The 60,948-nt window shown below is 29.4% G+C and overlaps 3 protein-coding genes across 3 annotated transcripts in view; all 3 read right to left on the bottom strand.

Moving 5' to 3' along the window:
* Positions 1-876: 876 nt before the first annotated feature.
* On the bottom strand, positions 877-17,620 carry LOTGIDRAFT_235745 (hypothetical protein; the record flags this gene model as incomplete). The annotated part of the gene is made up of 22 exons (XM_009065267.1): positions 877-2,345; positions 2,497-2,597; positions 2,875-3,060; positions 3,295-3,419; positions 3,610-3,776; positions 3,969-4,187; positions 4,334-4,447; positions 4,605-4,740; positions 4,989-5,088; positions 5,236-5,349; positions 5,538-5,726; positions 5,968-6,081; positions 6,316-6,394; positions 6,557-6,690; positions 6,888-6,991; positions 7,551-7,629; positions 8,051-8,146; positions 8,301-8,446; positions 8,920-9,018; positions 12,567-12,598; positions 15,106-15,230; positions 17,482-17,620. The coding sequence occupies 22 exons, from the start codon at positions 17,618-17,620 to the stop codon at positions 1,611-1,613; spliced, it is 3,333 nt and encodes a 1,110-aa protein (XP_009063515.1). The 3' UTR covers positions 877-1,610.
* A 9,319-nt stretch (positions 17,621-26,939) lies between these two features.
* Positions 26,940-30,066, bottom strand: LOTGIDRAFT_167756 (hypothetical protein; the record flags this gene model as incomplete). Its single annotated transcript, XM_009065266.1, has 4 exons — positions 26,940-26,995; positions 27,480-27,560; positions 28,680-28,840; positions 30,053-30,066. 4 exons carry the CDS (start codon positions 30,064-30,066, stop codon positions 26,940-26,942), a joined length of 312 nt encoding a protein of 103 aa, XP_009063514.1.
* A 27,851-nt stretch (positions 30,067-57,917) lies between these two features.
* LOTGIDRAFT_130408 (hypothetical protein) overlaps positions 57,918-60,948 on the bottom strand; it is a gene marked incomplete at both ends in the record, with an annotated part of 3,438 nt that continues 407 nt past the window's right edge. Inside the window, 9 exons of the mRNA XM_009065265.1 lie at positions 57,918-58,013; positions 58,309-58,519; positions 58,739-58,788; positions 59,103-59,238; positions 59,451-59,595; positions 59,788-59,891; positions 60,152-60,234; positions 60,328-60,440; positions 60,789-60,948. Of these exons, the coding sequence (XP_009063513.1) occupies positions 57,918-58,013; positions 58,309-58,519; positions 58,739-58,788; positions 59,103-59,238; positions 59,451-59,595; positions 59,788-59,891; positions 60,152-60,234; positions 60,328-60,440; positions 60,789-60,948 (1,098 nt within the window). The remainder of the gene's footprint in view (positions 58,014-58,308; positions 58,520-58,738; positions 58,789-59,102; positions 59,239-59,450; positions 59,596-59,787; positions 59,892-60,151; positions 60,235-60,327; positions 60,441-60,788) is intronic.

Below are 60,948 nucleotides of genomic sequence, written 5' to 3'. Positions count from 1 at the left end.
AAGGCTGTGAACACTATTACTGATTGGCTTAGCTAAAAAATTTGGGTTTCTGAGACCAAGATATGATTGTCCCTTTAATAGTAAATGAATTAAAATATAATATAATGTATATAATTATACTTGATACTCAGTACCGTTTAAATGTAATTTAAACGTTATATAGTAGAACTTGTTTGATGCTTTTTATAAAAAGTTTCCAAGATATTGGCACTTTTTTTTCTAGAGATTATCGTCTTTTATTTACATTTCATTCTATAGTGTTCAGGTGTTATTTAAATTTTTGTTAATTTAATTAATATTGATGAGGTTATTAAAGAGAAAAGGTTATAATATTGTTTTTTTATCTATATGAATGTGGAGGTGAGATATTGAAACTAATATGTTGGTTTTCATGGATAATTTTCATTTTGTACATGTTTAAATTTGCATCAACATGTTAATAGTTCAGCTTGTAAACTTTTCTAGCCAGCATTGTATCCTATATTCAAGTAATTCTTAATTTACAGGTTTTTAAGATCTGGTTAAAAATGAAGCCTTTAGTTTTAAAATATTTTGAATATTTGACATGGCGAGATGTTCACGACTAACCAATCCATTGTCATCTTTCCAAAATGATCTCAATTCCTATTTCCTCCATCAGTATATAATATTTGGATGTGGCCACCCTTGTTTCAATTCTGTGCATGGGAGATGAGTTCAAAATGTTTCACGAAAAAACAAGGGTCAAAAGTAATTATGATACATTTTGATCTTCTATTTTGTGAAAAAGGGTTCCATGGTTCACATCTTTAATCAAGTGAGTGTAACATCAGCTTTTATCTATATCTAAAAATTCTTGATAAATGGAATTAAGTTGTAGAAAAGAATGAAACAAGATTTATGGTCGAGTAATCATTTTATTTGATAACAAACTAATAACAATATTGGACATACATACTATCACAATTATATCTATCATGTTATTGAAAGACTTGGATTCTACCAATTATATATATATATAATCTGACAATAGGTGAGATTTCCGTGTGAGAAGAAGATGTAAAATAGGTAATTGTACAGAGAGAAACAGATCTAAATGATAGATATCAAACATAATGAGATGATTATTGATACTTGATGAATAAATACAATAGAAAATACAAATTGAAACTGATGGACTAGAATTGATGGACTGCAACTTAATAAGGGCATGGTTTTGTTATCTTATTTTGTATAAGATGAAGGGGTGGGGAGAGAGAGAAGAGAGAAATTCATTTTAGTATTTTGCAAATTGCATTTGAAGAAAAGTTTAATTGATATAAAATTTGAAAATGAAAAAAAAATAGAAAAAATGTACAATGAATGCTGATTTGTAAATAAATTTTGATTCGTGTATCAATTATGTACAATTACAAAATATTGGCAGTAGATCTAAGTTCTTTTTTTCAATAATATCAATAAATAAATTAACTCATTCAAAATCACATAGCACTTTATCACTAACAAACAAAAACACAACAATATATCATATAACAATATTTTTAACATTTCTAGTTTATCACAGATTGTTTCATTCTTTTTCATTCATTCATTTATTCATTCATTCACACAATTTCATTCATTCATAATGCTTAGACTGCAGTCGCTTGTCCTTGTTCTATTGCTGCTAAAACATTACTTCTCATTCTAACATACAAGCGTCCTTTTGTCCAGGGATTCTGGAGTTGTAGGGGTTGATAATCATCTCTTAAGACTCGTTCTCGTACTCCAATAACAGCAACCAAACAGAAATCATCAAACTGATCTTCTTCATAGATAGGTCCAGTTTTACCACGAGATACTAGAGCTTTATTTAACTGTGATACAACCATATTGATTACCTCCCTTGCTGTAGTTTGAGTCATAACATGTAACTTAACACTGACAGTCTTAGAAAACCCAGTTTCATACGCTGCATACACTCTTAAAACACCTGACTGTGACATGGTTGACGATGAGTCGTCACTGAAGACACTGTCACTCGTTGCACTGCTCTCTTCATTGGGATCATAAAACTTGGCAATTTTTCTATTGTCTTTACCCACACTGATCTCATTGGAATTACACGATACAGAAATGGAAGTGGAAGAGTTGTTATTGTCTAATATTTTAGTTTGTCTGTGTTGAGTATCTGGTGAACAGTTGCCATTATCGGAATCAAAAAACAGCGAGACTGGAATACCACTTTTAGCGTGTCTATCACGGGAATAGGAAATAATGTCTTTAACCCAACGTACGTCTTTCCACATGCTTTCTAGTTCAACTTGATGACTGGATGATTTTTCTACTTGATCTTTAGCCACTGTTAATTCTTCATTGGAAAATGCCTGAAAAGATCAAAACAACATATTAAATACATATAATTTTACATTTTAATTCACATCCAATTTTACATGTAATTTTACATTCAAATTTATATATACACCAAGAGTAACATGACCTTACACCAAATTAAGTGTGGATAATGTGAAAATATACCTCTCGTTGTGCTTGTTGTGCTAAATTAACATCCATTTCTAATATTGATGATAATCTAGAGTAATGTGCGATAAATTCTTTCTGGTATGTCATCATATGAACTGAAACAAAAATAAAAACAATAAGTAACACTGGAATATATACAATTCGTAGCATTTTCCATACAAATAAACTTGTATTAGTAATTAGTTACAACACTTCAATGCCTTCAAGCTTGATTCAAATAATCCTAATTCTGATTATGTTGAAATCCTATATAATAGTGGTGTACTCTCATGCACAAATTCAACTAAACAGTCTCGAGTAATTTTCAAAAAACTGCATATCTAGATATCAATAGGATAAATTAGAGTGATTATTTATTATCAATATACTTACTAAGTTCAAAGACTTGTACAGGTAGAAAGGTAAAATGGTTATTCTGTGTAAATGTATCTGTTTGACCAGGAATAATACAAACATCTTCAACTGAGGGTAATATTAATATAAATGATACGTTGGGACTAAACTCTATGACTTCATATTTATATAATCTATGACTAGCTGCTAAATCTTCATCAATACCTGTAATAAAATATATTTATAAATTTACATATTAACTTTATATATTTTAGACATCAACCAGGTCATCTGAATATATTAAAATATCTGAATATTTTACATTGAAATACATGGTTTTAGTTTAGAATATTAAATTATAAAAACTGTATACATAAGCTTATTCAGTGACATTTATGTGTATTATCTTACAAATACATGTATCAAGTGACGTTTCAAATTTGAAAAATAATACCTTACCTAGTGATGAAAATAAGCGTTTACATGATTTGGTGATAGCTTGTTGAAATTGATAATGTTGTGTAGTTGTTTCATTGGTCATATCATCAACAGAGTTTAACTGATGTAACCATTCCCATTCTTCTCTGAAAAGATAAAACAATATTCATAAAAATTCAGATAAAACCTTATAAATATTCATTGAAAAGAAAAACTATTACTATTTTTGTTAGGAGTATATCAACCACTTTTTCTTTTTGTCATTTTGCTTTGCATAGTCAATCTACAATTGTGAAAATTAACTCAAAAGGTTGAACTAGAGGAAACAATAATTACCTTGACACATTAGGACAATCACGTATTTTACTATGAGGTAATGAACTTGGTGATGTTTGTGGTACTAAAACTCGGATATTTTCCACTGAACTATGTAATTTTAAATAACCAAGATATAGTCCTTTAGGTAATGATATAGTTGATACCTGATGATACAATCTCATTTCCTACAAAAAATAAAAATGTAAAAATATTAATTCTGTTAAAAACACCACAAATTTAGGTACTGGAAGAAAAATACGGAAATATTACAGTAAAAATGTAATTGCTAATTCATATTTGATGATTTGATGAAACATGAATAACAAGGATTCAACTTGCTTTGAAAGTTTTATAGCACAAGAATAAACAGTACATACCGGTATGCTACTAACAAGTTGGCACAAAGCATCAGTATTATCTAAACCAGCTAAGGATTGTCTTCTGGAGATTTTATCAGTAGATACCCATTTACTAGATCCTAAACCAACTAATTTAGTATCTTTGACGTGGTTAACTATAGTTAGTACAATACTACCATTGGAATCTTTTAATGGTAAATAGAAAAACTGACCAACATCTTGGATACCAAGGGAATTCTGTAAAGAAAAAACAACATATTTGAAATTTAGATATTTTCATTTTAGACATGATATAAGACAGATCTAATACTACATAATTACTCAAATGATTACTCAAGTTGATAAATCAAGTTGCCAGAGGAGATAATTCAAAAGAAACCCACCTGTAAATATGATGCAGCTTGTAATAATTTACTACGGAAATGTACAGTACCAGCACTACTACTTTTCACCATATCTTGTCTTAATGATTTCACATCATCCCATGTACAGGCAATCTGAAATACAATCACAATTTATAAAAAATACATAGAAACACACTTTTTCTGTATAGAACTCTACTTTGGCAACATCTTAAGAATCAGAATCGAAGTTTATCAATTTAAGCCACTAATGTTGTAGAATTGTATTTTGAAATAAAAGTTTTTGCCATACCTTCATCATCCAGTATAAATCGGATTGTATGGAGGTACCAGAGAAATTCTCATCAACTTCTACAATAGGTATTTGATCTTCTGATGTCAGTAATATCTTATCTTCATTGTATAATACACAGGCCATATATACACCTCTACAATATAACATATACCAGTTTATTAACACAACACAATTCTGACAATCATTTGGGTACAGAATGACTGGTGACCTTTAATAAGTCATCTGTAAATGGGTACAAATATACAAATATTCTAATAAAGATCAATGCCAATGACCAGCTAATATAAAGGATCCCCTTGAACCTGACATGTTATCCTGAATGATTTTAAGTACCTCTCATATGTTAATTCTGAAATACATCAAATACCAAAAAGTATTTACCTCTTTAATGATTTTTGGAACTTTGGAGCAGACACAAATAAACTTTTAATGCTGATTCTTTTCTTTAATAAAGGTGATTCCATTTCTCTACATACAGAATCTAGAGGAAATAAAATAAAGAGTTATTTCCCTTGACACATCTTTAGTTAATGAGTCAAATTTACTATGAATCTGCTGCAGTGTAATCATTCAAAATTTGAAATTGCTAATTGTGACACAGCTGAAATAGAATTCTAAGGTTATTTACCTCTAATGGTGGAAGCATGTTCTGGTCTAGATTGTCTAACTTCATCAAATAATTTCTGTAATGATCGAACTTTACCGCTTAATCTTGCTGAACATCTATCAACATCTCTCCAACCTTTGAATGAAAAAAAATAAATAAGTGATGATTACACATTCTTTAATTCTTTTTTCAAATTCACATTCATTGAAAGTATTTCTACAAATTTGTAGGCTACAAGTCTCTCAAAGGAGGAATTCCCAATGTTGCAAAGCCGATATAAGTTTTTGAAGTCTTAAAAAGTAAAATATTAGTCATATACTTACAGGAAGGAACAGAATACAAGGGATTACTGGTTGTAGAAGGACCATAACCTTTCATATTCCATGCTGAAACTTTGACATAATATCTGACACCTTTCTCTAGACCGGTAATCTCATATTCCAGAGCTTGGATATTGTCAGCTATTCCTTCATTAACTAATGGTTTAAAATTCTCATAACAACTCCATTCAACTATAAGATACAAAGTTATGGCATCAAATATGAGATAATCAACTGAAAACTATCTTCTTCTCATGAAATTGGCCTACCAGATATTTATTCAACATCAGTTCATTTTAAAACTGCAATCCAACAGAATTAGTGAAACAATGGGGTTATATTCTACTTGACACCAAACAAAAAAACAAAAAGGACCCTATTTTGGTCAAAATGATCCCCATAAAAAAATAAAAATGGTCGGAAACGAACTTACCTTTATATTTAGTAACGACGGCTCCATTATGGTTCAAAGGTTCAGAAATACGAACTAATAATGATGAACTGCTGTTGACAGATAATGTAACATTGGTCGGACAATCTGGTGGCTCTGGAAAAATAAACAACATTTGTTAATGTTATTCTTAACCACAAACTGACAATAACATCTCATATTAATGTCTTATAATCATTATATGTAAAATAGCATTCAACAAAATTCCAGATCTATATTGATATATCTCTTACATAATATAGACATTCTACATAAATATTGATGTCATATGATATTTTCGGGGTATTCCTATCTATATTTAAATATCTCATGATAAGGTGAAGTACTTACTTGCGTGATCATATCCTGCCTTCATCCTCTTTAATAATCTATGACGAAATTCCCAGTGATTTAATTCTTTTTCTTTTTCCTGAATTGACAAGTAAGATAAATATTATATTAATAATACTTCTGAATCAGAATAAAAATAATACATGAATTTTAATTGAAAGAATTGACTGGAATGGATGACAGAAGAAATAAATAACAAGGTAAGAAATTGATAAAATATAAAATTAAATGTTTAGTCTACCTTTTGTTGTGTTGGTGAAATGCCTGAGTTTCCTGATGTACCATTTAAAACAATTGCTGTTAAATCAATGACTTTTCTTTCTGCTTTACGAACTAAACTTTCTAATCTTTTGAGTCGTGATCCACTTTTTTCAACTATAAAAAATATTGAAATGTAACTTGAAATTTTAAGTTCACAACAGTAAATACTATGTGTTTGATATATCAACTTCTAAAAAGTCAGATAGGCAGGTGTAAATGGCATTTCTTTTGTAAACTGAGAGTTGACATACTCACTTTAAACTTCGGAGCAAAATTAATGAAGGGACTGAACCTCAAGTATATATACTTACATTGTGTGTTTTCCTTGGCTCCTTTATACAGTAACATTTTAGCCATGGGAATATTATTAGTCATAACTGCTATATCTAATGGTGAAAGGTTTTCACAATTTACACTGAAATACACAATAATAAACACTATATAGTCACTGAACACTAGTTACAAATATCAGTATTTTATATAAGTCACTTGTCACTATTAGTTCTACTTACTGAGTATTACCCATTTTCTATCTTTTATATCCCACTATTTTGAATAATACTAAAACATTTCCCTAGATCTAACCTCTTACAAGTACACTATCAGTAATGCTAAGATTTTGAAAATGTAGTTTATATAACTCTGTGACAATACCATTTTATGATGGAGACTAGACACTAAATTAAAGCACTACTCTACACCATTAGTAGTACTAATTTTAACATCTTGCTGTTAATCTCTCATAACAATGGATTATTTGCACTGATGACTCTTAATCTAGATAATCTATTGTGTACTAATATATACTTAAACCAACAACATGTACATTCCATTCATACACCTATCAATATACATCAAGTAATAAGTGTTAAAAGCATTGAAAACTTTTACTCAACATTACATTGACTAAGGCAATAGTGCATGATATTGTTACTTTAGACAGTGTAACAGTAGGATTTATGAAAAATTCTTACCTATTAATATCCACTGTATTAGCATCTAATATTTCTTTCACTAAATCCAAATCTTGGTTTTCAACAGCACAAAATAAAGCTGAAATATAACATTCTATAATATTATCTAATTATTACATATATTTTACCCAGAGTTATAAAAAAATTCCTAATCAATTGTTAGAAATTAGCATATTAATCTGCAGTTAATCCATAATTACTAATAATTATCAGAAAATAACAAGCAAACTACCCAGTGTCCAAGCCTTAAGTGTCATAAACTTGCTCTAACTGCCAATTGCTAACCAAGTAATTGGTCCTTGTATAAGGTTGTATATAATAAAAGTGTGGAAACATCTCCATTAGTAAAGGTGCAAACACAAGAGATAAACATTTCATTGTATTTTCATGGTTTAATGGACTTGTTAGATATATTGAAATACTTATTGCTGTTAAAACATGGATAACAGATCAATTTAGCTGTCCAGTTACTAAAACAGAATTTGATTTGTTGTCCTTACCATTGTTATCATATGATGGTCTTTTGTCGAATCTTCGTTTATCAATTTTATGTGGTGATATTTCAGGGTCACTTGAACGGTTTTTACGTGGTGTAACTGAAATGACAAAAAAGGTAGAAATTGAGTTGGTGTCTACTAAAACAAATAGAGTTAAGATAAAATGTGAAGTGTATTTGATTTGGAGAAAGGGAAAGTAGGTTGTGTTCATATAAAATAAAGAAGATCAATATGCCTTTATAATGATAAATACCTGCAAAGGTTCTGTTTTTACCAGGTGTAGGACTGATTCCACTTTTACTCAGATGAGCAGGAGCACTAGGAGAAGCTGTTAATGATGGCATCTCTTCCATAGTATCTTCATTGCTGTTATATAGTTTAACAGTTCTTGCATCTCCCCTACAATAAAAAAACAACCATGTTAAATCTATCGTTATGTTATTTTTATATTTCAGTAAATTTTAAGTTGCAGTTCCTTTTTAAGCCAGAAAACATATGATATCATTTATCCTAATACAGATTACAAAAAGTTTTGTTCATCAAAAATGGATTTAAAAATAATCAATATCTAAGACCATTACAGAGAAATCACACGTCATAAACAACACAACATGCCATGCAGTTGCCCACAGAAATAAAACATGCTTAATTCAGAATATTAGAATTCAAAATAATAATATTTAAAATTGTTTACATTTAAAACAAAAACAAAGCTAATACACCAATCAAACACAAACAAAAAACAATTTAAAAAGTCCACCAAACAAAACAAAACAACAACCTCAAAATGTAACTAACTGATTGAAACTAAAAGTTTTAAAAAAATATCACAAGAGATACAATATGTAACACTGAAGATCTAAGTATCCTACCAGTCCAAACTAACAGAACGTTGACGAGATGTGTTTGTTCTGTGTTTTTCTCGTGACAAATGACGACTTATTCTGTATAAACTACGTCCACCCTCCACTCTGTTAAATAAATGTACACATTTCAAATGGATGGTTAAATATATTTTTTTCAAACAAAACATTCTTTAACTTTGAACATACATATTCATTAAATGTATTCTTGGCAGTATTGAATTTATATTGATGTCAATTTTTCAGTGTAATAAGGTCCTAAAACCAGAATGGCCACATTGTAATAACATATCATATGTTCAAATCAGCAAACTTTTATTTGAAATTCCAAAGGAGTTTTATTAAAATTACACGGGTATGAACTAGAACGGACCAGAATGTCACACCTGGCATGATGGTATCAAATCTAGTTTAATTCCAATATTGGTTAATGAATTCTAGATGATCATATCTACATATTTCCATACACATAGACCCATCATCAATTGAAAAATGTTCTTTATTGTGCTATGTACTATTCTATTTTAGGGAAATATGTTAGATTTAGAGTTCCAATATGATGTGCCAATTTAGACTTGGTTGTCAAACTTGATTATAACATAAAAGAGATATATGAGCTCCCGTAGTTTCAGAAAGTATTAAAAATATGTCATCAATGTTCTTTGCTATAAATATAGAACATTACTTCAGACATCAAAGAAATATATTTTCTTACTTAATTCTACCTTATGTCTTATGTTTCACTTAATATTAATTTTCAATATCAGTTATTTTACCATTTGATCATCAAACACCGTTTGTAATACTTGGGTTCATCTCTTGTTTTTAAACCCATATTTATCAGACATCAAGTACTAATTAAGAATTGTCTGTTAATGATTCTATTGAAGTTTTTTTCATGTCATAAATCAATTATAATAAAAAAAATATAACATGTGCATGACTCAAAATGTGGCCAATTTTTCTTGTATATCAAAACAGTATGTGGTGGTAAAAACACTTACTGGTAATTACACACATGGTGCTGTATACCCTAGTAAATTAACACATAATTTTACATCAATTCAACTTTTATAAACTATCTTATATATCAATTTTATTATTAAATAACATTCTTTTATCTTATAAACATCTATAAATTTCACTAAACTTCATTAATTTTAGTCCAGACACAGAAGAACGTACCGATTCACTTGCAGACCTTGTATTTGATATTTTTTCCATAAATATTTAAGTACAGTGACATTTCAATACAATGTTTTTAAATACAATGCATGAACTATAATTGACAATATAAAGAATAATAAGCTAAAACTAATATAAAATATGTAGGTATTGAAGCACCCTGTAATGTAAATAAAGGTTCAAGATAGAATTACGACTTATTTAAATGATCCACAATAGCAGTGATTAAACAAAACCAGCTATACTAGACCTCAGCCTACTAAATAAATAGTTAATCTTACTTCAAACAATTACTAACTTTACCCTTAAAATACTCTACTATTAAACCCTACCATACTATCAAATATATTACACTGAATAACTTTTAAACTTTTTTAAACAGCATTCATAATTTGATAAGTTAATGTCACAGAGGAAGCATGACATGACTAGTAAATTAGGCCTACAATTTGCTTTCGAATGTATAAATTTTAACATAAGTAATACATACTGACCTACTCATTATAAAACATCCAAATTTTCACGTATTTTTCTAGTCCAAAAATGGTAAAGGATCTTCATTTTGAAGGGATTTAGACACAATAAATATATGAAAAGTAAGGATATACTTTATTGATTGTATATTGTTGATTTTATCACACGGATCGCAAGATTAGCCAGAATATTATATTTATAATCTATATACATAGATAATCTTCTTCATATATATAATACATGTCTAGACCAGCACTTTCTTTACTTTTAATTTCCTATCATTCTAATTCAAATATCAACAATTCAAATAAGATATCAACAATACAAATTTTGATGATTTAAATATCAACAATTCAAATATGGTAGCCTATGGATAATTCAAATGTTGACAATTATAATATCAACAATTCAATGACTTTTGATATATGGTTCAAAAATTTCAAACATTAACACTGAAAAATCAACAATTTCGATGTTAACAATTTTAATCAGCTGATCAACAAATCAAATATCAAAAATGTTCAAGAAGACAAGAAAATTAGTTTTTTGAACAAATAATAAATTTTGAAACTTACATCAAAATCACAATAAAAACTATTGACCCCTAAATTTCATAAAGACATTTACAAACTTACTTAGCGATTATTTTTCAAATTAACTGGGAGTTTCTCAATAATTATCTTGAAAAAAGGTTAGCTAGTTTTAAAGATATGTATTTTGATATATAAATAGAGACGACTGTCAATAGATATATGTAGATATAGAGTGGGGCTATTGAATTCAGATTAGCTTGACTGACTTTATACCAGATATAACAATACCTATCTTATATACTTCATGCTTTTTACTTAAAAACATAGAAATATTGGTCAAACTATCACCCAAATCATTGTCATTTAATTTCTCAATTTTTTTTTTCATTTTGTCCAAAATTGAGTAACATCTGATACCCTAATGCTAGTGACTATGATCACTTTCAAACTGAAAATCTGACATTAGATTTGTCTGTAATTGCATAAATATAAATTTCACACTCCTACTGAGCTAATAATAGATAAATTTCGTCTAATTTTTCTAACCTTTCAATTCAGAGCTGAAGTAAATGCTAAGTTCTAAATTTGAAAATTTGACAAGTAACTGACATTAACATTGTAATCATAACGTTAACCCTGTGCTATTGCCTTCTAGTGAATTGTAACTTGTTACTTTCAATCAATCTAAATCTCAACTGTGTTTGTCAATTATTAGAAAACTTTGTTATATGACAAAATTCAAAATGAACAAAATTCTTAAAAAATGAAAATTTACCTGGAAATAGCTTTCCATTCAAGATAAACTTGTGAGCTCAATAATGAGATCAAATTACTTAACAAACTATATATTGTTAAATAGCAAAATTTATTCTATTGACTTATATACATGTAGATTAACCTGATTAATATTTTAATTTCAATAATATTTATAGAGCTGACTGGACTAATTCATCTATCTGACATCACTTATAATCAATACTGACATTAATAATAGAACCTATTCCTACTAACCTTAATATCAGACATTCATAATTAGAACATTCCCCAGTTACATTCTGGACCATTTCAAAAACTGTCTATAACAAACTAGTATGGTATATAGGATATCATATCTTAACAACCAACCCTACCAATATCAACTATACCTAGTTTTATATATAAAACCTGATCACCTTTAATTAATTAATCCCTTCATTTAATATGTTAATCCTATAGTTCAGTATTAAAACAATGAAGATGATGTTATAAAGTATTAAAGTTAGAGATCTAATGAAAAGATATATCAGTTAGTAGTTAGTATAAGTATTATGAAGGTATTGTAAATTAGTAAAGTCCCAGGATAGTCAGTCATTAAGTCAGGTATTAGATTTAATAACTAAGTCCATACGACTGTAGTTTAATATAAACAGTATTTAAATACCATAGTTTCTGTTTATATAGATTTGTATATTAAGTTGTCCTTACCTTTTATCACTTTCAGGCCCCTTTACCATATTCTGGAAAAAAAGAAGAAAAGGAATGAAAACTTTCAAACAAGTACAAACCACAATCATTCATTAGTGTCAACTGGTGCAATAACTGTCATATTTAGGAACTTCTTCACTCTTAATACTACAATATTGGGTACATAAAACATACATGTATAGTTTTTTAATCATAGAATTAATGAACCCTTTGTCACTGCCTTTTGTTGAGAAAAAGTTTTTTTTTGTGTTGACTCAAGATCAACTAGATTTCATAAATTGAACATAGACTTACTAGTTAGAGGTATGTATTAAAGTCCAAATCATAAAGTAAGTTTTAGATGATGTTAACACTTGGACGTTTATTGTTTAACTGACAAGTGAATATCCACATCATATCTTTATGTAATGGGGATGCAGAGTGAAAAGATTGCCAATGGCATTTTGACCTCTCATGTAAATTAGCTAGGGGTTAGTGCTGGTAGACATAGACAGTACAGATAGCTGGCAGATAATATCAACTCTACCTTGCAGTATTTTGTCAAGGCACTCACACTACCTCCAGCTAACAGAGATAGGCATTTTGAACATTGAACATGCAACTAGTAGATCGTAATATAATTACTGGTATCAGGGCAAGTTTTAAATGATGCCAATAGCAAGGTTGCGAAATAAAAGACATTCCGCGATCTGATAATTGCTCATGAGTATTTATCATGGCAGCCATCTTTCCCAGAGGATAAGGAAGAATATTTATTGGATTGCTTGTCTAATTAGTGAGACTAATATAGAAACAATTGAGGTTCACCGTCCCCAATGACATTTGCAAATTCCCTTTTCTAGCATGAATAATACTAAAGGATATTGACCAAGCTAATATATAGAAATAAAGTGCCATATTAATAACTAATAACAAATTATGAACTTTTAGCATTGTTGCGTTATTCAATCTGATACCAGACTTCATCATACTTGATATTTAAAACCATGATTCCCAAGACCACCTATGTATTACATGGGTCAGTTCTTGTTATTAAATCAATCATTTTTAAAAATAAATATTTAGCAATTCTCACTTGGAATAATAATTTGCTTACAATTTTTATCATAAATAGTAATTCCTTTACTTTTTCAAAATTTAGCATCAAATTACATACTTTTAATATCAACTCAAATGCACTAAAATTTCAAAACTTCTAAATTGAACTACCTTTTTTTGCCAAAATACGCCAGAATTTGAAGGTTATTTTCCATGTTTTAAAATAGACATATGTTTATGTTATAATTTATATACAATGGCTAAATAAACTGATTGAAACCATCTGGGATTCTTTAAAATAAAATTAACAAAATAATCTCGTGAATCATCACCAGTTCATATAGCAGACAGATTATTGAACTTATACTTTCTATTAGCTTAATGCATTAAATTTTTCTTCTAATTCTCAAGATATTAAGAATATTAAGTAACTGAATATCTAGAATTTGTTTTTATGCACTCGAGATCATTCACCAAGATAACTTAATTATGACTTCCGGAAGATAGAACACCGAATTCAACTAATTGAATTATATCATTTAAAAATACTCATTTCTATCTTTATGAAATAAACATTAAAAGTGCAGTTATCATCCTCAAATAAAAATATTGCAGACTTGCATGATTTTTAAAGAAAATCAGTATTTTAAGGATAAATTAGAAAATGTAGAGCACTGTCTTAACATTTCTTAATATTTTGTTATTGTAAAGAGTAAATTAAAAAAAATATCGTTCTACAATTGATGCATTGAGCACTTTTTTAACAGTGAGAATTTAGTCAAAAAAAAAGGAAATTTTATTATTAATAAATGAAAAATCCTACCCATTAGACAGTATCCAATTGTCTGTGTCTAGTTTTAATAATGACCTCCAATTGCTATGTAATTGCCATGTAATAGCTATAGGTGTAACTGTCATGTTTATAGTAAAAGTTAGAAATCAAAGTGTAAGACAAACTAGGTGAATGACTAGAAGCTATAAGATAATGTCTTCAGATAAAAGGTAAGAATGACATGTTCAAGTTAAATAGAGGATACAGGTGATATGTTAGTATGTCTTGTATGATCTAGACTCATTTCTATCTTACAGCATCTGAATTAATCTAGACTTCAAACCTGTTTTAATCAACCTTTTCTGATTCTCCTCATCAATTTCTATTATTCTTATGTTACATTTATAATTAGAAAAGTTAATCAATTCTGTTATATACATGATTAAAAACGCTATAACTTTAAGACCAGTGTGCATAGGCATATCAAATAATTTTTGTTAATTACAATTTACAAAAATGTTAATTTCTAATCATTATCAGATTAAAAACAACATTAACTCTAAAATATTTCTATAACATTTGTTGCTATTGAAACAATTACCTATTTGTTCCTTAACCTTTTTTTTTTTTACCTTAAACCTACTAGGCGTACAGAAATATTTACCAGAATAAATTTGTTTTTCAAAAATTTAGCAAAATTTGAAGAAGAAAAACTAATAAAAAACTTACAGCAGTGGGAGGGGTTGTGTAATAAAACTGGGGATTACATTTAATATCAATATCTTCTGGTTTAATACATGGTCCATTATCCTCAGTTAATACTGTACTACTTTCATCCACATTCCATGCTGATCCTGCAAATAGACAAAAAATACAACTCAAAAACTGTTAAAACTATTCAAATTACATCCATTTGTTAGAAATCAGAGTCCCAAATGATCATTTTTTCTTTTCGACTTAACTGATGACTCTTCCATAATCCATCATAATGAGTTAATAAAACAGTAAAATATCAACTGATATCAAATCGATATTTAACTATGCTTTATCTTTGTTCTAACTAAGAAACATTGTTGACGGAAATGATCTGATAAAAAATAAAGTCAAGTAAAGATTAAACAGTATGTAAGGACAGATGAAGTCTGCTCCAGAAATATCAGATGTAATGGAAAGACAATGTATTACATGTCTACTGATAAAAATTATATCACAATTCCATGCTGCAATCACAAATGACATGGGCAGTAACTCAGTCAGTGTGACGTCATCTACCCTGAACTTCAAGTAATATGACTTGAAGCCTGATGTCACTTGAGAGTGGCTGGTGGCCACTTCACCAGCCACTCAGATATATATCATGAAATTATGTTGCCAGTAGAATAAATGCCAGTGTTGAAAGAGTTCACAAGTGATAACCTTGATTAAATCACATTATTCCAAAATTTGTTCAATTTAGAGACGGGTGGGTTACCTCAAGATCTGTTCATTAACTAATTGTAATAAAGAGTCATCTGAAAGTTATAATATCTATAAGAGATGGATGTCTTATCACCAAACTCTCATCCTCAAAAGAGAATAATGAATAGCCTATACATCATAAATAATTTTCAATTTTTGTTCATTAATCCTAAAAGATTATAAAAACCCAATGCTTGTGGCTTTATCTTTTATGTCAAAGACAATTTTGTTAGAAATCAAATTTGATCACTTGATGATTAATGCTTTCCAGCAACTCAATTTCAGTGCACTATGCCTGCTACATAATAATGTTATTTTGGACCAAATGTTAACAAAAACTGATTAAGAATCTATATTTGGAAATGCTATATTTATAGAAATAAAGTTTTGATAATGATGGTCATGAAATAAAACATTTAGATATAAACTGTCACAAGGTCTGTCATGTTTTCATCACAAATAAACATCAAATATCAACACGAATGCCACATAAAATAGAATTCTTCCACATTTAATACAGAATTGCGCAATATGCTAACCATAGGCCATATTTCTTAATACCATTACGCCTTTAACATTTGACTAGTGCCTCTAGTTAATTCAGACTCACATTTTCTCCCATTTATTTTCCCCATGTGAAAGCAAATGTTTGAACATGTGAAATGACAAAAAGATGATTTCTGATGTAAAAATGCAAATAAAATACAGACGACAAACGTTAGTCAAAGACAACGGACAATGAATAATATTAATTGTAGGCGTGGATGGAAGTATTGTTAATGATGTCAACAATATGAATAGACATCATACAGTCATATGATCAATAGTTTTTCAGGAAACTCAAACAGTCAATGAGTACATTTCAATTATCATATTGGGTACTCTAGTATCAAAATATGATTCAGAATTTACTATGACCATCAAATAACTATCTATTCATTGAAATGTAAAGGTTCAAATGAAAACAACAAATGCAAAAATCTGTAGTTTAGAATTCCAGAAATTGAAAACCTCTTTATTTTTAGAATCATCAAGATGCCTTGTGATATTTATGGGAGTATCAATGGTTAAATTAAGATTGTAAATGGCTCCAGTGAGAGTTAAAAATGGAAATGTTAATTGATTGCAAAGGAGACAATATGTAATAAAACAAGTCCCTGAAGACTAAAGGGAGATAATTTTACATTAATATTCTCTTTTATCAAGACGTCTGCTAACTTCATACATATCAATTCAGTATGTATTCTTTATAAAAGAAATTATTGTATATTAGATTTCATAACAATATTCAGACAATTCACACTGATGTATATCTGTGAAGGGAATAAGAGACAGGACCAGAAACAAATAAATGAACCAGTTGTCTGCTATCATGCAAACCACAGACATCAATTATATATCTATATCTAAATACTCTTTGAAGTTCCATGAAAAATGTCATTATTCAGAGGGTATTGAGTCTAAATACACCTACAGATGTACTAAATGACTTCTCTTTCCAGTTTTCAAAACTCAGTGCAAACTGAGCCTGCAATATGATATTAGCAATAGCTCCTTATTTTCAAATTTCTAAATTTTTCATACTTAAGCTTATGCTTGTTATACTTATAATAAGTATATTATTATATGAGAATTAGTACAGCTTACCATTTTTCTTTTTGGGTGGTGTTGGACAAATAACATAGCGTTTAGATTTTCCAAAAGGTGCCGTTTTCTTACATATATTTACAAGTTTGGTACTCAGGGACATTTTCTTAGTTATTTCTGGGACTTTAAACGAGGACATGTTGAAGGTAAAATAAATTATAGCACTATGATCTTTGGCAGCTTTGACTTTAGTTTTATACAAGACTCAAATATCCTAAAACAACACAGTATTACTGTAATGAAGTTAACCTCCTATGTACATGATGTTATTGTAGGGGATTTGTTTGTTGTTTGGTAGGGAGTTTGAATATTAATCAGGTATAATAACAAGCCTACAAGATATGTTAGAGCTTACACAATCTCCTACTGATTACTTCTAACCCTTACTATCTTTGATCAACCGTAGAGTTTAAATAACCAATCCACAGGTCTCTACCTCCCATCTACTACCAATTAATCCCTATCCTTTAATCCCTTTGATGTTGGCTTATCCCTCTATTGTCTTGATTGAGTTTGGGCAAACCTAGTTTGATGAAGTTAGCTGATTAATCAAGTAAAATCTATATGCAAACAATTTTAGACTTAACTTTGATATATATTTTAAAATCTTACAACATATATCATTTGGTCTGGGTATCTAATAGTGAGACTTTTGAAATATTTTTTATTTATTTAAGACTTAAAATATTATCATTAAGAGCAAGGTCTGTAAAACAAAAATTGTGTCTGTGCTGAAACAGTGGCTGATAAACTAGAGCCAATGTCTTTCTTTCAAATGTGTGGAATTCAAATCATTTATGAAATGATTATCTCAATCTTTTGAAAGTCCAAATCTAAAATGGGTTGTAATAAAAACTCTAAAATTTCAAAGAACCAAAATGATTTTATTATATTGATATTCTTCATTTTAACCATCACATTTAATTCCCTGCAAAGACCATTCTTATTAGCATCTAATCAGTCTTGAGTACTCCAATAATTTACCTTTACTTTGAGTTATTGCCCTTGATAAATACTCTGCTTTTGAACTCCTTAAGAAGAATATCAACACTGATATTATGAATCACTCAATTTACTTATTCAAATTAATCAATTTTGAACTAGATATCACTACTGCAAATATGGCTTTAAATATTTGTTTTCTGCAGGTGACAGCTCTTCACATTAAAGACATAGTTAGTATAGTATAAGTGAACTGATTTAAATACAGTGAGTTTAACATGTAAAAACTCAACAACAGACAAAAAAAAAAAATACTGTGTATTATTTAGGTTAAGAAGATGCTACGAATACTCATCTTTTGAAATGCTATTTGCATTACTGTAGTACTATAGTACTAACAAATTATTTTTCTGTAATTTGAGGCCAATAAGGATTTTCTCCATTTAAATATCAAACATAGGATTTGTAATAACTTAATTAATTTATCTATATTAAGGACATTGGTCATGGCATCAAATGATCCAAAGTCTACAATTACTTAAGCATGTCTTTATATTTAGATTTCACATGCCATTTCAAAATTAATATCATATTGGATACCACATATAGGTTTTTTTTTCTTATTTAATTCAAGTTGATTTAAACAATAATCAATATTTTTCTATATCGCTGAGCAGTAAAAATGTATTTTGTGGAAATGAGGAAGACACTCAGCACCTTTGTGGTTTTCAAAGCAGAAGAGTTCCATTGTAAAAGCGCCCAGAAAATATTCAGTCTCATGCTCATTTCTATCACCAAATAAATTTTCACAATAAAGTAATAACTATTTTAGTGTTTTTCTTAGGTAATAAAGATGAAGAATTACAGGCAATCAGAACCGAGAGAGATTCTATAAGACAGTAAATCAGAAAGCATCATCAAAACGTTTTCTGAGTCTCAATTCGGCAGAATATTGAATATAAATATTGACTATAATAATAAACCTGATAATTGACTTGGACTTTAACTTACTTGGTTTGGGTCTCGATGTTTCCTTTGATTTGACTTTACAACTTTCACTTCGTTTCCATGGAAATATTTGTAAAAAATCTTTTTTCACCTTAAGAGATGAGGATCTCTTAATTTCTTTCATCTTATTTTCCATATTCAGGAATGTTCGATATGATAAATGCATTATTTTGTAACACTTATCGATAATATCACAGTGAAATATTCCTTCTCATTAACATGTTCACAAGATTTCCTACTAAATATGATAGATGTAACAAGTTAAAAAAGTGAAAATGATGTGACACTAGTCATACACTGCAGGTGGTTAAAACATAATACTCTTATACCTTCTTTATGTATTGTTTATCTTTGTTCAAAGAAACTTTTCTACAGTGTAGGCCTCTCCTTTATTGTCTCTAGAATGTTAATCTATTTTAATCCATTCAGATATAAAAATAACATCAAGTATCACATTGAAAAAATTTAATAACCACTACTACGTCAATATCTTATACACGACCTTCATTATCTCAATAACTCTAATTTCATTAACAAAGGCAACTTTTTTACTTCTCAAGATTACTTGTCAAAAAACAATGACTTTTAATCCTTTATAAAAATAATAATTCAACCTCAACTGAAAAACAATTGCTATGAAAAAACACTTAAAATTTTTACATTATCTTGTCACAAAGTTTTGTATGTTCATTAACCAATTGATAAAATTGACACAATACTCCATAAGTTAAATGGACTCAATGGGAGCAGAAAGTGTATTTAAAATTTAAAAATGAATACTTATGTATAGTAGATAGTTTGATAACATTTGTCATTTCCTTTCAATTTTCAAGTGTTTGAATTAATCATATTGTTCATGGTCTTTGATATTGAAGAAAATCATGACACTTATAATATTCCAGTGTAACAGACATAAAAAATTCTGAAGTTTTCCGTAAACAAGATATCAGATGTCAGTAATTGTTCCCAACTTTATAACCACAACATTATTCTGATTTTTTTACTGTCAAAATCTATATCATTACACATTGTGTTTCAATTACTATATCTTATTAACACTTAATAGAGACAGAAATATTCAAGCCTTTCTATTTGATACATATACTTGAAGGCGCTAGAAATTTCCTTTCCTAAAACTCTTAGCTGATAACAATGATAGCATTAAATCATAAATTTTATAAGTAATATCCTCATACATATTCATAATCATAAAAAATATAGTTAACCTAATCTAGGGCTTAATCTTTTAAAAAATTAATATTCTGTTAAAGTTGACATTATGTTAAATGATGTCACATTCTTCAACTGCATGAAATCACAGAGGCATTAACTTATATAATATCTTATTCTTTAAATACAAAAAAAACATTGAGGCATTATCTTAAACAATTTTGAAATTCAGGAAGTCACAAACCATTATCTTACACAAAACTTGTTCTTCAAAAGGTTGCAAGAGGCATAATCTTATATAATACCACATTCTTCAAATACACAAAACCATTGAGGTATTATCTCAAACAATATATTATTCTTCAAATACAAGAAGTCAAGTCAGTCTTGTAAACAAAACTTATTCTTCCAACTCTCGAAAGAGGCATTATCCTATTATACACCACATTCTTAAAATACAGAAAAAAACTACAGAGGTTTATCCTCAACACTATTATATCTTATTCTTCAAATACACAAAACCACAGAGGCATTATCTTAAAACACTACATTATTTTTAAATACACAAAACCACAGAGGCATTTACTTACACAAAGCTTATTTTGCAACACTTGAAATCAAAGAGGCATCATTTAAAAAAAAATAACACATTCTACAAATACACAAAACCATTGAGGCATTATCTTAAATTTTAACTTAACTTATATTCTTCAAATGCAGGAAGTCACAGAGGCATTATTTATATATAAAATATCTATTTCTCTAAATGTAAAAAAACAAAAAAACTTGTTATCTTATAACAATATCTTATTCTCAAATGAAGGAAGTCACAGAGGCATTATTTAATATAAGCTCTCCAATTGTCAAAAAAAACAAAGATACATCAACTTTAACAATAACACATACTTCAAATGCATGAAATCACAGACATGTTATTTAAATATCTCATTCTTCAAAAGCATGGAATCCCCAAGGTTACTTTTGTAGTATCAATATCAACTTCCTTATGAAATAAAATACATCTAACTTTTTCAGATACATGAAAGCCAACATGTACAAAGTCTACGTTGCTCTTCAGAGTGACAATCTGATCACGATAAGATTTTAATATTGAAAGGAGAGTAAAACTGTCTATAGATTATTGATATAGATAGGTAAAATAATATTGACCCTTCTACTTAAACATCCTAGTATATAGGTAATAAAAATATTAATCTTTATTAGCTTGTCCTTTATATCAGACCTTATATAAATCATTATAGGACTATTTATATTTTAATGAGAGCCATACATAGGGACAGTATTTGTGTGGGACTCTGATAAAAGTTACTAGCATTAAAGGAACAGTACCTAAATTTTTGGTTTCTAGTTGTTGTATCATTTCATGTGTAAAGTGGTAATGAAATATTGGTTAACTAGCTTATCATTTAAAGGAATACTACTTGCGGACATAAAATTTAATTTCTCAAACTTGTTTAACAAGAGTAATATTCATTAGTTGGACTTACTAGGTAGTGCCATCACTAAAGAATAGAATCTTTATCAATCTCCTTCTGCTAAGCATGTTTCAAATTACTTAGTTTAATGGAAAATTACTCAGTTTAATGAGTCATTACATAGTTATATGGATTTATTGGATTATAGAGGGATTCTGTTGTATAGTTTTGACACCAGGTAAAGCCACTGATGATGAAAGACTCATTTTGGCCAAGTTAAAACATTTTTGTCATCCAAAGAGGTACTATACCTTTAAGAGGCACAAAATTTCTTTAAAAAATAAATTGAAATAAAAATTTTCTATTTTTGAATTACATTCTCAAGGGAAGTTAATTTATTTTATTTTAATTCGTCACAATACAGAAAAACTTAAAATTTTAATTTCATTCCACATTCATTTCTTTAACAACCCATAATGATCACCAATGACCTCCAGCTAAACTTAATTATAACTCAATAATGACAAATTAAAAATGAATGTCACTGCCATCTCTTATTATTACTCTTACTTATAAACAATTAATGAACCTTTCACACAATTATCATCAGATAATGAAGTAAGGATATAAGTATTAGTAATATATTCTATTAAACTAATGCACATCCTAACTAAGGAAATAATGAGACTTTCTGCAGCGTGACAAATTTCCTTCCTTTCACTGGAGCTATTTTAGTGTGCTATTTCAATATAACAATTCTTAATGAATGCAAGAAAGCTTCACTGAAACTGGAGCATTCCAACAACAAAAATTAGAAAGTACACCTAAAATCTCCAGAAGGGGTAAATATTCTCAAATAAAACAACAAAATAAATCACCTTCTTTTATATTAATGATTTTAAGCAAAAGACTCAGAAGAAATAATAATCAAAATATTCTAGGCTCTTATTGTTATACTGCATTTTGTGACGTCATAAAATTTTTGAGTATGATTTTTTAAGAGGAATACAAAAAACATAAATTTAGAGTTGTAGACCAGTTAATCCTTTTAAGGAAATTTATAGTAAAGGCTCCAGTTCTTCTGCTGTGATTCAATCAATGAACTTATTATATTATATGATCTGTTCAATGTCGGGTAGACTTTATGGCTTAATAAGATAAAATGTATTGCACTATAAGATAGAAGTATATTGTCATGATTCTCATGTACTATACAGTTAGACAAAATCTCTTATCATTGGCCTCTATGTACTTTCTACTGTGTATCTTTTTCCTGTTTAAAGCACAGGATACACATTGAGTCAACAGCTAAGCCATGCAATCTTCATTGTCTGCATGTTACTTTTGTTCCTATTATGATTTTTTTTTTGCACGAATGAAGATTGCAGCATTTCGCAACAGCCTATACAATGTGTATACCCCGTCATGTGATAGCTTACCACTGTGACGAAATGACTGACTGCTCATATGAAATGCAGTGAATCGTTGAGCCAATTTTTATCGTGTCATTTAGTAGTGGTGTTGCTCAATAGACTTTTCTACCTACAAGGTTAAATTTCTAAAGCTATCCCCGCACCATACATTTGTTTCTGAATAATTTATCAGATTCAAGTAATCTCTATTACTGGACCAAAGGGAGACAATTAAAGTATTCCCAAGTGCCAAATGCGCTAATCAACAATTTGAAATTAATTGGAAGTTAATTTGAGGTCTATCTATTCATTTGTCAGTTCCTGTCATTTCATTTCCAACTTATTGTTTTACAAGTTGGCTTGTACATAGAATCCCTCTCAAGTTTTAGATAACCTTCCCATGTAACCTTTGTTTATAATGATCGGTTGTATTAGATAAGTGTATTGAGAAAAGTTAATTTTCTTATGAAGAGAATGATCTGATATATTATATTCATAAACTACAATTCAAGGCTGTTTCAATTATGAATTACTATTGTCTGTTAACTGAAAAATACTTTCATAACCAAATGATGTATTCCTCTACCATCGTCAAAGCTGATTGGGAAAACGCAAATTCTAGTTTCAATCTTTTGACAGAAAGATCAGTTTTCATTTTTATATGAGAAATTGGTAATAGGTGTATCATTTTACTGAATGTCCTGAACAGCATAATGTATACATGCAATGGTAAAATCATATAATAGTAAAATACTAAAGCATAATCAACATCATTTTGCAGTCAATGAGACACCAAATATTTTTCATGAAAAAAAGCAAAAGATCAAGAGACTTGTTGCAAAGTTTCACAATGAAAAGTTGACATCATTTAAGACCCTATTATAACTTCAAATTTGTTGAAGCCTAACCTCCATATTTATGATGATAACATTTTTAGGGCCTGTTCTGTAAAACCCAAAGTTTATCACACTTTTGTTTGATTGAAGGTGGTTGATTTTTCATTTTTAAAACACTAAGAAATACCACAGAATTTAAGGAGAATGCATTGTTATTCTTCGATATTCTATTAAAATCTATAAAAAGTATGATGATTTACATACCAAAACAGATACTCCATCTTGGATACATCCTTATTCTACATTTTGAGATCCTTTCAGGTCAGGTATATTGGTGAATAAACACTTGTTGAAGAAGTGAACAGTTCAAAGATATGTAAATAAATAATGAAAACTAATATCTTCTTGGCTACAGCCTAATCTTTAATATGTTAATCCATTAATCCAATGTTGGACAGCTCAATAATAACTACTACATAATGTTATTATCTAATATCTTCATGGTTTAAATCTTGGTTATAATTGTTATTAATTTATTATATTTATTAGATATTAATCAGATTTAATAGGATTCACATGGATTCTTTGGTGGTTGTCCTCTAAAACAGAGGTTTAGTCATAAAATGCGACAAGTCAGTGCTACATTTGAAAAATCCATAAAATTCGTAGTTCTGATGATGATGATTACCAAAAACGTTTTTTGCCATTGATTTCTCTCTTGTTTGCCTGCACTTGGAAAGCCTTCAGCATTAACATAGCAAAATGAGCTCAAAAAGTAGCTTATATCAGTTGATAATGTTAGTTGGTAATGTTTGTTGGTAATGTCTGTGTGGTCAAATTAATGAAAAAATATGATCAGAGTACTTCTGACCTAAGCTGCTTAAACATTTTTCTCATCAAAATCAAGGTAGGATGACCTCTTTTAATCAGGAATAAGATCAGACAGCATTTCATATTGCAAGCCAACTGCGGAATAAAAAACTGGTACAAGGCTAGGGGTGATATCCTCTAGCAAATTTGAATCAACAAAGACCTTGATCAGAACATTGTATAGCAAAAGATCACCAGTATCCTAAAGGTTTTTCTTAATGTCAACAGATTTCACAAGTTCAGAAAATGCAAGTTAATTTATGTGTCTGGCCTAATTCTGAAGCTGAGAAGTGCATGTAGGCGGAGAATTATTCTCAAATTTTCATGACCTAGTGCCTAGCTTATCGAACATAGAAATTCAAGTTGTAAAACTCGATCCATTTAAGAACTTCCTCAATGTTCTAACACATAAAATATAAGTTAATAGGCACTTTTAGTTTTCTCTGTGGACAGTTTAACGCAATAATAATATATCTTGATATTGAATCAATTGAATAATGATGATCTTCTTATGGAATAAATTTGATTATTAATGACATCCGAGCTATCTAGGACTTTCAACTCCCAGAAACTTGATACTTGAGGCTCATAAATTATGTATCATAAGGGAGGAATTCCAAATTGAGAATTAACTCTCAAGGATTTATCTGTTGTAAATGAAAATTGACTTGTTTATAAGTCAGTACACCATACTGAGGTCATGGATGGTCAAGAATGATTATATATCAATCATAGCCTTTGGAGCTTTTGACCTTGAAATATGGAAAATACATATGAAGAGAATGAAGAGAAACTTCCACTTGGCCAGTGCTTTACATAGAAGTTTTTAGGAACTTCTTCACTCTTAACACCAATTTATCTAGTCTGTTCTGAAAACAGTTCTGTGACTACCTCCCTGAGGTGGACCAGATATGGAACGGTCGACCGTTTCATCCGTTTCGTTCCTAGAACTATTCCGAGAATGAATAAATTTTGTTATGTATAAGGGGTTAGTTACACATCTCAAGTCCGATTTAAAAGGGTTGAAATGTCCAATTCAAAAGGGTTGAAATGTCCAATTCAAAAGGGTTGAAATGTCCAATTCAAAAGGGTTGAAATGTCCAATTCAAAAGGGTTGAAATATCCGATTTAAAAGGGTTAAAATGTCCGATTCAAAAGGGTTGAAATGTCCAATTCAAAAGGGTTGAAATGTCCAATTCGAAAGGGTTGAAATGTCCGATTTAAAAGGGTTGAAATGTCCGATTTAAAAGGGTTGAAATGTTTGATTTAAATGTAGATTTAGTCTGTTAGACCATTTTTTTTACTGAAATAAAGCTGGATAAAGTATGATTGGAGGTAGAGATAATATCCACTCTTAAATATGTCTTAATCTGCGTTGAGTCAAACAAAACATTCACAGTTAGTAAAGCTCTCTTTTACATTGTCTTAAATAATAAACAATTTTGCAAAAAAAAAATGTGTAATATAAAGAATTGATTATGCACTTGGTACTTTCCCTTTAAGATGAGCATTGACCTCTAAAGCTAATAAGAAAATCTTGATTGAAGCCATTAGTTAATAGAATTACCTCCCTCTATTTAGCTTAATGCTAAAGAAGCATATGAACAGAGTGCTAGTCTTATGGTATATGATATTGAGCAATTCGTCTTAAAAACCCATCTTTAAATTCTTACAAGAAGTCTTTTTTTAATTAATCTTTATAAATTAATTATGACTGAATCATAGAGTTTCAAATTATTCCTTTCAATTTGTAAATAGAAAAAGGTTTAACAGAATTCACATTGTCAATTGTCAAATTGAGTCTCCAAGACACGATCTAGGAAGTTGATAGTAATAGCATCTGAATTAAGAGGGAAAAGTGTCAAGTTTCATTAATGACCACAACTGATGGAATAATGCAACCATGTGAGATAAGTAGAGCAAAAACTGCTCTGGTAGAAGTATTTTCATCATCGTATCTCGAGAGTATCTATGAAGAATTTTTAAGCAAGAGACATACAGATACAGATACAGATATGCACACATACGATTTTTCTTGCAGATGAAAGTCTTGTCAAGAGTTTTTAAGATGGCCGTGGGCACAGTCGGCCGTTGCACCTATCCTTTGCCATTTTGTGATGTGTTATGTGACTTCTGATTTAACACGTGATGGAATAGATATAGAATAATTTTGATTGGATGATGACACTCTGTGGAGGTGTGGGCACATGGAGAAAACGACAAATATCAAACTAGTTGGATGTTCAAGTGACCCAACAATCTTGTCGTTGGAGCATGGGCACACAGGAGCTTCAAATGATACATTATAAAAGACTAATACTTACGTCTTCTGAAGAATGGATAGGAGTATTTTCTTTCTGTATTTCCTGTGGTTTGATTGGAGGCACATTGTGGTGGAAAAGAGGCTGAAATACAGTACCAATCACTTATGTTTTTTGTTAGAAATGAAATGGATTTCAGATTAGGTGAATTAAGTTCTACCAAAAGTTATAAAAGAACAAAATGACATATGTGATTAATTTTGTTTTTTTAGTCTCTTGCTAAATATAGCAAATGATTGTTTATTTGTTATGATATATAATTCTATATACTTTATTGTCTACCTCAACTGAAAACTCATTATTCAGAGTGTTATAGGATGGATAGACAAACAAATTGTAGAGAAACCTTTATTTGATGAGTCTGACTTCTGTCAACATCTTCAAGTAATGACTCGGGTTCCATTTCATTAAATATGGATGACAAGACGTCAATTTCAGAGATTTTCGGCTTCCATCGTATGCAAGTTGATCTATTGATTGGGTAGTACAAAGTGACAGATATGCATGAAGATAGAATGATATTTTTAAATATGACCATATTATTTTTATTTTGTCTAATCTATACATGGAATTGTTCTGACAACTTGAAGCCAAATAAATCAATTCAGAACTTTCCAGACAAAACACGGAAAAGATATCTATCTTCTATAGACATTATAAGACTTCTAATCCAAGCCGTGACATACATTCTGTTGCTACAGTTCTTTCTGTGAGTGATAAAAATCAGATTGACAGTACATTTCCAGTCAAATGTTCAACAATAAATGCAAACTCTTGTTTATTTATGTTCAAAATTACTGAAAGAGTTTACAGTAATATCTGAATTAAATATAGATTGATAGATAGAGATCTTTAAAAACCATATATTTGAAGAAAAGTTGAGATATCATACTGATGTCACTCTGCAACTGGTATTCTCAACACTGAATCCCAGACAGTCCACAAAAGTTATATTGTATAATTGATACATTCATTACAGTTATGTTAATGTTAATGTTATAAGTTATCGATTTAGTGTGGATTTTTTGACATTGATCATATTACCTAAAACATAACATTTTTTACCTTGGTAATTTACATATTAAACAACATCTCATCATTGAATGTACTGGATTATATCATTTGACATTGAACCAATCCTAGTATGATGAATGTTTATCAACAAATCTTCATCAAAACATTGTAATATAAGTGACTCATTACCTGAAGTTAATTCGGAGGCTGTTTTTTCGATGATATGAGAGGGAACAGAGTATTTACGACCTTGGGTTTTGTTTTTCTTGCCATTTGGAGGATCAACTGGTATAACCTTGCTTACATCAATAATTGGTAAAGTCTTGGAACGACGTAATTCCTTTTTGCCTCTGAAAAAAAAATCAAAGAGAAAATAATGACCCAGGAAAACAGATTTCCATACTGAGACCATAGAATATAATAATGATAATAGTTTGTATCGACCTCAAAGATTTCTTCAGAAGACCTACAATTACATATGTGTCATTATTGACATGCAGAGTTAAATCATACGATTTTTTTTATTTGCATGACCAAGATTAGAAAATATAGTTAAGTGTGTCACAGTTTTTAGAATTCTGTGACAAAATTTTTCTTGTTATGTCGGAAATGATAGCTCTGAGTTCTAATATTAAAGTGCAAGTCTGGTGACCTTGAGCAAGTTGTTTTTCCTCATTATTCCAGTCTGCCAAGCTGTAAATGACTACACATAAAATGGTTACCCAATAGCCAAGGAAAAAAAGTTAATAGAATCCTTAGCACAGTATTGTTGTTGCAAAATATGGACATGTCTTTCATTCTTATCATCTTAAAAGAAGTAATAAATAGTTTGTATGTCTCCTTATTGAATTACAGACAAGCTGATACATGTAGAAATATACAAATTACCATGTAGTAGGTATAATTTAATACACTAACATTTCTATTCAGAATACACTAACATTTCTATACAGAATACACTAACATTTCTATACAGACATTTCCATACAGAATACACTAACATTTCCATATACATGATACATGTAGAAATATACAAATTACCATGTAGTAGATTAATTTAATACACTAACATTTCTATTCAGAATACACTAACATTTCTATACAGAATACACTAACATTTCCATACAGAATACACTAACATTTCCATATACATGATACATGTAGAAATATACAAATTACCATGTAGTAGATTAATTTAATACACTAACATTTCTATACAGAATACACTAACATTTCTATTCAGAATACACTAACATTTCTATTCAGAATACACTAACATTTCTATACAGAATACACTAACATTTCCATACAGAATACACTAACATTTCTATTCAGAATGGAAAATGAAATGGAGGTTTGTGTCCTACTTTGCAGCACCTAATCGGCTCATGAAGGCGGATAATGCTATGCAGCGTGCAATGGTAAATTAAGGTATTAAGATATTAACCCTGCTCTTCTTTGATGTCCAACTATCAAGGGATCTTTAACGTGCACACACTGTAACAAAAGGGCCTCTGTTTATTGTCCCATCCGAACGACCAGACGCTTTTTCCATATCATACCTTCCACCCTGCATCATTCACAACGCAAAACACGAAACGGTATAAAGTCTGGGATTGAACTCTGGACCTTCAGGTTAATCCAATCATCTAACTCACTGAGCCACCACGGCTCCCTCCCTAATGATACATAAAGGCTTTAACAATTTTTTTAAGTATTATAGACATTTTCTGAATTTTCTTGGATTTCTAAGATTTATGCATTGAACAGCAAAATTCAAATGTATCATTTTTGAAGTCAATTTCCTGTTAAAACGGAGATCTCCATAAATTTCGTGGATCAAGAACAGAATTCAAAAACTTGATAAATTTCATGTGATAACCAAAAAGCCAGAAGAGAAAATATTTAGATTACTCATATTATTTGCATTGATTTTCTCCAGATATTCTACTTCAAACATCCTTTCAACTAATTACAATTTCTGAGCTCATTTCAACAAATAAAATTTGGCATAATAGCTATAATGAGTTTGTTTGGTTCAATTCTTTTTTTTAGATATTTATATGAATGGAATCAAAGCCCAATTGATAACATCAAATATTTTCAAAACAAAACATGTTAAATTTTTTATGCATGTATGTAGATAATCTAAAATTCCGAAAATGAAATGAATGGTGTTTTACATCCTACTTTTCTGCACCTAATAGAGCTAATGAAGTTGGGTGACGCCATGCCGGGTGCAATGAGAAAAATTTTGCCATGACAGTGCCATTAGCCGTTTTTTATTCCTAGATTTTCCATCTGTCAGGGATCTTTAATGTGCAAAGTTAGTAGAATATAGGCCTATGTTTATTGTCCCACATCCACACTTTTTCCTTCGACTGAATCATTGCATCACAGACAAGGTGAAACCTGATTGAAAAATCCAAAGGTATTATCTCGACCTATTCAGGGATTGAACCCTGGACCATGAGGTTAGCTAACAAGCATGATGCTTACTGCCACCACAGCTCTCAAAAGATTTAGTGAATAATTATTCAACATGCCTGTATTTTATCAGAACAGGACAAACATTTAAAAAAAAATATATGCAAAGACATTTACCAATTATTCAAACTAAAAAAAATAATTTTACATGTAAAGGTTAGTAAGCTAAGACTTTAGTAAAAGAAAAGATTCTTACCGATGTATATTGAGACAAAAACCATATAACATTTTGATTAGATTTAAAAGAATAACAGCGATTCAACAGATTTCAGAGATTTTATACGTGTTCAACTCATTCATCAATTTGAATGAAGTTTACCTACTCTAATAACATTAGGAATGACGAATGTTTTTTCAGATAGTGGGTAGATAGTTTGTCAGAGAAAAAGAAACATTAAATAATTATTGATACTAAAAATGGATAAAACTATTGAATATCATCAACAAACAAAACTTGGAAGCTATTGTACAGATTATGAGTCAAGCCCATTCTAATTGACAATGGAACAAACGAAGGTGGCTCTGACGTAAAAATAAACAGAACAGAACGCAAAAACAATCAAGTACCAATAAAACTCTAAAACCAATTCCAACGATAAACCAGTTGATATTGCCTTCATTGATTGAAATATTATTATGATAAAAATAACATATTGGGTAATATTGGAAAATACATAATGTTTAATTAAAGATTAATAATGAGAGACAATAATAAAGCTAGTAAAACATTAATAAATACTAGCAGATAGGAAGGAAATATTTATCAGACAAATTTGTTTATGTCTGTCAGATGAATTCATTGGTATGATATGGGAACAATTGATTTATTGATAGACTTAGTGATAATAAAGGAATCAGACCACCACTTATTATACCCACATGTATTTAAACATTGTCAAATCTTATATCTTTTATACCTCCATAAAATAAGAGTTCCTCTTACAAAGCTAAGTGCTTTCTTCACTGTTCATTTTAGATGGATTGGTCTACATTGTTAATATTTTGATAGGTTCAGACAGCCAATAACACTGCTTATACCAGTATACAAATTGAGACATATCAAGCAATACATTAGTGGTAAATAACATTCAGACAACAGAAGATGGAAATAAAAACCCAAGGATTAAGATGTCTGATAGACATGGCTCTCAAAGATCAAATCGATTCAAACCAGATAACTAGAATCTTTTAATGATTACAAATATTCTCTTGAAATGTTGGTGAGAGGAAAAGAGTATGTAAAGAATATATCATATTGATTTATAAAGATATAAACTCTTATCTAGGTCTTCTCAATATCCTCTCCCATTATTCTTTATATCTGTATATTGATTAATATATAAGACTTATATCATATGACAGATACATTAATACTTCTTCATCTTTATAATGAACCAAATTTTTTATCATTTATTTCTAGAAAACTTGTCACAAAAAAAAAAACATTCAAAGGTTTGATCTTTGTAATCTTAAACCTGTTTAACATGAAAGATCTTTTGCTTTGGTTTTGAAGTCATAACTTCGTTAAACTGAAGGTACCAGTGATACATGGATTTACATTATTTGATGAAATTGTGGAGCACTTGATATTTTTAGATCTATTTAAAGCCACATCATTCACAAGTGGTCCATAATTCAAGTTTTTGATAGAAAAGCATTTTTGCAGATTTTCTTTACTTTATGCTCATTTCATGCGTCAAAGCTTCTACCTTCACACATAAGTTGACCAAACTTTCAATGAGTCCAATCCATCAAAATTTGTAAACTTCAAATGGAAAGATTCGGTTCTTGTTGAATAATCATGAAATTGCATGAGAACAAGATGAGTTTGTCTTGAATTAGAACATTTATTTTTTGTATTTATTTTAGCTCTGAAATTTATATCTAAATTCTTTTTATTGAAACATATCAATGCCAATGTTATTCACTTGTGCTTGAATTTGTTATTTGGAGGAATAAAATAAAAATATGAAATTTCTGGACTGCCTACCTATAAATAATAGGTATAACTGCATATATTTTTGGAACAAGTTAAATTTATTTTGATGCAATGAGGGAACACCTGGCTTTTAAGATTTATTCTAAATTGCAATCATTTAAATGTCATCTATGATCTGGCTTATGGTAATAACATTTCTACATTTTCTTAAACTACAGAAAATCTGGTTTACGAGATTCATTAAAAGTTAATTTGATAGAAGGAAGAATTAAGAATTACACATTAATCCACATTGATGTCATGGTATTTATCTTCTTGTAATACCTTACTACCAGAAAGGTCATGGAAGCACATGGTAATCAGATTAAAAACACAACAGAAATACTAGAAGAGTTTGAAGTGTTTCCAAATGGAACCATTTTAGTGAAAGCAATCAATTCTTAGACACCATTGATTACAATATTCACTTCAACTGGTAAATGGTTCTATTTTGGTCTTATTTTATTTTTCTACCTAGAGGCTTAGTGTTAAATTGTCTACAATCTTCTAATTAAACAATCATTATCTATTTACTTTGAAAGTGTCTTGATAATTTTCACCAATATTCTAGCAACTGGTTCAATATAAACAGTCAATAATTAATTAAGTATAAAACAGCAGGTATCAGGATTCTGTGAAACATGCCAGTTTTAAGAATGAAATCTCCAGTGGCTATACCATTCATTCAAATCTTAGTCTTTCTTTTCCAGACTGATGTTGATCAAATCTCATCAAAGACAGAAGAATTGGTAAGAAAGATCCTTTGGCAAAAACTTCCAGACAGACAAATATAATTCTTTCAAATATCAAAGACCAATTTGGAAATTAGAATGATTAAAAAAAAAATTCTTCAGTTTATACAAAATAATTTGTTTCTTAGCCCATTAAAATTATCACTCTTTCTTATTCAAAATCGAAAATATAAAATTTCATGACAAAATCTGAATTTCCTTGAGTTTATTGTACACGACCTTATCAGGGTTAAACATAGATTTAAAGTGCAATTGTTTGCTTTAATTTCAAATTTTGGATAATTCATTCAAATTTTGATTCACAATTCATAACAATTCAGTAGCAAATGAAATGACTGAAATCAATGTAAAGCTTTATAAATAGAGTAATCACAGTAATCCTTGAAACCATAGAAAAAGTCACAATTATAAACAAATATACAATTTGATTTGATTCACAGAATGTAATGATTCATTTTTCATTTTGGCTGAGCATAGAAAAAATTCCATTACAAAAAGATACATTTTGACTCGCAAGTGATGTAATACTTGATGTTTCAAACCAACATTTTCCAAATTTGACTTGCTTTGAGATTTAAAAATAAGTGTTTGCCTAGCAAGACACGACCACTTACATGATAAATTTTCAGTATATCAAGGGTGGTCATCAATCTGTGTTAAATCATAGCAAAAATCTCATTTGTACAAGATATTGTTGATTTAATCAAACACACAAAATTTTATAAAATTTTGACGTAAACTTCCAACAAATTTTTATGCATTTTTACTAAGTCAAGGGCAATAACTGAAATTCCATTCATTGAAAAATTGTCAAATTCAAATTTGACCAAGATCTCATGTCTCAGTTGACATAGGTAGTATGACATGTTTATTCGTTATACCAATTGGACCTTAGTCTCAGAAATGGAAATTTTTCTCAACTTGAGCCTTCAAATCCATATGTATACAGAATTATCAACGTTTGAAAGTTAAAATGACGACTCATCTTGATACCTCACATATAGAAAAGAGAAAGTGAAATTTCTAATTTAAAGTAAATTTTTATACAGTTCCAGTACTTCTGAAGACTATTTACATATTGTTTATTCAAGACCCAAATAGACCCCTGAAAAATGTGAAAATATGGCCATTAAATTTGTCTGTTGGTCAGGTCAAGATAAAAAAAATGATGCCATAAAATTCTATTTCAATCCAGTTTCTTTTTCTTGTTTCTTGTTTCTACAAATTATATTATATGGATAGAGAGTTTGTAATTATATTAGAATATCGCTTACATGTATCAAATTCTAAAATATGTTTTCTTTCCTCATGATATTTTAGAAATTGATACATGCAAGCGCTTTTCTAATAAAATTACAAACTTTCTATCTGTATAAACTGAAACTGTCAAAAAAAGAAAAAGAGAAAAAGAAAGGGAATAAAAAAGATAAATGAGATGAAATATTGTGACAAGGTGATAGTGAGCAAGCACCGATCACCATTCACCAATGACATTGATTTTTGTGTTTTTTCTAGAAAAACTATTCATGGTGCAAATTACTTTATAAAGATCTTTAAAAAACATTTCACCTACAATCGCATGACTCCAACCATGCTTGAAATTTTCAATAAAATAATTTTAGACTTCTAGACAAAATGTAGTTGGTAGACATTACAGAATGTCTTTGATTCCATAAACAGCTAACAAGACAATATATGAGGAAAAATAATTGTTTACCCTTACTTATTATTCTATTTCCTGAAAATAGCTGGCCACACTCCCAAAACCTACATGGATGCTCAGAGCTACAGAAAAGTGTGTTTGGCTCAATGGCAGTTTTCTGTGGTCAATATAGGCTAAGTAAGTAATGAAGCCTGATGAACACCATATAGGTTAATTAACACTGAGATGGTGTAGAGTGACAGTAAGCTAATGCAATAAGTAATGGTAATGAAACTTAAACAAAAAGATGGATTCCCACCCACAATCACTTCATTCTTCCATAAATCTTTTTGAAAAAGTCAAAAAAGATACATAAGAATGTGTCAAAAAAGCAACATGAAACATTCATTAATCAATGAAAATGTGAAAAAACATTAGGCCAAACATGTTCTGAGTGAGTTTCTTGATATGAAAAAGTGGCAAAGGTTCCATGCAGACACTTTTCCTTAGTGAATATAGATACTCAGTATCATGTTCTTGTATAGAAATAGATAATAGGAAGTTTGATAATTGCAGTTTACATCATTTTTCATAAATTACTTACTAATCACAATAGACATAATTAGACTTATAAGTCATTAGATTTTTATATAAGTGACATTGTTTCCATCAAAAGTGAACTCGATAGATAGAAAAACAATGCAAGCATTTTAGAACATCTATTTTTTGAATAAATCTACATTCTTCATAGGAGAAAATTTCTATTCAGCTTTGGCAGATCAAATATGGTGATGAATATATTCTACATTTATCATAATGGAAAGATTGAAGACTGGCATACAAAATAAATTTAGTAGATACAGGCTGTCTAGCAATCATGTTAAATAAGGGATAATTTTAGGGCTAAAATTAAGAATTTAAAAACTTAATTCAAAGAGTTTCAGACCTTTAAATGGATTACTTTCCCACATTTGACACTTAAAAAGCTTACAAAAATATTTGGGTTCCAGGGTTGAGAGTGAGGAATCTTCAGCCCCCTAAGAAAATTTTAAAAATGAGGTTTTCTTAGGTCATTCCAATCAGCATTCCTGTTGACGAGGGACAACGATCACCCCAGGAGTAGAAATAAAAAAATAAAATAAAAATTGACATAAAAAAACCAGGGCATTTTTTAGCATTTCCCCACTTGATTTTAACATGTTTAAAGGAATGTAATGAAAACTGAAAAAAATTAGGATTTTTTAGTAGTTTTAAGGCCTCTAAGGAGCCTGTAGATACAACTAATTGATATAATACGAAATTGGATTGAGGCATTTAAAGGTTAAGTCTGTTTTAAACTGAAATGCCATATATAATTATAACAGTCATGAAATCATGTTATTTATGGCAGACTTGTATAACATGACATTATTTAAGGCAGAACATGTTTAATACTTTTCAAAATAATGTCATTTTATGGCAGATTTGTATAACATCATGATATTTTTGGCAGAACTTGTGTTACATCAAATTATTTATAATAGCATGTCATTTATAGCAGAACTTGTGTTACATCATATCATTTATAATAGCATGTTATTTATGGCAGAACTTGTATAACAACATGTCATTTATAGCAGAACTTGTGTTACATCATATCATTTATAATAGCATGTTATTTATGGCAGAACTTGTATAACAACATGTCATTTATAACCAAACTTGTATTAAATCATATTATTTATAATAGCATATTATTTATGGCAGAACTTGTATAACAACATGTCATTTATAGCAGAACTTGTGTTACATCATATCATTTATAATAGCATGTTATTTATGGCAGAACTTGTGTTACATCATATTATTTATAATAGCATATTATTTATGACAAAACTTGTATAACAACATGCCATTTACAGCAGAACTTGTATTACATCATATCATTTATAATAGCATGTTATTTATAGCAGAACTTGTGTTACATCATATTATTTATAACAGCATGTTATTTATGGCAGAACTTGTATAACATCTTGTCACTAATAACAAAACTTGTATGACATCATGTTATTTTATGGAAAAACTTGTAAGACATAAGGCAGAACTTGTATAACATCAACTCATGTGGCATCACAACATGTTATTTGTAGCAACACAAGTTAGTCGTGATATTTGTGACGTATATACAGACAAGGTAATAATGCACTTAAACATTACAATGTGGGTGTATAAAAACATCAATCAATCACAAGAATGAAGAACTGACTTGATTAGTGCTATGGAAAAATAACATGTCAGGAGAGATGAGAAGTCAGATGTGAGTGGAATAGCGAGTAGATGTGTTTGAATGAATGAGTTATAAAATTGTGTGACTGACAGGTATGAGAAAGAAAGCAGTGAGAATATCTAATTTCATTCAGAAATGGAAGAATCATTCAGACTTTATTTTCTCCACACAATATTGAACCCCTTTTCTTAGACAACAAAAGAGGATTGGCATGTGCTTGCTAAATTGTAGGTTAAGGATCATCCCAGTTTTGATTGAGAAAATGCGTTGGAGGTTGCAGCTTGGTGATATGGGTCTGACTAAAGACGTGGAAAACAATTAATTGTTCCAACAAGACAATATATTTCTTCAGTCAATGGACATAAAAGATCTATACACAGCTGGAAATCAACTATGAGTAGGCAAGCAATACAAAAGTTATTGCCTTGGTCCATACAAAATTTCCCTAATTACACACTGCATGGAGTTTTTATAGAGATTATATCATAAACACCACATTTCAGCCGAGAGATGAAATCACAATATACAATATTTCAACATAACTACTTTCAACTTAGAGAGAATATACCACTACACAGCATGTCAACTTAGAGATAATACCACAATATATCTGTTAACCTAAGGATTATACCACAACATATCATGTCAACTTAGAGATAATACCACAATATATCTGTTAACCTAAGGATTATACCACAACATAGCATGTCAACTTAGAGATAATACCACAATATATCTGTTAACCTAAGGATTATATCACAGCACACTATTCAATCTAGAGATTATTTCATAACATATTGTGTCAACCTAGGGATTATATAACAGTACTGCATTTCAACCTAGAGGTTATATCACATCACATTATTTCAACCTAGAGGTTATATCACATCACATTATTTCAACCTAGAAGTTATATCAACCAGAACGTATATATCTCAGCACATTATTCAATCTGGAAATTATAACACAAGAAATTGTTTCAATGTAAAGTGTATATCACAATACAATATTTTAAATTTGAGACTTAAAGTCACATAATTGTCAAGGGAGATCATAGGCAATTCTTTCCCTATGTAAAATGATAATTGGGGGAAGGCAAGAAAGTCAGATCAGCATCATTTCTTGGGACCATGGTCTCCCTGTAGAAGTACCACTGATAACACATTATTCAAACCAAAGATTATATAACAATGCATTATTTAACCTAAAAATTATACAGTAACACACTTTTTCTGGCAAAAATGGATAACTTATCTTTAAACAATGAGATAATGAATAGTTTCTGTTTGATATACAGATAATTAGTTTCATTCATTAACACAATCAATATCCATGTTGAAATTAAGTTAATCATTCATATATTCAATGAGCCTTCAACTAGCCTATATTGGGTCATTGACTCTCTTTAACATGATAACTGACTAATGGGCCATATTTTTGCGTTTGATAAATCATCTTCTTTTTTTGTTACAAGTATGGTGGTAAAATCGGTTTTTTCCTTCAAAACTGTTTTGTACTACACTAGAACTATATTCTGAAGAATTTGAAAAATTGAACAAGTGACCATTTTTGCGTGGGTTAAATGACTCATATCTACACGTATGATAATATCTTGAATAAACAATTTATATTGATTTGGTCAATGGTTGATTTAGTCCTGTGCAATTTATAAAATTAGTAATATGTTCACAACAAGCAACAAATAATGTATAGTTTATGTTATCATCAAGAGATCTACTATTTGTAAAGGTAATGGGTTCTCTGAGTGCTTTTATAATAAACAAGTTTCTCTGCTTGTCACATTTATGCTTTTGGTGTTCTGTGGCCTTATTCTCAAAAACTTAAGTGTTCTATCTGATTTAGTCAATCACTAAAATCGATTCTAAATTTCGTTTTATCATTCAATCAGAAGCCTTATTCTCGAAAACTTAACTTAGATAAAAATCCAGATTTTAAGAAATACAGTAATCTGATTGGATAATAAAACAGAATTTAAAAAAATTATTGATTAACCAAATTAATGACTTGAACACTTAAATCATTTTTAATTCAAGTTTGCCAGAATAAGTCTCCAGGTAACTGTTTTCTTTACAATCTTTCTTTCTTCTCTTAAAGTTTTCGAGAACAAGCCTCTAAAAATTTCTGATGATATTCAATAGATAATTAAATTTTAATAGTGTATATATATCATTGCTTTAGTTGATTATTAGAAGACCTATTGAAAGCACTTCGTGACCTCACTTTAACAGTTAATCAGTTCTTTATTTCACTTTGAAAAGACTGAAGTCATCCTTAAAGATAATCTTAACTTTCATCCCCAATTATCATTCCAGAAATAAAACAGATATCTAAATTTATAGAGAATTAAAAATATCTCTCCTCAATCATGTTCTTATTTAACCTAAACTTATTATACCGCAAGGAATAGAACAATATCTCATTGTAAACTTCAGGTAAATAAGATACCATTAACAAAACATTAGTATTTCCGTCATTTTCATTATTACCATGGTTACCTTAGGTAAATAACAATAGTCCAAAATACAAACCCTTTACTATCATTTTATAAATGGTAATTTTAATTAGTAATAAGAAATGTCTTATTATTAGACAGTTGAACATATTTATATGTCTGACTGCCAAACTATCCTATTCATCAGGAGGAACAAATTAATTTGGATTCCTAGTTAGTAAAAAAGATAATCATTAGCTTTCACATATTTTAAATCTAACCTTTCTATCTATCCATTTGAATTAAGTACATTTTATTCTTAATCATGGGTTTTTATTTTCGGTTTTTCTATTTCTACCAATGAATTTAGGGACTTTGTACTTTTATTTGAGTTATTTAAAAACCACTTTGACATTCGGTTTTCACCAATGAATTTAACTTAACCATTCTTTACTGTGCATGCCTCACAAGCGACCTTCACCTTATTATTCACTGCAATTTTTCATAATATCAGGGTGACTACAAGGATAAATTATAACTTCTTCAAGAAGAGTTCAACATACAACCGTACCGAGAATGGTTTTCAATTTACTTTACAACTGAAGAACCATTCTCAGACCACTAGAGTTTGTTGTAATGAAACAGGCACATTTTATCTGGACTGAGAACAGAAAGCTTTTTAGCGGGCTAAAGACAAGGTGGGAAATAGTTTTAAAATAATGAAATAACTGTTGCTTCCATTGAACACAGTTTTAATTGCAAAATCATTTTGGCTTTTCTATTTACCCCCACAGTAAGTTTAATCCATAATTGATGACCATAAGATTATAATGTGCTTACTGTGTCTAAAAGAATTTGCTTTCTATCATACAGATACAACTTGTAGATACCCAGCACATGCTTTATTGAACATACATCTGGCACATGCTACTCATATCTAGGAATAATCAAAGCTCTATTCCATGATTGTTAATTCTGTGTCCCTCAACTTATCACAAAAGTTCACTACACTTTGAATTTGCAACAATGTAGGAAAGAAATTCTCAAATTAGAAATTGAAAAAAAAAAAAGCTGATCTAGACAATATGTGACCTTTAAAGACATTTCTTTTCATTCCTTGTCCAAATGATCAGGCAATGAGACAGAAGTTGATTGTCTGTTGATCCCCATGTTTCCAAAATGTCCAAATGGTCTTACATGGAATTGAAACTGTGAAATTCTGTCTAATACTTTCCCTGGCATTATTTTTTTTTCAAATACTGACATGCCAACCACAGCTTGTAACTAAATGTTAACACTGTCTATTAATCAATCTGAATACCACAAACAAAATTTAGTTTGTTTTTTCTGCAAATTTTTCTGCATAACTCAGAATGTCTTAGCCTTTTCATAAAAATTCTCATGTAAGCTGCTTTCATAAATGTACTAAAACAAGCAGATTTCGAAATACACTAGACAAATTCACATTAACACTATAAGGAAATGGTTTTCATTAAAATGTTATATTTCATATTATATAAGGTAAACAAGTTTGTAATATATAGGACAATATTAAAGGGACTGTTAGGAGGTTTTCTAAATTTGTTTATATATATTTCCAATTTTCAATCAGACGTCTGTGATTCCTGGAACACTTAATTTTTTGTGGAACCACAGATATTTGAATGAAAATTGAAATGGCGCAAATTGATGCTATCAGTGTTCCCAATACACATGAAAAATTAAGAAACTACTTTACAATTCCTTTAAGTTCTTCAAAAAGACGTGTTAAATTTATTGTCATTATCAAGACTGCTAAATATTTTTGAAAAATTTTTTTTCTTCAAAATTCAACTTTTTGGTTTGGTTACACTTTGAGAACATCGCATTAGTGTTTAGTAGAGCAAGGTTAATTTTTATACAATCAAAACAAAATGGATTGTTATGGTTAGGTTTTAACTGGCTAAAGTTAAATATTTTTGCTCAACTACAGTATGAGAGTTAAGAAATCTAAATCAAGCAGGTGTCATGACATTTTCTGTAGGTGTATGCCTTTCAGTCAGCTGGTTATTTCTGTCTCTGTTTGTCCCTCTAGGGATGACATTTCTCAATTTTAAATATCATACCACCATTTTATTTTTAGAATTTCAATCTTCCTTTTTTCTGTTTTTTGTTATCAATGGTCATAAAGCGAACAAAATTCTTTTAATCTTTTCTCAAAGGATTTTCTTTTAGACTTATTTATGTATTTATAGACAATAACAAATATCTAGAATTAATATTCAAATAGTTCTCAATACATCAATTGTAAAACGATATATAGTTATATTAAAATAAAACCTGATACATGTTGTTACTCAGATTTACATGTACATAATTGTATATTTTAAAAAAAACTAGGTTGATATCAGCTTTCTAACAGATTCATATATCCTATTATTAACTGTCAAGCTAGTCTGGTTTTTACTGCTAATGCTAACAACCTTTTACACAGTAAGTGATTTCTGCTGAAACGTTTGGCTTGAAGTAAAATATTCAATAAAACCTAGAGACTAGTAATATTCTAATTTCTGTGTTGCCTAATCCTTTCAGACAGGCGCATGTTAATCTTATTGTACTAGTTGAATTAAATTCCAAAGACTACATCAAACATAAGTAGAAAATAACAATTACATGCGTAGAACTCTTAACCCAATTAAAAATCAAAATACTTACAACTTTTTGGACTTTGTGGACTTTGTGGTCAGTTTCATGAGAAAACTTGTAGCGGCTATTTCAGCCTTTTTCCTCGTCTCTTCACATCTTGACGCTTTCCATTTTTTATAAAGGCGTTGCCAAAGTAAACTCATTCTACTGAATTACGTTTCCAGTATTTTCATTTTGTCTGATTTACAATAGAGTATATTAGTAAGATAAGTATGATAAATCCACGATGGTAAGATGAAATCTAGTTGACTATCTCTACAATGTACCAAATCATTCACATTTACTCTCTATTGATTTTATACTCCTACCATTTTCTACTGGTCCAGCTAGAGCCAACTCTCTTCTCTTTTCCAATATTCACTTTGAACACATGACATGGAAAAATTTCTTCCTTTCTAATTATCGGAATCAGGATTTACTGATCAGATAGCAGTAACGACTAGACCTAATTCCATTTTTCTTATTATATTTCTTTATCTTCAACTATAATTATATCTTAACTTACATACAGTGGGTGCAATATAGGAGCAAAATGTCAGACAAAATGATATACACCCACTATTCTTGCTCATATTCTGCAAGATAACAAAATGACTTTTTCTTATACCAAAATGATGGATAGAATAAAATCATAGTATTCAGGAATATTCCAGAAACAAATTCTAAACTTGAAAATGATCAAATATCATCCAAAAGTTTATATTCAATTAAGTTGTATATATCCAATAGCCAATGAAGCGGCTGTTACATCACATCATGTTATTGTTGGAATCAAGGGTATAAGATACTTTATTTTATTCACATTCTAGGGTTATTAAACTGACAAGAAAACAAATAAAACGTTGAAACATTTGGATTTTTCATTCGATTGATATCAGTCTGAATTATGCTGCAGGCAATTTGCACAATGGCTTGATAACACTTCATCCTATCATACCTGAATATTTTATTGTCTGTATATTGATATATATATATATAATCTGATGACAATAAAACACCATGTTTTGTTAGTGTTTATCAAGTTATATTTCAAACAAATCAACTAATATGTTTTTTAATGTTTCAAATTTTTGTTAGGTAATACAATTTTATGAGAAATCATGCAATAAAACAAGATGGGTACTTTGATTGGCTATTGGAGATGGTCGAATTAGTGCTGCCCTGAAATATGTTCTGTTAACAATGATGTAAATTTGTCAGTAACAGATGCCAATTCGACTACTAGTTTTCAGTTTCTAACTGTCTCAACTTCTTTAACCTGCACAACTTAAGACCTACCATTTTTTCCAACTGAAGAACTTTACAAATTTATTAGGCCAGTGTCCCAGTGTTTCAGGATTGTAAATTTGTCAGAACTTTATTGGCAAATTTCAGGATAACACAGTTACATGTTACTGAGCAAGAACCATTTACCACTTGAGCTAGAAAGTTAATACATAATGAACTATTGGTGAAAACTTTCCGCTAGTATAATAATCAAATATCACAAACTCCAATGTTATCAAGTTCTGGTAAAAATCTCCCATTCTACATTGAACTACATGTCTTCAAATCAATATGATTCATTCTGTTAATTTGAAAACTGGCCAATTTTATTACAATCATTGAAGTTAGAATCAGTTGGAATCAGAATAAATGCATACAACTGTTGATGAATAAGCTTAATATAGAAACCAGGTACTCCATATTTAGTTTATCACTAGTATGATATCTAGAACCATGCAGATACTTAATTAAAAAACTTTAAATGTATACATTCATCAAAATATATGCTCTACTGGCCTAAACAATAAAATAAAAAGGACTAACTATGTGCAATGCAAAACAAAACAAGAATTTTAAAAAAAAATAGTTTGGCTATACATTGTTAGCAACATCAAAATATACCAATATCAGCTATCCCAATGACTTCTGGATCCTTTAAAATTCAACAAAAACATTGGAGTTTAGACTGTCATCTCTTCTCTGTCATTATTAACAATCTTGTGTTCAGTTATTAGAAATAACATAACATCAGTTATTTGCATGCAAGACATAATGGCATGATTGTTTATAAAGGTTTGGAATTGAACTTCTAATGTATGACATTATTAAAAGAAGCAATAGGAACCTCAGTGTTAATGCACTTTAGAAATTCAGATGAAATGTGACGCGGTGTTTCAATCAATTGAAGTGGAAATTAGACTGTTATCATGTGATAGATTTATCATTTAGATGATTATATCACTTTAATAACAACAACATCTACAAGTATCAAAATATTTTTTAACTATTTACATTGCTTGAAATCTAACACAATTAGTCTGAACATTTGAATATCATGAATTTTCAATTCAAATTTACATGTGCAAGAGAACTCAACAGTGAAATAATATTCAATGATAAATTGTACACTAGGATTATGGAAACAAAAAATATTGAATGATAGCTCGCAATATCTAATTATCTGCCTTGTAAATCAGATAAATACTTAGATATTTGTGAATGATACTATTTTATCCATAGAAATTCACCATTCAGATGAAAATAGATCACAATCAATGATGAGTTCAGTTAAATTAAAAATATAATTTAGTTATCATTATAATGGAAAGGTCATTAACTCACATTTGTATTATTTAACATTTTCTATTTCGTTCTAAATGAAATCTAATAAAAAAAATCATAAAATGAAATGAAATAGAGTTTTACATCTTGATAAGAATGAAGAAGACTAGCAAAACCACCAAGTTTTCTACAAGGATTGGGAAGGTTAGCATACCCCATTTTGATTATTAGTTCTTGAATTGATTTATGTGGATCTCTAACATGCACAGATTGAACAATTTTTGTTGCATCATTTAGTCTAAATGCTTTCTGTTACTAGGTTGAAAAATACACACTGGTACAGATACTTAAAGATTGATCAGGTTGAAAATATCTAGGTTATTCTGACACATTTGTAACAAGTGTAAACATTGTTCAGTGAAATATGTCCCACAAATTTCATTCATTTCTCTCTCTATATATACAGTTCCATCAAAATCAATGCTTTGTCAATATTGAGGGAAACCTTAGACGTTATCTCATTCTGAAGCAATCTTTGACCACATTGACAAACTGAGGTGAATGGGGCGAAAAATCTGACTGAAATTGATTGTGTCTCGTCTACTACATATGACCATTGACTTGCAATCTAATTAAAATCAGATTACAATTTTGTTTCTTTTTTTTCTTTTATTTTTCATCTCTATTGTAATCTAACAAGTTCTCTACCACAACCATGTTCTTATGATGTATTTATAATCAATCAAAGTGTGTCATGAAGAACCTCTTTCCTGAAAATGATGACAGTTGTGGGATATCTAAACCCAAAGGAGCTTTTACATTGCTCTAAGTTAGACTTTGATTCAAATAATCGCCATTATTATCAGGAAGTAAGTTTTCTACAACAAGCTTTGATTGGTTGAAAATAACATCATTATAATAGAAAACTCGTTAGATAACAATGGAGATAAAAAATGAGGAAAAAAAATGAATAGTAATCTGATTTTAATTATTTATATTGACTCATGGATATTCAATTCTTGTATGAATGTTAACTAATTCTTCAATTAAAAAAACACTTCTGATAAACACATCAAGAATATGCGGTGTTTCAACTTTCAGTAACAGTAACAACCATACAAATCTACAATGAACTCGTTTGTTGGAGATGTCTTAAAGATAATTTCATAGAATTCATAAAATTTCAGACTAAAGAAACACATAATCTCAAATATGTCCAATCAATCCATCAAAATGCACCAAGAAAATTAGACAGAAAATTTTCATACAAAAACTTTGAAATTGTTATTGATTTCACAACTCCTAGAAGTTTTTAAGAAAATTAGGTTTCAGAGAATCAACTGCTTGAGAAAGGCATTTGATTCAACTTATCAGCCAGCTTAAATTATATTGATTTGCAGTCAAATCAGACTTTAGACTGATAAATGTAACAAATAATACAGTAGAAGAACAACTCAAATCAGAAACATAATTTCCTAGCAGCTTGACTTTAATTCATGTGACAAAACTTTTTGTTGATTTCAAAATGATCGGATGAAACTTTTTATATTTGATCATGATCATCTTGAACATGACTTAAAATGTTTTCTCCGTCTTTTCCAAAATTTATCAAGTACTTGTATCACAATTTATTTTACTGAATCCCCTTTAAACTGTAATATGAATTCGATTATAAGTATACCAATAAAGCTTTACTTTATATCAACAAATTACAAATATGCAACTTTAGATGCTTTGGAACAAAATTCTGTTATATTTGCTTTTAATTTCCAGAAGCTTTTAGTATCATTTAACTACAATGTGATTTGAAAACAATTTGTTTCAATTTAAGATCCATTATCATGCCTTTCCAATAGTATGTTTATGTCAAGATTGCTATAGCACCTATAATTTTTAAGATTTTTTGAATATTTCAAACCAGTAACATAATATCTTGACAATTAAATCTAACCATTTATAATGTTTGGAAATGAAATGAATGGAATTTTACATCCTACTTTTTTGCACCTTATGGGCTAATGAAGATTGGTAATGCCATGCAGTGTGCAGTTAAGGAATTTTGCCAAGACAGCAGCATTAGCCTTCTTAACTGTTTTTCTATTTCCAACACAACATCCAAACAACTAGAGGCTTTTCCAAGTTTTATTTATCACAAATATAATATAAGATACCAAAGGGATAAATCTACTTGAGACCATGGGTCTTGGGGCAGTCGGAACCCCCCAGAAGCCATCAGATTTCAGACAGCCAAAAATGTTCATTTCAAAATAAGAACTATCACAGGCTTGACTGTGATCAACCATTCTAAATGTCATGAGCATTTTGAGCTAAAGTGGTATTCTTGATCTTCAATCTTACAAACTTGTAATTTACAAAAATATATATCAATGACTAAATTTGGAATATAATCTTCAATTATTACCAAAGCAATAGCTATAAGTAGATAAGGCTACTATATCGGTATATACTAATTGTTTTATATAAGGACTATATGACAATGATATTAAACAGTTATCAAGTTATAGTCTCATGAGTTTTGTAGAATTATCATATTATCAGTTTCATGTACAATTTTGACTTCTTGTATAATAGAATTCAATGACCTTATCATTTTACCAGGAATTGATAAATTAATCTTTGACCTAACAGATAATAAGATTAATATGAAGAACCTAAGCTAGTATTAAAGCTCTAGGTTTATTAACCTCTAATTAACCATCAGTGTGCGTAAGAGCCTTCTCATTTTTGAAAAATAACCTGAATAGACAAAAATGTCTGTATGCAACAATCTTGGTCTATTTTGAATTTAAATATAGTAGTTAACACTACAGGTTAGTGTGCAAAATGTAAAAATAAGACAGTTACTTTTAACCAAATGAAATCCAAAAAAATAGAAATTACTCCCTTCGTGGAAACATAATAATGTTCACAATGTTAATAAAATAGGGCTGCTAGATTTGTGAGTTATGCACATTTGGGATTTATGGAATCAGCAAAACGTTCAATAAAACAAGAGTTCAGAACATGTTCCAAGGGTGCCGAAAAAATAGTAAGATTTGAATGTGACATATCCGCTTTAATTCCATTCAATTGGAGGCGGAATTGGAACAGACACAACCTGTTTAGAATTCTCCAATCTAGTGCCACCTTTTATTGGCCATAAGGATACTTGACTTAGTCATTGTTCTTTACGAAGTTGGGACACTTTTACTCAGCTGTTCACAAGAATGGACAGATTAAAATATAAAAAAAATTTCACTTACTCAAGACACAGGTTGATGGTCAAATTGTGTTTATCTGTACTCAATTTAGATTTCCTCCAAGCTGGTTCTGGAACATAATCTTCAAAACAGTATAATTCATCTTCATTACCTTCACACCTAGAAATACAACACAGATAGCTTGTTAGGCAAGGTAACAAATGCTCACATCCATCTATCTAAAACTGGGGTTTTCAATCTCTTACTTTCTATTACCCATTTCAGGAGCCTTAGTCATTTCCCTTTCACCTATAAATCCTTACTATTTCGTAATTATTTCGTTTTCATGCATTCTTTTCATGTCAGAGGATATAGCTGGAACTGAACGGAATGATTTAGATTATAATCGTCAATCTTATGCTAGACTACAAAGCACCTCATTTACCCCCCAAAAAAATTTGAATATTACCCCCAGGTTGAAAATACCTTATAAAGCTATTTCAAACTTGAGTGAAAGTTCTACAAAGCTTACAAGCAGATTCAATTGTATATTTAAGTCAAAGGTATTAACTATTCAATTGTGTCCAATTTTTTTTATGAAAATTTATAACAAAACGAATTTTTATCTTTATCTATTGGCAGGACATAAATCTCAATTTTATTTCATTAATCTATTGAACCAACTATCATTAGATTGGTTTTAACTAAGACAAGGGAAATAACTGAACTCAATTAAATAAGTAATGTACTATATTAACTTCTCTATTCCAATTCATACAAAAACTTCAAACAAGTTAACTAGAAAAGTTATACAGATATATCATAAAATCTACATTGTCAGCTCTCTGCTAGCTAGGGGTGTTGAGATGACAAACTCAGTCTTACAGTGATATTAGCTTTAAAGAGACAGTTTGCAAAAGTTTTACATAAAAAACATTGGAAATTATATATGAAAAGATTTATAAAATATGATATGTACTTCTATGTATACACTTGATCAACCTGTATTTGTTTTAAAAGGGGTGATTAAAAACAAGAAGCACTCATTAAGCAGTTGATTTTATTTTGGTGTTTGGTCTTAAAAAGTCTGGATATTTCTAGTAGAATCCTTCTTAATAATATATTTGGCATTCATTTGGTAAAATTATTTCACAAATAGCAAAGGAAAATCATAGCAACGTTAAAATGTAAAATTAACTGCAGGATACTTTAAGTTAAAAAAAAAAAATCAGAATTCCTCTTTAAGTGAGTATGCACTGCTCACTAAACCCATTAATGTACCTCTAGATTAGATTATTATTTGGTTATATAATTCTTATGTTTCTAAAATTTATAACTAAGAGCATTATCAAGGGAAATTGTTTCACTTTCATTTTATGGTTTTATATAAAGTTTCATCCAATCTGTGAATTTAAGCGAGTGTATAAGCATGTATTGATATACAAGTAGACTGAAATGGTTTCTGTCAATGTAAGTTCAATGTGGTCAATTTATATATGGAGTTTAATTGAAACCACATCAATATTCTGGTTTATATTGTGCTTATATTTATGTTTTCATGTGGGAATGTAAAACTCACATTATTTCATCAGAATATTTTTTGATATTCTTCACACACATACATGTATAAAATACATTATTCTTACAAAAAGGAAGTTGACATTTTCTGCACCTGAATTTTCTATTATTTGATGTAATTTTTTCTAAATTTCTTTGAAATATAAATGTTTGCAAGAATGTATACATCATTTCATCTTAAAAAAAACTTTGTCAACTACATTTTTGAGAAATAAGCAAATGAACACACTTTCAAGAACAGAAAGGGCTTAATATTTTTTTTTTGATTTTTGATTTTGAATGTTAAAAATGTAAGACGATATGAAAATCTTTCATAGTGTTCAAAAGCAAGTGTGAACTGACAAACAACATAAATATGGATTTGTCAACCCACAATGTCTAATAATGGCAAGACTTCTTGAAAGCATTTAGCTTTGAGAATCTTATGCTATGAGCATTCTTAATGACTGGGACACAAGCATTTCAAATTTGGAAATGAGAATCTTATGCTATGAGCATTCTTAATGACTGGGACTTGTGCATTTCAAATTTGGAAATGAGAATCTTATGCTTGACGAACATTCTTATTGACTGGGACCCAAGCATTTCAAATTTGGAAATGAGAATTTATACTACGAGAATTTTTATTGACTGGGACCTGTGCATTTCAAATTTGGAAATGTGAATCTTATGCTATGAGCATTCATATTGACTGAGATCCAAGCATTTTGATATGAGAATCTTTTGCTATGAGCATTCATATTGACTGAGATCCAAGCATTTTGATATGAGAATCTTTTGCTATGAACATTCTTATTGGCAGGGACCCAAGCATTTTGATGGCTGATTGTACTTCTGTCAGTTTATGTATGAGCACTTTAGTGAGAGATTTTTTACAATATATCTCTCACCAGTCTTTACAACAGAGGATAAGATTTGAAATTTCATCATGGACAGCAGAAATTTCCTTTATACTGTTGAATAAAAACAACACAACTCACATCTTTTTTATTATCGAAATATGAACATTTAATAATTAACAGCAATAAAACATTTTGTTTTATGAGATATCTTGACATCCATTTTAAAATAATACAGAAGCTAATCATTAATCAACTACATGCCTTGAATACAAAATGTTGTGCATCAACAGCAAGTTGTTCATCTCTGTTTATGGCTCTCGGCCCAACTTCTGGTTTTCAATATTTCTTCACTATTCTTATCTATAAATACAATAATGAAAAATTAAGTTTTAATTAATTTACTATGAAATTTGTAATATAAGTGTGGTTTCACAAAAGTTTCCCTGTAAAGAGTGGTTTCACTACAAAAGTAATTCACTATTTTGAATTGAGCATTAAGATAATGTTCCTTTTAACATAAACACTAGTTCTAGTGGATATCTGTGACCAAAGTTTGTTGATCTAATTTAACCAGCAGGCCTGACCTGGAAATGATGATGATTGTTGTAGATCAATTACCACCTCATTTTCATATTTTCATCTCACCAGAATTTTTGACATATTATCCTTAACATTCATAAACATTGCTTAAACCCTGTGCCAGTGCCTTCTGTTGGATAGTAACTTGTTACCTTTCAACCACCCTAATCTCTAAAATAAGACTAAATCATTACATGTTGTATAACTGTAATATAACAGAAGGGAAACCAATATATGATTTTCAAATTGTCCTGAAATACCTAGAAATTTGCTTGAGAAAATTATACTGATTTGTCAAAAAAGCATTAGTTTCCTTGTATAAAGGGCAAAATTTAAAAGTTTGAAAATGAATAAGAAAGTAAATGAAAATATTTTGAAATATTATCAATCATCAAATGACTTCATATTAAGAATTTACATCAGAGAATAAATTGTAAAATTAATTCAAAAATTAGAAACTTACCTGATAAGGTTTGAACTTTTCAGATTCTGCACCAAAGAAAATATTTCCTTTGAATTGTTGACATGACAAGAAGAAGTGAACCGTCAGATGTCTTCAGTCACAATGAACAAACAATAAAGATGTAGAGAGGCCTCTACCCTATACTGATTTCAGCTCAACCCCATGCTGTCCAAATTTCTTGAAAATCTTTTATATATCTGAACAAAATTCATCAATCAAAGTATCTCTATACTAAACTCTCCCTTGAACATTATTCATCATCAACCTTGTATCCTTATACAATTCTTAACATATTTAAATATAATTCCCTTAAACATTGTATCCCTGAACAATATTCATCTTTAATCCAGGATAAGAATCCAATACATTGCTTATTGGTTAGTGAAACTCAAGCTGATTTTTGTTTCTTTAAAACTTTGGTGATATATATTTTTAATCTGAACCTTATAATACAAGTTATATCATTGATAGGGTAGTATTTTATTTCATCCACAACAAATTATAACTGACAGACAGAAGGGTTATTCTTATTGATGAAAAAAATCAATTATGCACTCACCTTGATGTTTCCTTCAAATCAGTGGATTGGGATGTCTCAAATATATCCAATGAATTCCAAATATTATAAGATGTTTCATTAAACATTATACTGCACTATTACAAGCATTATATATTGCTGTTGTTACATAGACAGGTGTATACTGTAAAAAAAATCAAAAGAACAAGTATACTTAGAGGTTAGTTCTGATTAAATTTTCACACCTCAACATATGGTTCCATCAACAAATCTATAACAAGTTTCTACAGAATTTTGTTTCAGAATCAATGAGATTGTAAAAAGTTCATCAAACTTTTAACTAAATTGTAGATGCTGAGTTAAAATTTGGATTTTGGTACATACTTATATTCTGGAAATTAAGTTTTTTTGAAAATAAAAGTTATAGTAAAGTAAGTCTTGATTCCAATGTTCTAAAATATACTATTTACCAACAGTAAATTTACTAAATCTTTAATTGCAATTATACTTGTTGAAGTACCATTGCCTTTCTTACATTAATATTTTGAGATATTTAAAAACATTGACCAAAAATTGATATTATACTCTTGGTTGTTGCTATCAATGTTTACAAAAAGACTACAATTTGACAATAACACTAATATTTACTTCATACTTTGTTTACATTATGGAATTGTGTATATTTAAATACAGAATAACTTGAGAGTATGTCTACCAAATAGTTTACATATGATCAACTTCAAATAATGGACACCAATACACTTTCTGGTAACAAAAACAGTTTGATAAGCAATTTGATATCATGAGTTTGATAAAAACTTCCAAATTTGAACAACAAACATGTCATAATATGCACTTTAGAACTTTCAAATACTGTAATATACTACTATGTTCTATAAACCTCAGCAAAGCAAAATTGTTGCTTTAAAATAAAATATTTTTGGTCTGATTTGATTCCAATTCAGATTTATTAGAAATAAATTTAAAAGTTTTTAAGAAGTTTATCAATAAATTATCAGATATCAATACTGTGTTTCTAAGATCTGTATCTACATACTTATTTTACAAGTTACAAGGTCACATTTTTAATTTGAAAGAAACACATAACAGAATAATTGACCAACAACACTAAAGCCAAATAATACATTGCTTGAAAAAGCAATATCAAAATCAGCTCGGAAATGGCAAGAAAATATCTGAATGATATTTGATCTGGAACCAAAGTATAAAGAAATCAACTTACCATAAATCTGTATTTTGTTCACTTGAACACCATTGTGGATATGAACCATCAATATCTTCAACAGCTGACTTTTTTCAAATATATTCAGCCTCTGACTATGATAGAAAGTATATGTATATAATCATACCCCTTTCATCATCTAACTTCCTCTATGAATTACCATAAAATGTATTCTAATGAAGGCTTGTATCTGAAGTTAGGCAAGACAAGTACAGGTATGATTAAGACCTGAAAAATAAGTGAAATACAAGAGAATTTGACCTCCCCTTCCTAATATTGACCAATACAACACACTGTGAAAATAATCACCTCTAATCAATGAAAACAACTTGCTGAAAACTGGCCAAATTTCAGCTGATTCATACATAAATATACTAACATTACAGATAAATCAGATTTTCTTTTTAAAATGTAAATCAAATTCATATCCTTAAGCTATAAACAGACATTGAATATAAACAGTGTCTATAAAATATAATATAAATTGGATTTTATGACTTTCGTTGTATTATACTAAGTAATTTTATTTTATGGTTATATTGTTTGTCTAAAACAAAAGACAAAAGTTTTTATTCATCCCTAGATTTCATCATATCAAAAATATGTAAAATTTAATATTTTCAATTTAGAAACAAACGAAATTACCAATTATATATTTGAAAAATAAAGCAGATTAATATTCTGTGCAAATCAGAAATATTGATCCATACCCATTAACAGATTTAATTCAATGAAAAGATGACTTATTCAAGGTCAACAGATTTTTAATGTCAACCGAAATTAGAACCCACTACCACCATTTGTTTGATATTATCAAGCAAATGACTTCATTCCAATGCTCTTACAGACTGAGCTACAAGTCTGTCCTCAAAAATATATTAGATCATGCAAAGAAGAATTCAAAAAATTAGTACTCAAAATGCACTTAGAGATATTAAAATTTAAAAAAATAAAAAGTTAAACTAACCTTTAATAAATATACCAGCACTCTACTGTATCATAGAAATAGTAATACCTTTGTAATAAATACCCTATATGATAATAAGAGTAAACAATAAAATAGTAAAAGTTGACACCCTATATATAATATCATGTCTGGTAAAATAAGCAAAGTATTTAACTAACCATAGCACATAAGCCTTGCTTTCTTAGTCTTCGTTAATATATGGACCTTTTTTCATGTGGCCTGAATTGATAACAAGAAGATGCTGAGTTGAAAATTTTTCAAAAAGCAGGGCACCAAGACACATGAAATCTACATAAATTTTTTAGCAAAATGCAAATCTAAAATATCTTGACATAATGTAGTTTTAAAAATTTTAATTATCATAGCGTCTCATTAACTTTACGATTATGCCTTAAAGATTGTAAATGATGCACAACAATGCTCAAATCCAATTTAATATCTATTATCATAATCAATATGTTGAAAACATTTGTATATCAAATATATATTGGAAAATAAAGAATAATAATAAAAGTTTTATTACCTGTGATATAACACTTATATACAGGTGACAGTAAAATATATGGTTCAGTTTATCACACTAACTTTGATATAACACATATAAATATTCTATATTCAATCTTTCTATTTTTTATACATAGAACTTCTGTTTTCTGTGTACTGTCTACACTAAATTAACAATTCTATCACCTGAACGCAGATATTTGTCAAATAATATTGAAAGAAAGCAAGTAGTTGACCCAATATAAATAGGATGGCATGTGTCACAATACCTCTATTATCAATCTTCTCTATTAAAGCCTAACTCAATACATGAACATTAGAAGCTTATTGATATGCTGATATGATATGAGGTTCAGAAAGGAATTTCACTTATAATCAACCACTATAATTGCTATAAACAACTCCTTTATGAAGAAGGTATTATTAGATTTCTAATTATGAATAGTATAAAGAAATGAATAGGTGCGTTAAATCTGTTCGATTTTTCTACAGTATTGTAGAAAGATCAATAGGTGCTGATTTCAGATATCATAACAATAGATATAATAACTCTTCAATCTGTTAATATATCTAAACTATTGATAATAGAGAGAATAGATATTGCAAACACTGACAAATAACTCTGTTTACTTGCAAATATCAATAAACAAATAAATTATCATTAGTGTTATTTTCAAATTCATGCGTGATACATACATTTGTACAAAATACAGTGCATGCATGTGATAATTCAATCAAAAAGACAGGGTCATCAGTAGGGTTTTTCCAATCGGGCCAAAATTAGGTTTTTCATCAGAACACTTTTGGTAGACTTCAAACGGTAACCTTTACTGAAGACATCAAATAAACAATATACATGTATTTAGCTGATCTTTCATTTCTATATTCAATTTTTGAAACAAAATTCTTTTTTGTCGAATTTGGCATAAGGCAATTTTATTGGTTTCACGTAGTTTCGGCCTTGAAAGCATGAAATTAAGAGTTTTTATCCTACATTTCTGCAAGAGATTCAGCAAATGAGGATTTGTCTCTTTTCTTTACTTCCAACTTCTTTTTTTTGTGGCACATATTTAATATAAATCTAATTTTGTGACAAGGTTTACTAATAAATAATAAATCTTTGTTTAAAACCAAATGACATTTTGATTTGTCAATGAACAGCAATCTACATATTCAGCAGAGAATAGGGACATCATGTAAAAGAGACCAGTTGTCTGAAGATCGTATGGCGTGAAACTTTCTTTTGATTGTATATCAATGAAACTGTAGTAGGTAGGGGTTGTGTCTGTTAGCTTCTCGAAAACAAGAAAATTATGACTAAGTGCTGTCTCCATGTTGTCATTAATGTATTTCAAAATATAGTAAAACAGTGTATAATAATCAATATCATTTTTGTATAGTACTATCTATAAATATTCAAGATCCAAATCAAATTCAAAATGCATTAATTCCCTAGAGTCGTCATAGTCACAAGACTCTCTAATGGAGGGAGTTCTCCCAAGCAAAATTTAATTGATTTGGTGCATCCAAAATTTGTTAAAAATACAGCGGTGGTATAAATAGGGGTACACACCATTTCTAGAGAGGCAAAATATTCTTAATACAAATTTCAAAAAAATTTGACAAGGAAAAGCTTCCACTGACCAACAAAGGAAGGAATATAACTGAGGAAAGGGGAAGAACTACAAAGAGAGCTTATACTATTAGCAGTCTTTCAAAATAAAATAATTCTAAAACTACACTTTTTTTATTTTTGTGATTAAGTGCAGAATCTTGTGAATATTAAAAATATTAAAAAAACATATTTTTCATCAAAAGAAATATTTTGCATGTAAATTGTCATTTTATTGTCATAGACAAAAAGATAAATATCCATACAACTAGTTGTGTTTGTACCAAGGGTTGGAGAGGAACAGCAAATGCAAACTGTGTAATAATACAGGTATATTTAAATAAAATAGTATACATTTATTTTTAAAAGACATCAAATTAAAAATTTGTACATATTTCATTAAAACAATATAGACTTTTTCAGAAGTCAATCGAAATAAAATAAAAGGCACAAATAGAATGCCTTAAAATTCATAATTTTTGACTGCTTTCAGTAATTGCTGTGGCTCGATCTTCTTGAGTCTTGCTTTTGCTTCCATCTGTCACATGGTCACTTTCAGCAATACTGTTATCATTTGCAAATGTGCTGTTATCACTTTCAAAAGTACTGTTATCACTACCACATATTTTGATATCACTTTCTGTTAGGCTGTTGCCATTTCCCTGAGTTTTGGTTTCACTAACAGCAGTGAGTTTATCACTTAAATGTTTTTTATTGAGCTCTTTATTCCTTTCTCTCCTTGTCTTCACCATAAAATTATGTCCTTTAGAAAAAAAAATAACAAATAACAAATAACAAAAAATGGATATCAGCTAACATTCTTGCATGTGTCTTTGAAGCAGAAATAAATTTATTTTACTTCACATCAATAACCTGGTGAACAAACACAAAGTAGGTGATACTCTCGATAGCACTGGCATCAAAATTTTTCTTTCCTAGAGGATATGAATGCACAGAACCTAATCGCTTAGAAGATGACAACCATACTCTTTACTGACTGAGCTACTCCACTTCCATTTGGTCTTAGATCTCAGAGACAAGTATATGTATCTTCTTATTCTACATACATTCATTCAAATAATACATAGAAATCGCCAACTTTAACCTCAACTAAAAATAGAAATCTTTACCTGCACAATCTAATGTTTCTTCTCTGGTCTTCTTCATACAACATGGTTTACAAAATTCATATGCACATCTTATATTCTAGAAAATATAAACATTAGAGAGGGGTTATCTTTAAAGGCCAGACTGGGAATGAAAGTTCTTAAAACCAAACTAATTAAAATCCATTTTGTTTTTGCTTTTGTTGTAGTTTTTTTTAGTGTCTGGATAATCCTGACTACAAAAAACATGAACTATTGCGATTATTAAATTCAATTCTCCAAAGTTGCAAATAGTATTTATAATTACTTTTACATCAAAATAGAGATGTGAACGGAGAAACAATGGCCATAAATGCTAAAGAAAGGAGAAAAAAAAATATAGAAAATATGCCTACCCTGGGGTTTAAGCAATTGATTTCTGAATTAGTACACATAACATAAACTTGTCTTGTGGGTGTTAGAAAGTTTTTATTAGGGTTCTTTAACATTCTTTTTAATTTCTTTCTAGAAATATTCTCTAAACCCACAATATTCCTTTCAGCAGCCCTTTTCTTTGTTAATTTATCTCGTTCTATTTTCTTTTCTGGATCTAAATCTGCATTTGGACTGAAAGAGAAAATTTTCAATCCATTTTCCAATTTAAAGCTGTTTCATTTATGTGATTATCGTAGTCCAAACATAAAAGTATATAGAAAATGTTCAATACTCAAAACATAAAAATGTCCTTGTCAGAAATATTAAGCCATAACAAATCCTATCTTAACTAGGTAAAAAAGACAGCTACTGGGTGAAATAATTAAAGTAGTTAAGTTAAATTACACTTACTCTGGTCTGACATAAGGCTGACATCTCCAGTAAGGTAAAGGTAGATTACTCTTCCAATCTTCAGGGTTACTGGTATATTTTTCTACATCAGACTGAAATTAGAAATGGTAAATCTCGTAATCATTACCTTATAAACTGTTCCTGATGAGAAGAGGCATTGGTTTTCTAGTCTTTGTGTGTGTATAAACAGTTACAGTTTTCATTGGCATCATTCAATCTAAATTATATTTTGCTGCCAGACATAATCTGGCCCTATTTTCTGGACCAAATGGGAAATCAGAATGGTACAAATATCAAATTTTGATAGAAATAGTCCTGTACCTATATATCAGAGGACTCTGTGATAATTTAGCCCCCATATTACAGAAATATATACGGAAAAAAGCTGTTTCAAATCTCTTACCTGACAAGCTTTCTTTAGTTTGTCAACCATCTCACGAAATTCTTCTATATTCTTAGCATTAGCTATTTCATTTCTAATTTCCACATGTGTCTGAAGACTATATACAAAATATTATTTTCAAAACAAAACTCCTTAAATTTAAGCAGACACACAAAATCTACCATACTTCTTTAATATCTACATAATTTTCATTTTAACAAAAGTTCATTTTACTACTGTAGAATCATTATTGTGATTATATCTATCTTAAATCTTATATTTTTCATTATGTTTATATAAATGTACTAGAACAGAAAAAGAAATACATACGCATGATGACATATTTTAAAGATATGACCACGGATAGCTGACATGGCACAGGGATATTTTTCTGCAAAATCTAAATATTCCAAAGACATGTCCCAAATTAAAGGACTGATACCATTAAACAGAGCTGGATTGTGAAGATTTCCTTCTGAAATACAAGAAACAAAGACAATATTTCAACGAAAAGTATAAAATTATCTTTCTTCCTTTCCTTTCTTTGGAAACAAGAACTTCTTGTCTCTTGTAAACTAATTACAAAAATTATAACTAAAATTAAGCTCTTTCATTATTCTTACGTGAAACCATTCCATATAGGGATACCTCATGAAGACTTACTTACCTGCAGTCATAACGCCATCAACATTTGTCTCTTTTAAACATCTTTCAACATCAGATAAATACTGTATATTACCATTAGCAAATACAGGTATATTTACACTTTCTCTAGATGAAAAATATTAAATCAGTACATCAACAACGGAAGATAGACATTCATGCTTGGTTTAAAAGTATTTGTAGCAACTATTAGGCATGAAGGATTGTATTAGCCTTTCTCTTACAATGTCTGCACACTGTGACAAAATATTGCTTTGAACATTACCCAGGTATCTTTGTAACTAAGCGAGTCTACTATTGAACTTGATTGGTTGTAAATCTTCATCTGCATTCCTGCACCAAATATACACACGCCTAAATCTACTCACTTTACAGCTTTAATATAAGACCAATCTGCCAGTCCAGTTAAAGGACCTTTCTGTTCTCGTGTTCTACCATGTATAGTTAGTATCTACAATTAAAATATTGGTTGCAATTTCCATCAATTGGTGAGGAGACTTTGAAATATCAAGGTTTGAAATATGTGCAACAAAAAACAACTAACCTGACATCCAGCCTTTTCTAGCATTTGAGCATATCGAATTGTTTTCTTTATACAGGCAAATCTTCTTATTTTACAGGTGATAGGTACAGTTAACTCCTTATGACATATACTGACTGAAAAAAAATGGTTCTTATTGTATCTCCATAAAATATATTGAATGCGTCTGCAACATTGAAGAATTATGATTTGAGTTTTAAAATCGAAATGAGAAGGGATGATGAACTACACAACCAAAAATGTAAGCAATCCAGACTTCAGTTTTTATAACTAACATCTGTAAAGACTGTATCAAGACCAGTTTCTCATAAATAGAGAAGACTTTTATCCATGTCATTCTGACCCAAAAACTTCTTACTATATCTACCATGCCAGATAAATTCAGAAATCTCAGTAAAAGGCATATGATTCAAACACAGAGATATCAAAGTCAATTCTAAGGATCAAAGAGCATTCTAACATACCCATCTTCTCTATTAAATCCCATTCATCTTGTAGAAAAGCACCATAATGTCCTTTCTTAGCAATGCTTTGAGGACATCCTAAATTAATATCAATAGCATCACAGTAGGGTTCTGCTAATTGAGCAGCTTTAAGTAAAGTCTCAGGATCATTGGCACAAAA

This window comes from Lottia gigantea, assembly GCF_000327385.1.
Source record: "Lottia gigantea unplaced genomic scaffold LOTGIsca_69, whole genome shotgun sequence".
Classification (NCBI taxonomy): Eukaryota; Metazoa; Mollusca; class Gastropoda; family Lottiidae; genus Lottia; species Lottia gigantea.
The sequence above is the reverse complement of the archived record's forward strand: the minus strand, read 5'-3'. Positions and strand labels throughout refer to the sequence as shown.